At 33.5% G+C, this 64,412-nt stretch overlaps 3 protein-coding genes and 1 long non-coding RNA gene across 6 annotated transcripts; 2 read left to right on the forward strand and 2 right to left on the reverse strand.

The window, feature by feature from the left end:
- Nucleotides 1-9,031: 9,031 nt before the first annotated feature.
- LOC112741416 (E3 ubiquitin-protein ligase BOI) lies at nucleotides 9,032-10,822 on the forward strand. Its single transcript, XM_025790407.3, has 3 exons — nucleotides 9,032-9,352; nucleotides 9,459-9,867; nucleotides 10,055-10,822. The coding sequence occupies exons 1-3, from the start codon at nucleotides 9,294-9,296 to the stop codon at nucleotides 10,646-10,648; spliced, it is 1,062 nt and encodes a 353-aa protein (XP_025646192.1). The 5' UTR covers nucleotides 9,032-9,293; the 3' UTR covers nucleotides 10,649-10,822.
- Nucleotides 10,823-25,656: 14,834 nt separating this feature from the next.
- On the reverse strand, nucleotides 25,657-28,210 carry LOC112741417 (O-fucosyltransferase 23). Of its 3 annotated transcripts, none has more exons than XM_025790408.3 (2): nucleotides 27,835-28,210; nucleotides 25,657-27,360 (listed from the first exon to the last, which is right to left on the reverse strand). In XM_025790408.3, the coding sequence occupies exon 2, from the start codon at nucleotides 27,193-27,195 to the stop codon at nucleotides 25,879-25,881; it is 1,317 nt and encodes a 438-aa protein (XP_025646193.1). In that variant the 5' UTR covers nucleotides 27,196-27,360; nucleotides 27,835-28,210; the 3' UTR covers nucleotides 25,657-25,878. The 3 variants fall into 3 exon arrangements, with proteins under 3 accessions (XP_025646193.1, XP_025646194.1, XP_025646196.1); XM_025790409.3 differs by having other exon boundaries at nucleotides 27,911-28,078; XM_025790411.3 differs by having other exon boundaries at nucleotides 27,494-28,065.
- A 1,763-nt stretch (nucleotides 28,211-29,973) lies between these two features.
- Nucleotides 29,974-30,936, forward strand: LOC112740254 (large ribosomal subunit protein uL6-like). The gene is made up of 4 exons (XM_072215551.1): nucleotides 29,974-30,024; nucleotides 30,077-30,304; nucleotides 30,668-30,745; nucleotides 30,853-30,936. Exons 1-4 carry the CDS (start codon nucleotides 29,974-29,976, stop codon nucleotides 30,934-30,936), a joined length of 441 nt encoding a protein of 146 aa, XP_072071652.1.
- An 18,908-nt stretch (nucleotides 30,937-49,844) lies between these two features.
- Nucleotides 49,845-51,513, reverse strand: LOC140178253 (uncharacterized). The gene is made up of 2 exons (XR_011870591.1): nucleotides 51,375-51,513; nucleotides 49,845-50,166 (listed from the first exon to the last, which is right to left on the reverse strand). It is a non-coding gene; the product is annotated as an uncharacterized lncRNA (long non-coding RNA).
- Nucleotides 51,514-64,412: the final 12,899 nt, after the last annotated feature.

The following is a 64,412-nucleotide window of genomic DNA, read 5'->3' on the forward strand; positions in this document are numbered from 1 at the left end:
CATAGAAGGATGTCTGTCAGCTACAGATTAAGGAGCAACATGAAAGAGACAAGATGATAAGTGGGTTGTCCATGAAAGTTGGTGATGGTAGAAGAACTCAATTTTGGGAGGATGTATGGCTATATTGTGGTCATCTGAAGGATAGGTTTTCAAGGTTGTTCTCGGTTTCAATCCAAACAGAATCTGCCATAGGGGTCTGTGGGTTCTGGGATGGGTTAGAGTGGATTTGGAACTTCCAATGGAGATGTGAGCTATTCCAATGAAAATTGGAACTTGTGAATCATTTACATGACACGTTGAGGCTGGTCAAATTGTAGGAGGAAACACTCCAAGAGGACGTAACAAGTTATAGTTTCACCAAAACTATTTGGAAAAGCTTAGTTCCTCCAAGAGAGGAGTTGTTTGTTTAGTTTGACTTGATAGGCAAGATGACTACAAAAGAAAGATTATGTCAGCTTGGGATAGTTAATCATGAGGATAATGTTTGTGCTCTATGTAATAAGAATGTTAAAATGTTCATCACTTATTTCTTGGATGTGAATTTACTTGGCAAGTGTGGTGTGCATGGCTATCTCATTTTGACAAGAAATGGTCCTTTGCCGATACTGTGAAAGAATATTTTTAAAGCTGGACAGGTGCAACTGTTAGAAAGGAGGAGTGCAAAAAATGGTTCATTTGTTTCTTTGTGATAGTTTGGAACGTTTAGATGGAAAGGATAGGAGGCTATTTTCGAATAAAAAAAAAGGTGTAGAAGATATCATTAACATGTCTTTTCTTAGTTACCAGGAGTAAAGGTGTGAAGATCTCTTTTGTTGTTGATGACAATGCTAAAGATGACAACGAAATATATTTTTTGCTTTGTAAATTGCTAAGTGGTTACCGTTAGTGTTGATTTGCTTTTGTTTCTTTGTTTCTTCGTTCTAATTTTGTGTTGAATTCTTTTGTTTTTTTTTTTAAAAAGAAATAAGACAATTAAAAAAGAAAAAAAATATAATATACTTTTTTTCTTCTATATGTAGGATTGGATCCACATTTGCAATACTAATATTATATATTTATTGTTATGTATAGGTGGATTGATTACGAAAATATTTATAAGTTGGTAAATTTTGTGGCAAACTCAAAAAAATTTAGAAAAATATAATAAAATTTAGTATAAATATATTTTTTTTTGTTTTTCACGATACTTAATAAGTTAAGGACTAATCTGTCGTAAATTTAAGTTCTATTTAAGAATGTATAATTGGCCAATAAATTGTTACACATACAAAACGAAATTTAATCTCCCGACACTTAATTAAACGGACGACTAAGTTAATCAATCGACCAACCCAAATTAGCTTAGATATATTTAAAATTTTAAATGAGAATAATTATCTATATGTATTAACAAAAATTAAAAATATACACACGATTACTTATTATAGTATTTATAATAATAAAAAGATAATTTCACACATATGTTATAATATTTAAAATAATAAAAAAATAATTTATAATAATTTTTTTAACATGAAAAAAAAAATATATATATATATATATATATATTCTTAAATAATTATTTTACTTTATATTATCTCATATTTGATTGTGAAGTCTATTTATTATAATTTTTATGGTATAAATTAGTTTTTTAACCAAAGTAATTACTATAATTAAGACAATGTTAATAATAAATATTAATACATAGATAATATATTTTTTTATCTTAAATAATCCTTTTAAAAATCACTAATAATTTACATTATATTTTATTAAAAAATTAAGGTTCAATTTAATTATTAACTAATTAACTAATATAATGAAGTTAATTATTGTTATTTTTTTAGTTTATTTTTTATTTTTATACTAAATCAAATTTAGCAATATAATTATTATATATGCTAAGTTTAAGAAAATATTTTTTAATATAAAATATAAAAAAATTATTTATATTTTATTTTGAGGGTGAACAGAATATAATAAAACACAAATATATACATCTATATATAAGTATTAATATTTTTTTAAAGTTTGTGGGGGTAGATGCGCCTTTTAATTGTATGTGATCTGTTTCTGGACGAATTAGATATTAATATCCGCAAAAATTTAAATTAAATACGGTTCAAATATTCTATCGTAAGTTGAATAGATCGAATTATTTTTATATATCTTTTATTATAGGTTTAATTACTCTGTTGGTCCCTATAGTTTTACCAAATTTTTAATTAGGTCCTTATACTTTTTTTCCATTCAATTGGTCCATACACTGCTTTTAATTTTGTAATTACGTCCTTTTCATGTTAAAAATGTTAAAATTAACATAATATTTTTACCAGAATGCATGCGGTCAAAAATTTAATTAAGTTTTTAATTATAAATACCTTCAATTTGCGAATAAATATTCAGTTAACTCTAATATTTTTTACACTAGGAAGGACTTAATTACAAAATTATAGTAGTGTAGGGATCCAATTGAAAGGAAAAAAAATATAGGGACCTAATTAAAAATTTGGTAAAACTATAGGGACTAATAGAGTAATTAAACCTTTATTATAAGCCTATAATTTTAAATATTTTTAAAATTGTGAAAGAATGAGCAGCGGAATGTAAGAAATAAAGTTTATGAGATAAAATATTTGGTGCAAAATAACAAATAACAATTTTAGATAAAAAAAAAAAAGGAATAGAAGAGTGTGGTCATGATAAATAATAATTTTAGGTGAAGTAAATGACATAGAACTAATATAAATGTACGATGAACGAGGACTCTGATGAATGAAGTGAGACTAAGAAAATAAAATGATATAAGTGGTTAATATGATAAAATTGTTTGGAAGCAAAATGAAATTTGGCAAACATAATAATTAAGAGTGCTCAATAATATATATAAAAAAAGACTTAATACATGTTTGTGTCATGTAATTTTAATTCTTATTTATATAGGGATCTGTTATTATATTTTGGTTGTTGGTTTTTTAAATAATTTTAATGTGATGTGTACTTTGATTAATTTGTGATTATTTTTTATAGTAATGCTGAAAAGTGATGATTCATAGGTCAAATCTTTTTTCTCCAGTTTTGGATTGAGTATTTACAAACGATTTAAAAAGAAAAACTGTGTTCTGATAAAGATTCATTTTTTTAAATGGCTCAAAATGTCAAACTAATATTGTACACTTGAAATTAATTTAGGTTGGTGGAGTAGTTAGTTTATTTGTCCACTTAAGTAAGTATTGATAAGGTTTTAAATCTTACGTTGTACATGTAGTAACTCTTTAGCCAGTGATAAATCTTTAAATAGAGTTTAGATCCGCGATAGATTAATCTTTAATTAACCTATCGGATTAGAGAATATAGCAGACAACAAAAAAAAATATTGTACACTTAGAGTGTAAGAGTATCCAAATTTTATACAATATTTTCCTACCTTTTTTATCTTCTAAACTTAATTCTAGTGGACAAACCAAGCTCATTTTTGGTGGCATGGTCCATGGTGTTCACCCAAATAAAGATCCACTAGTCCCTCTAACCTTTGAGAGTAAATCAAGTTTTATTTATTTGTCAGCAATTTAGTTGTGTAGCCCTAATTTTATTAATTTAATTCCCCAAGTTTAGGTTTTGATCATCTATGCCAAATATAATACCACTAAATGATAGAAAATTATAAATTTTATTGTTTAGCAGGTAGTAGTAGTAGCTAATATAATTTTAGGCAATTGCTCAATAACTTTTATTATTTAGAGAGCAAATTATTTTTTATGATGTGACATTGCATGAGACATCAAATTATACACACATTTAAGATATAAGATAATAATTAAGTAAAGAACAATTTTAGTGATTCAATTCAAAATAGAAAATAGTTACTTTAAAATAAGTAATAATTACCTTAGTAATTGAAAATTACACACATTATATATATGACACATGAGAGGTAGCTAGCTAGTAGTTAGGGAGGAGAAGCTATTCCCACACTCTTTTATTTAATTTTTATGGTCTTTCCTTAAAAATACCATTTTTTTAAATGTAAACTCTACTAGATATAATTTTTTAATATATTTTCTATTTGCCGCTTTAATTTTTTTTTTTATTATTGTGAAGTCATTGATTTACTATATTACTATACGAATATACATTTAATATTATTAGTAATAAAAATAATTTTGTAATGATTTAATTATTTCAACTTCTCAAATAAAATATTAATTAATATTGTGTATTTATAAAACTAATTAAAGAATTTAATATATGCTACATGCCCAAATTATTTTGATAACTAAATTCAATTAAGTTAGGTCAATAATTTATTCGTAAAAAAATTAATTAGAGAAAAAAACAGATGCATAAAAATAAAAAATATTGATTAAATTTGATTACAAAAATCATTTGTTCAACTAAGAACATATTATATAGAAAAATAAAATAATTTTTTTTGAAAACTAATTATAATTTGCTTTAAATATAGTCTTTTGTATTAATTAGATTAAATATAAATTTAATTAGTATATTTATTGGCAATGCAACTATATATATATATATATATATATATATATATATATATATATATCTTTTAAGTTATTCATTTATGAAAGAAATTGTTTATTGGTAACACCATAAAATTAATGAAATCCTGTGGCAATTGCTAGCCTCTCCATCACATATAATGAATAGTTATTTGTAAGGTTAAAAAATCGAAAAAAAAAATTGAACACCAAACTACACCAAATAGTGTACAAAAGAAATTAAACATATGTTAATTTTCGAACAATAATTTACAACATTATATATATTGTTTACTGTTTTTTTCATAGTACAAACTACAAAATCCACCTTTTGGTCTATGAAAGATTTGTTACCAATTTAGTTGAGTCGACTAAATCTTAATGATCTTATTAAATTTAAGTTTTGAATAATCCAATCTTTCAATCTGCTAATTGAGTAATTGTTATATATATTCTTAAAGTATTAATGTTAAGAGATAATAACCAAATTCTAAAGTTTGGTAGTCAAATATTTTTATGTAAATTTATGCTGTAACAATATAATATAATATGCCAATAAACTGTAATTTAAATGGTATACTCTTTACGAACTCATACGTACTCATTTAGAGGTCACGAATTCGTATCTCATCTTTAACTTAAAAAAAATAATACAAAAAATATATTTGTTATTTAAAAAATTGTTTATGCAATTTCAGGTATAGGATAGACGACTACTTGACTAGATACTTAGATAGAATTTTCCTCAAATAACGATTCTAAAGTTAACTTTGATATTGTAAATAAAAATGATCAAATTCTGCTTATCACATCTAATTTAAGTGTTTTAATTAGTGACCAACACAACAATAATCCAATTATGCAAAGCTCTAATGTTTGAATATATGAATCTTAAATTAAATTATTTGGTCAAAGATATGTAATATTCATTTAGTATGCTCTAGCTACACATTCTTTTTTTTGTCACGAATAAAAATTATTAAAAAAATTATAAATGAATAAAGACTAAAGAATAATTTAAAAATAATTTTAAAATTTTAATATTACATATATACAAAAAATTAGCCACGTATTAATTTAGATATTTTTTAAGAGTTTAGTTAATATGTATTTTTAAAACATATAATATTATTATTAGTAGAAATTTTAATTTTTTATTAAATATAAAATAAATATATTAAAAATTTATATTTTTTATATTTTCAATAAAAAATTTTTTCAATTTGTAATTTTAATATGTATTTTTAGGATACATAATAGATAAATCCTTCTTTTAATACTTAGTCAACAAAAGTATTTTTATACTAAATTTTAAGAGTTTAATTTTGACGCACTAATAGTATAAAATTTTTTATATAGTTGTCCAATTATATTTATTTTTTGGATAATTATTTACACTGTTAATATAAAAAGTAATTATTTTTTGTGATATGATATTACATAATTAAATGTATGCATAAAACTATTTTACATTGTCAGTGCATTAAAGTTAAATTCAAATTCTAAATCTTAAATTTTAATAATATAAAAAAAATATTAATTCAAAATATTGACTAATATTAATAAAAAATATTGATCTTTAATATTTTTTTAAGAAAATAGAATTAACAAATAAAAGTAAGAGTTGTTTATCCCAAAAAAGTTATTAACACTCATTTTAAAATTTAGACATATTAATTGCAAATTAAAGTAACGCAAGAGCACATTTAATTTGTCAAATTTAATTGACCGTATTACGAACGAGTAACTTCTTATTTATGTCTTAATTAAAAAAATCATTTTCATTTATGTTTGACAACAGATCAAATTAATATATCACAAATATTTTTTTATTTTTTATCTGCGGGTTTGAATTGAAAATGTACACATATTTCGTTCCATTTTCATATTTTATTTCACAATAACGTAACATTTGTGGTAAATATATTTAACTATTCAAGAACGTTGATTACAACATTTATAAGAGCAGATAGAATCTATTACTAATTTACATGATAACATGAAAAGAAAGATTTGTTGATGATAAAAATTTATAGAAATTACATCTTATTAATTTCTTAAATTATATCTTGTTGGATAGATACTGGAGATGGCAGTAGATATTCAAATTCACGATATTTATTTTAAAAAAATCATTAAATACAGATTTTTTTTTTTAATATCCGTGTAGATGTGGTGATTGGATAAAAGTCTATCAGTGGATAAATATTAGATTGGGATAGTATTATGGTACCTAAATCGTGAAAACAACCGAAGCAAGAAATATTTAAGTTAATTTATATTTATTATAATAAAAATATTATTTATACTAAAATGCCACTATTTAATATATATATATATATATATAATTTAATTTATTTTCACTATGTATTTATATTTTAATATATATTTTATATTAATAACTAATTTTGGTGGCTAATTTAAGAGTAAAGCATCATTTTTGTCTCCAACGTTTAGAGTAAGTCCTATTTGTATCCCTAACGTTTAAATCGTCCTATTTGTATCCTTAACGATTATAAAAGTGATTCAATGTTATTCTATTATCAATTATACTAACAAATCAGATTATATTTTTCAATTATTCTCACTTGAATGTATTCATTCTCAATTAGGTCTTACTTGGATGTGGTCGATTTTAATATTATACCCACTATTTGTATTTAGATTCAATTATGTCCCTAGAAAAGTGAATTATGTAAATGTTGTAGGAATTAGTTTCAACATTTGATGAGTTATTTTTCGGAGTAGATCATCGATTCTATCCCAGACATTTGTATTCTAACTTCAAGAAGAGATTTTTAAAAATCAAACTAAAGCGCGCATGATGTGTAATTGACGGCAGAATAACATTGAATCACTTTTACAAACGTTAGGGATACAAATAGGACGATTTAAACGTTAGGGACACAAATAGAATTTATTCCAAACGTTAGGAACAAAAACGATACTTTACTTCTAATTTAATTTTAATATACACCTAACATCATTATTATTATAATTGCTTAAAAACAAAATCTCAAAAGTGTAATTATATCCTATAATTTATTCATATTTTCTACTATATGTATAAAACTTCCCCCAAAGACCAAAATTAATTGTGCTCGTAATATTAAGATACTTATTTTTATTTTCAAACCATAAAAAATATAATCCAAATATTTCCTATTTTACTGCCTCACAAAATCACTACTCAAATCCTATTGCATAAATAATAATAATAATAATAATAATAATAATAATAATAATAATAATAATAATTAATTTGATTACATATTTAAATATTTTTGTCAACTAAATCCAACTAAATTAGTCTAAATTTAACAAAAACTACTCACATAACATCTGTGTGAATCACACACTTTATCCTCTGTGTAAATCGTCATATTTGTATCCCTAACGTTTGTAAAAAGTGATTTAATGTTATCATGTCGTCAATTACACATCATGAGCGATTTAATTTGAGTTTTAAAAATCTCTTCTTAAAGTTAGAATACAAATATTTGGGATAGAATCGATGATCTACTCCGAAAAATAGCTCATCAAATGTTGAAACTAATTCCTACAATATTTACATAATTCACTTTTCTAGGGACATAATTGAATCTAAACATAAATAGTGGGTATAATATTAAAATCGAACACATTATCCAAGTGAGAGCTAATTGAAAATGAATACATCCAAATGAGAATAATTAAAAAATATAATCTGATTTGTTAGTATAATTAATAGTAGGATAATACTGAATCACTTTTATAAACGTTAAGGATACAAATAGGACGATTTAAACGTTAGGAACACAAATAGGACTTATCCCAAACGTTGGAGATAAAAACGATACTTTACTCTATATAAAATAACATATAAATTTTTAAAAAATAATACCGAAATATTTTTATTCTAATGCTAAAATTTTCAATTAAATGATACAATAGAACTAAGAATTTATTTCATTTATTTTTTATTATATTATTTTTGCCTTGTTAAGTATTTTGTGACGATAAATTAACGTGGAATAAAATTACTCTTTCTTCATGAGGATAAGATTGTGCATCCAGAATTGCTCCTAATGCAAAAAGGCAATAAAAACACGAGATTAGTGTGAGGAAGCTGTCAAAACAAAAAATGGGAAATAAATAAATGGTAATTTTTCTTACCCTTTTTCTTAGTTAGGAATACCCGGAATTATATTATGCAATAGCATTCTTATTTTGGTGTCTATTTTACTTTCATATGATGCACATTCATTGATCTGCTCCATTATAAAAAAGCAAAATATATATATATATATTGAAGACAATAAAAAAAGTATAAAGTAAAAAGAAAAAGAATAAATGGCCGAGAGTCCGAAATGAGCAAAATTGGAAGAAACGTCATTGAGAATCCCATCTCATATGAAAACCAAAATCTGACAAAACCCATGTTTACTTTTCTCAAATTTGGGTAATTGAATGCCTTGACAAAAGAATTTAATTAATATAAATATACATTTGATTAAAATATAAAAAAAAGTCCATATTTTTGATATCCTATAATCCTCCATAAAATTATGCTGAAAACTTTCCTGTCTAGAAGAGTTGCGTTTGACTTTGTGCCTCTCTTTATAACGCCCACACATAAACACAAAAAGCCAAAAAAGAGCCAAAGATAAAACCTTGAAATCATCTCACCCACTCTCTCAATCTCTCATTCATTCATTTCTATTGCATGCTCTTGCTTCATCCCCTTCTTATTCTTCTCCTTCAAACCACCACCACCACAACAACAATAGTCACACAAAAAACTTAGGCAAAACATCAATCACTATAACTATGGCTGTTGATGCCACTTACATGAATAATCTCTTGCCTTCTCAGTTACTTGTTAACAGGTAGATTCATTTTTTTATTATTGATTTTTTTTTTTAACTTATTGTAGACTGTGTTACAAATTGTGCTGATATTTAGTATGGTATTTTTTCTTTTATATTTTTACAGGGAAATAATCAGACCTAGTATTCAACAACAGCAGCAGAACCAGGTCTTGAATAATAATTCAGCTATGTACAATAATGCTCCTCAAATGAATTCAGCTTTGGTTCCAAGCAACAATCAACAACAGCAGCAGCAACAACAATCTGTGATGCAATTCTTCTACCAATCCAACAACAATGTCTGTGATCCAAATAACAAAACAGATAGTGGCCTCACTTTCCATCAAAACAATAACAACATGGTTTCTCTCCAAAGGAAGCGTTCCAGAGACTTATTCATATCCGAATTATTCACAGAACAACAACACAAGAAACAACAACAACAACAACCACCACCCTTCATCAACCAAGATATTCTCTTCCAATTTCAGAACCAAACTCAATCCGAAATCGACCGTGTACTCGCCCATCATGTATGTAATTAAATTCCCCTTCTACCTCCGTTGAAAATTCTCTTTTTTGAAACTTCCCATGAACACCCTTTTGGAAAAGGAAACTGTTGACGTCTCTAACTCTTTAGGGGGTCATAAATTTTCAAACTTTTCTTCGTGATTGTTATCTGGGTCATCATTAATTAATGTTTTTTTTTTTGTTGTGCAGACAGAGAAGGTGAGAATGGAAATGGAAGAACAGAAGATTCGGCAATCTCGGCTTGTCCTAAGCTTGTTACAAGAAACAATGGCGAAGAAGCTGAAGGAAAAAGACGAAGAGATTCAGAGAATGGAGAAACTGAACATGGCGCTTCAAGAGAGAGTTAAGAGCCTCTGCGTAGAGAACCAAGTATGGAAGGAACTCGCTCACACAAACGAGACAACAGCCAATTATCTCCGAACAAATCTCGAACAGATCCTCGCACATGTCGGCACCGGCGCCGGCGCCGACGACCACCGTCACGGCGGTGCCGACGACGACGACGCAGAGTCATGCTGTGGGAGCAATGATGATATTCTTAACAAGAATGAAAAAAAGTGTGGTTCGGCGGAGGAGGAGACGGCGGCGACAGCGGCGGTTGGCGGCGGCGGAGGAGGAGAAGGGGTTAGTAGGATGTGTAAGAGTTGTGGGGTTAGAGAATCAATAGTGCTGTTACTGCCATGTAGGCATTTGTGTCTTTGCACAATGTGTGGGTCCAGTGTTCGGAATTGCCCTGTTTGTGACTCTGGCATGGATGCTAGTGTTCATGTTAATCTCTCTTAGATTTTCTTAATCTTGTTTTTATTACATTCAAATTAGAATTAGATAGTTTAAAACTAGACATCAATAGTTTTTTTTTTTTTTTTTTTTGGGGTTAATAGACAGTTTTAGAGAAGTAAATCAAGGAAAAATGAAAATATATAAAAAAAATAAATCTAAAATTCTTTTGTTTGTATATATATATTTCTCCTCCCTCTTTTTTTTTTTTTTAATATAATGTTGGGTGTTGATGCCATGCCTGTGGAAAAAACATTTGCTAAGGAGAGAAAAGGTAAGTTATAATATTTTTCACAAAATATTATCTATGCTGAAATGAAATTAAATAGTAAATATTTAATATTCAGTTATAATTATGTGTATTCAACTTCAATTTTGCAAACATACTAGATGAATATTATTAGTGGTGAAGCTCTAGGTGATAGGGTAAATTATGTTTTGTTGTGGTAAATTTTTTTTTTTTTTTGTAATTTAAAAGTTTAAGTAAATTCGATAATAATGTGTGTCTGTTAATTCTATATTGTTTACTGTAGTATTTTTTGAATTTAATTATTTTGTGTTTTGTTGACATATTTTAATAGTATAATAATATTTTTTATTTTCATATTCAATATATTTTTAATGTAAAGAATTAATAAAATATTTTTATGATATTCGTGTAGAATATGTCTTTAGAATATATGTTAGTAAGAATTATTATTATTATTTTTTTTTTTTTGTGTTGGAATCACTATGATAATATTTGATAACTCCTAAGTAACATTTTAGGAGAAAAAATAGTGCTATTAATTGTTGTCTTTTGCTAAATTTTATGGAATTTTAATATAAAATTGATGTATTGAATTTAACAAAATTCTGAATTATAATTGTAATATATGTATATAGGAATGTGTGTTAAGATAAAGAAGAAAAACAGGAGGAAAACAACTCTTTAGCTTTATTAAGACTTAACAGTGAATGGTGGTTGGAAAAATAAAAATAAGAAGAAAATTTCTAAGTATTGAAATAAGAAACAGAGTGATTTAGTTGTTAACGATTGGCGGTGTTGGGAATCAAGATGCATGAATGAATGAAAAGAGTAAAGATATTGAACTTATTATTGAATGGCTGCTATGCTGGATTTTTTATGTGAATATGGCCATCCATAATAATAAGTAGGAGTGGTCACCATGGGTTAGATACTTAGATATTAGGGATTTAGGATTTTTTATTGGGTGAGTTTTTAATAAATAAATTTTTAATTATTTTTTAATTATTTATTTATTTATTTATTTATAATTTTTCAAAAAATTTATATTTTTTATTTTTATTATTAAAAATGTATTAAATATGTTAAAAAATAAAAAAGTATTTTTTATTTTCTTATCAATTTAATAACATCTAACAAATTAAATATTTAGTTCGTGATGAGTTTATTAGACAATAAAAAAATTAGATAGAGATCAGATTTTAATGATCAAATATTTAAATTACCGAAAAATATTTTATTATATATACTAATCATGAAATTTAAGGTCTAATAATACATAATAATATCTAAAATTCAAAATCAATTACTTATCACTTTGTGAGTTACAAAAACATAATATTTAAATATTAAAATGGGACTATGAATAAAAACGTATATGAAAACGCCTCTGATGACTACTTTCCTTTGAAATTTTGGAGTAACTCAAAAAAGTCTTAAAAGTTGAGACACACCTAAAATCCTGATTTATAAAGTGATGATATAATAAAGCCAACACAGTGAAAAAGATAAGTTCCTGTTGGTTGTGGAGGCTAGCGAGTATGCCATCATACCATAAGCAACTTCCCATAGGGATAAATTAAATTAAATTAAATTAAATTAAATATGATTTCACTTTTTTATTATTATTTTATTTGGCCATGTCAAATCGGCATCATTGTTTCTTGTACCACAGACCCTGCACCATTCTAGGAATGCGATGCTTCCTGGCCTGCCCTCTTGCTTAACCTTACTTTTTTGTTTGCTTTTATCTCTCATTTTTTTTTTTTGTTTTTATTCTTATTACCGACTACCCCTTTTAATTACCACTTCCTTTTTCCTTTCTATAATTCTCTTGTCTTGTCCCCACCCCAAAAGTTGTGCATTGCTTGCACCACCATGACAATAATAACAATCTTTTATTTTATTCTCCCATTACATGTTTTTCCAATGCAGAATTGGCCCATATTGAGGGTTAAATTAATTGATTTTTTAATTACGCGGTATAATTACATTATTATATATACTCTATATAGCATATTAATTAGCATTCCTTTAATTTTGTATGAGAATTTTTTTTAAACTAATAATTTTTAGTATTTTTAATTATTATTTAATTAATATAAATATTAAATTATTTTTAATAACTAAATTTCATTAATTTATGTGTGTAAATTATAAAAAATATAAATAAATATTATTATTTTTTTATATGTTAAATGAATATATGTTGAACATAATTAATATAATATCTATTGGTTTAATTATTATTGATTATGCTAATTTATTTTAAGATGAATAATAATTAAAATAAAGTAAGGATTATTATTTTATTATATTTGAATTTTTTAAAAAGTCGTCAAACATAACCAATAATAATTTGGCAAAATCTTTATTGCAGATTTATATACTACTTTTGTGTGTTGGGCATTGATGATCGAATCTATTACTAGCTTATATAGAAAGATATATTGGTGGATAGATCCAAAAAACATTTTACTATATCAGGATTGAAATAGAAAAATATTTTTATTCAAAAAATAGTTCTCTTTTTGCGCAACGTGTTTGACATCTTAATTAGTCATACATGCAATATTTTGTAAAAATCTTGAACTGTTAATAAGTTTCTTTATTTGTAACAAAAATTTATTACCTTGTAATTAATACCAAGTTATTGACTAAAATAAATAAGACGAATTTATTGACTAGAAAATGACTTCATGATTAAAAAAATTCATTAATGAATTTTCAAAAAATTATAAAATCCGTTAATGAGCATATATCACTTTTTTTCCCTAGTTTGCTACGGATAGGTTTTAGTGTTTTACTACTGCTTTATACAATCATATTAGTATTTAGGAAATAATTAAAAATACATGTTGAATTTTCTAAAATAATCATCTAGAATACACTATTATTATATTATTTATAAACTATATTGAGTATTAATAATTTTTCTAAGTATAGTTATTAAAAAATTATGATAATAAGCCTAAGAGATTTAATACTATATATATGTAGTACGTAGAGGAAAAGATACACAATTAAATGCGAAAACATATTGAGTCAAACAATAATGAAGATAAGAATGAAAATTCATATATATAAAAATAAACTAATTAATTTTATGGATAGATTTAATTTTTCAAAATATTAAATTAATCTTACTACATATATATTAAACTATATAATTATAGCAAATTAGATGCGTACACACAACACAGACATACCAAATTAAATTTGTTTTGGCTTTTCATAAATTTCTTAACTAATACATATTATTTAACTAAAGTGATTCTTGAAAATATTTTGTAAGTCAAATAGAAGTTTATTATTTGCCATTATTTTTAAATATTATTATTAATTTAGCTTTTATATATCAATGGTATCATTTCAAACTATAAACAGCAATAAAATGCAAGCGCACTCCATTTTTGACAAGATATTTTTCCTTTTGTTTTTAATTTTATTTCCCTGAATAAGAATAAAATAGCCTTTGATACTGATACCATTCCCACTAGCTAGCTTATCTTTTATTTTGTCAAAACTTTTATTATTGCTCTTACTATTATTATTTAAAAATAATTTTATATATATATTTAATTACATAATATTTATATCAATAAAAAATTATTTTTTATATTAATTATGTAAATAATTATCTTAAAAAATATATAAAATTAAATAATTATATATAATATTTTATATTATTAAAACATTAAAATTAATTTTTTTTTTTTGGTTTCTCACGGTATCTCCCAACCCGACAGATCAAGGACTAATCCGTCGCGGTACTAAGCTTCATTTAAGGGTTTATCGGTGGCCAATGGATTGCTGCATGCACACAGAGAGGGATAATCCAAATTAAATAATTATATAAAATATTTTATATTATTAAAACATTAAAATTAAATTATTATATTATTATTATGAGAGTCCTTGTATGTGGGTTGAGTGACCCACATAAATAATTATTTGATAATCCAAAGAGGCACATAGAGAGACATCTTTTTCAGTCTTTTCCTAACTTTATCTTTTATCTTTTCCCAATAACACAAAATCTTGTCTTGTGACTTGTCTGTCACAAAAAAGAAAAAGGAAAGTATAATTTTAGCTGTACTTCTCTTCTTATTTTGGGATGGAATGATTGAAATCTTCACATATCCTCTCCTCATTCTAACCCTTTTCTTCTTTTCTGTTCAATTCAATCACTTTTTATTTTATTTATTTATTTGTTTGTTTATTTTTTTCCTTTTCATCCCAAGTCCACCACCATCTTTATGCTTTTAGAATGAAACCTATTCTTGTGCAATAAATAAAGGACTCTTATTATTCATGAATAATCCTCCAATAATTCATTGAGATAGATTCCTATTCAATCTTCTCAATAAGTGCTAAATCTTAAGGATTCAATATTTTATTTAGCAGCCACAAAACATTGTTTATAGGTGTTAATAATGAGAAGGATATATAGAAGTTAGGTGGGATTCAAATCAGGCTTGATTATTATGGAAACTTCAAATTAAGGTGTAGATTTTGAAGTGCATGTGTCAATAAAAGGAGGGATTATTTTAATTTTATACAGATAAAATCTAATAGAGATATAATTATTTATAAATTTTTATTATTAATTTATATATTTAAAAAAAAATAATTTTATAACAAGGTGAATATATAATTGGAGTCAAAACAAAGATAAAATTAATGATTAAATCATCATCTTAAATGCCTAATAAATAAGAAAATGAATATTGTTGTTCTAGAATTGTCAATAAACTTTTAATTTAAAATATATTTAATTGTAATATTGCATTTATTTATTATCACAATTAAATTAAAATAGTTAGGATTGAAATAATTAATATCATATTGATATTAAAATTAATAATTATTTTAAAATATTAACAACACCATGACATATAAAGTGCGGTTTAATTAGAATTCAAATACTAAAGACAACACAGAGTCATTTTATATTACATATCCTTATGATATAATATAACATAAATTAAAATGCAAGAATTTTATGAAAAAAATTTCTCTCAACAAGTACAAAATAAGGTGAAAACTCTGGTGAAGTCGACTTCACGTGAAATTGATATCTGAGAGCTGTTGGATGAAAATTTAGTCAAATCAGTCAAATTATCTAACGGCTGTCAGGTATCAATTTCATGTGAAGTCGACTGTACCTGAATTTCTACCAATAAATAAATAAATAAATAAAATGAAAAAATTTCTCCTAAACTGCAAAAAAATTAACAATTTACAAGAAGTTCTAAACCCATATTTTTCACATTTGATTTACGGTACATTACACAAAAATTAAAACCATATAAAAATTAATCCATTGATTCAGATTATTCCAATATATGAATAATTTTGAGATTCCACACTAGCTACACTAGTTGTAAAGATACCCTAATAGTTATATAGGGTTAAAATTGAGAATACAATAATAATTGGCGTTATAGTGAAAACTGAAAAGACGTTTTTTCCTAATAAAGAGATGGTATATTTGTCAACTTTGTATGCATTGCTAGATAGGATGCTTCCAATTAGGTGTTAGGGAAAATTATTGGTCATGCCACTATTGTTTAGTAGTGTGTGTCCAATCCAATAATATTTAAATTAAATTAAATGTAGTATAGTAGGGTAAAGAGGCACATTTATCTATCTATCTATAGATAGTGTTGTTGGGCATTAACGTCAGCATGTGCCATGTAGTTGAACACCACTGACACATCAGAATCACATTTCACACACTCACACTAACACTGACAACAATTTCATCACTCCCACCACTATTATTTTCTGTCAACATATATAAATTTGATACCCTACTATTTTTTATTTATTTTTTTATTATTACGTAGTCCTCTTATTTTAAAACACCACACACACTCCAATTCTGCGACAAACTACGCTACAAAACACCATCACATACATCATAATTGATCAGAGAGAAGAATTGTGTTAATCCAATACTTAAATTATATTTTTATATACTAGAAAATTAATAAAACAACGGAATCTGAATGCATGCCCAGATTCATAGAACAAGCTACATACAATGAATCTGAGAAGTCTTATAATTATTCAATCTTGAGAAAATGTTAAAGACAAAATTCACTACTTTACATAAAATTATTATTACGATTATTGCCCATGAAAGGTGCTTTTCTACAATTTTGCATGCATGATTTGCATTATTCTAGCGGTATCCATAAATTATTATATGGTACTAATAATAATGTTTAGCATTATTTTGATTTGATATGTGCTTAGCATAATTTTGGGAGTTAGAGCGATTAGTTGAGCATATACTACATGTGGCAACTGACAAGGCCTCGTAATAATAATAATAATAATAATAAGGTAGAGTCTATAACGATTATTATTATTACTATAATTACGGTAGTTATATAATTTTAAAAAAATATTAAATAAATAAATTATTTTTATAATTAAATTTAATAAATTTTTCTTCTTCTTATACAATTTGTTTTTTTTTCCTCTATCTTTCTTCAACTAAAATTTTTTATGATCGTTCCTTAAACTATTAAACTAACTAAATTTAATTTGATTATCAAAATAATTTGATCGGATATTATTATTCTTTCAGTAACATTTAAAAATATTATTTAAATTAAAATAATATTTTTATATATTTAAAATATTTTTAAATTAAAAATAAAAATAAAAAGTATTATAAAAATATAAAATATAAATTTATTAATTTAAATAATATTTTTTAAGTGTTGTCAAAGTTATACAGAACCATATTAATATCTTTCATGTCATATATATCTTAATAATAATAATAATGCAGTTCTTTTGAGGATAGATAAGGATTGGGTACAATTTACCATCTTAGGTATTAAAATCTTAGATGATTATTATATAAGTAATTAATAAGAGAGATATGCACGGCGCACATGTTGAACATTCACCTAAATATCATTTTCAAGTCAGAAAAAGCTCTTATTGTTATTAATTGAAATTTTGTTACTTTACACAATTGCAGAGTCTATAAATAAACCTACATTAATTGCTAAGTATGCTCCCAACAAGAAAAGTGGATGCAAAATAAGTAATAGTATTAAATAACTATACTGGTATACACAAAAAATTAACTAATAAATCAATTATTTATACAAATTAAAATACATATAAAAATTTAAAATAAAAATAAAAAATAAATTAAATAATACATATATTATAGTGATTAATTTAGACTTATTTTTAGTGTGTAAGTAACATCTTGTATTAAATAATTGAAGGCTAAAGCACACATTAATCAAGTACATAAAAATAAAAAGTGAGCACTAAAATCTTTGAGGTGGACCAATATATGCCATCCTATAATAAATAGCTTTGTCCTTAATTGGTGACACTGTGCTAAACATGGTATAGTGTCATCTAACCACCGCTGACCAAATGAAGAGGTGGGACCCATTTTGGAGAAAAGCAAAAAAAAAAAAAAAAAGATCTGAGAGGGTTTAATGAAGTAGTTGGGCTTTGTGATACGAGGTCGGGCCCAAAATCTATCTGATGTATCCATTGTTTCAAAAGTGTCGTTATCGACCATGACCCAAAAACAATATATGCCACATTGCCATTTATGACTACAATCTGGTTAGATAATCAACAGAGGTCTAATTAATAATAAATTAATAAATATTTTTGAATTATATTTTATATTAATTATTATTAATTAGTAATTATTTAATTTTTAAAAAAAAAATATAAAATTATTAATTATTAATTATAATTGTTTAAAGTTGATTCATTATAAATTATTTACATATATTTTTTTTTATTACTAACAATAATAATAATATAAAAGGTAATTATACTATGCTGACCAGAAGAAACTGTTATTCATAGCAGTGTAGTACACTGTTGACCGAAAGTAAAGAGAAAATTTCACTCTCCTCTTCTACAAGATACAAAAATGATACTTTTTTCTCTTCTATTTTATAAATGTATATTTATTTTTTTAAATTTTTTTTAATTTATTTTAAATTTTTTGTGTTAACTAATATTAACTTTATTTATTTTTTAAGATAAATAAATTATTTAGCATCTCATAAAAAAAAGGAGTGAAATTTTCTCAAAAGTAAAATTATTTCGGAAAAAAATTATATATTATACTGCTGATTAATGAATTCACTTGGTCGTCCTTTTTTGTTTCAAAAACAAATGTCAAATATTGTCATTATTTAAGTTCCTTAAGAAGTATTATTTGATGAATATTGAGGCATTATATAACTATTCATGTGTTTTTTTTATAAACATTTTATTTATTTATTGTAATTAATGACTCTAAACATAAATTGGATACTCATTCAACTACAACTACTATCAACCTTTTTTCTCTATTTATCGATATGATTTCAATTTTAATTTTATGTATTAAAAAAAAGAGCAATTTTTTATAATTTTTTTGCTCTATCATTAACATGAGACGAATTTTAATTTGGATCATCATAAATATTTATTTAAGGGAAATTTCGCACTGTGAATTGAATTGAATATGTAGCAACAAGTTAATTAATGATTAAAAAAAAGAAATGCAGAAATTATATTCTGGGATGATTGAAAAATAACGTGATTGAATAATTGAGCATAGTGGGTGAAATGGAGCCAGTAGTCCTATTTTTTTGGTTCACTATTCACACGTGCCCTATTCAATGTTTATGTGTGTGTACTAGTAACTGCAAACTTTTCAAGTAACTTACAATTTCTCGAAAACATTATTGGAAACAAAGAATTAAATATACACCAGTGCATTATTATTAATAATAATTAAATAAAACGAAAATAATAGCATGGTGGGGTGTTATTGAATTGAATGCACCAACTCATGATGCTTATTATGAAAAAAAAGAGGGTGGGAATTGAATAGTGAGAAAGTAACGTGAAATGGCAACATCTGAGGACCACGCATGGCATTGGAAGTTGGAACAGTGCATGCATGGACCAGAAACAACCAACAAAAAATAATAATAATAATAATAAAAGGAAAGTGAAGATTATTGATTATATATAGCCCTAGCACAAAGGGTACCTTGGTATAGTAGATTGTGTCAGTGTGTTATCAAAGTAGTTAAGTTCCGGTAATTTAAAAAAAAAAAAAAAAAGAAGAAAAAATTCACATTACTAAAGTCTATGCCATGTGCAAGTGTCACACCCCTCACATATTTGCACAAATAAAAAATTGAGTAAAATATATTTTTTTATTTTAAAAATATTTTTAAAATTTAATTTTTTATTTTAAATATATTTTAATTATATCTCTTAATTAAAATTAATATTATCAACAAATTAATAATAGAATGATCACATTTTATGTTACTAACTCGAGAGTATAATTAAATTTAGAAGTGTATGATTATTCTTCAAATAATATTTTATGAAAATGTTATAAAATAATACATATTGATCTGTACGTTATAACTCTTCCAGCTCAACAAAAAATCGTACTGAAGATTTGTAAGAGATGAGATATATTTTGGAGTTATTGCCGTACAAGAACACATATTAATGATATTATAACTAAATGTGTATACAGATAAAAAGAAAAACTATAATAATATTAAATGAAAACTAAACTGTGAATAATATGTTACTAATTAATTATAACATAAAGTTTGGAATGTGGACAAAAAAAATTGTAGGACCAAGGTTACCCAGAGGGAGAAGGTTATTAAATATTGATTGTGTTTTGGAATTTATAAAGAGAAAGGGAGGTAGGGGCAAGACAGGAGCATATGATGATGAGTTATGAGTAGTATATATATTGTTTTGAAATGTGTAGCATAGTATATAGTAGTGGGGTTGGTTTCTGTGAGCCTTCTCATAAAAACACTGTCCCTCCCTAATTCCACATAACAACACTTTTTTCCTTTGTCCCCACTCTCCACCACCCTCTCAATTTCCACAATGCCCCACCAACTCATGAAATTGCTTCTTCTCTTCTTTCCCTTTCCTTCATGATTATTCATTAATGCCACTCCCATGAGTTTACAATTATTTTTTTTCTAAAAATATATTACTACTACAAGTTTATATATATTTCTATGTGGTGATGATGAGAGGTAGAAAGTCTAAGCAAACTTTATTTAATGTTTTTGGTATTTATTAGTATTATTCTTTCTAATCTCTATGCATTTCCACCCTCTCTTTTGTTTATTAAAAAGTTAATTTTTTGAGAATTTTAAACCAAATTTCTTATAAACTTGTTTCCATGTAATATATAGAAGTGTGTTCTTTATTATATGTGTAGAATTAGAGTAATTCAATTTTAATTCTATATGATATCAAAGTGATTTACAAGTTTCAGTGTTTCATGTCTCTATATCCCAAGTCACGTTTGTTACTGTGACACAATCTAATAAATAAATAGTTTGAATTTGTTGAAAGATTATTAGGGTGGTGGATTTCACGTGTAAGTTAAGGGAGAAAATGTTACAATAAAAAAGGAGTGATTGAATAGTTGACCTTGTCAAACACTCATGATGAAAATTTTCAAAGTGTGGAGTATGTAGCAATCTATCTTGATTGCAAAAGCTACAAATTAAAGTTGGGTCATATTCTATATCTCCATTGTTTAGATCCACTTCCTTTTACCATTGTTATTATTATTATTAATTAAGACGCGGCTTCAACGTTACAAACACTTTAGTTTGTTCCAAGATTAACCATGCACATGCATGTCACCATGTGCCATTAATTTGCCCCTTTCTTTTTATGCTACTACTTCTATCTATAGTGTGAATCCACTTACTTTAAACAACTACACAATTTGAATTCTTTTGGATCACACGAACAATTTTTTTTCTATTTTTTTTTTTTAAAAAGGATGTAGCAGCCCTCATATTAGAGTTTATATTGGAGGTCAGTGGATTAGTTATAGTTGACACTTGACCCATCATCTATAATACTCCTAATTATAATTAACATTCCTAAAAGGTCATTAATTTATCAAAAGAAATATATGATGAATAAAAATTAAGTGGAATCAGACGTATAAGATTACAATATTTTCTTCTTTTTTTTCCCTTTTAATTCCAAATATTTTTCAAGATTTTTTTAGTTAGTCTATTTCCTTTTCTTTTCCTCTTGTTTGTTTTTGTCTTAGTTTTCAATTTTTTTTGGTAAAGGGCCAGTCTTTCTTTTTATTGGGCTATTAAGTACAGATTTATATCCGCAACAGTGCAATAGTGTAGAATGGTTTTTAATGTTTTGGTCAACAGCGCAGCTAGGCTTAGATACTAGTGTAAGGCCCAAATTGTTATAAGCCCAGTCATAAGGCCCATAATCTTCTGGGTAATTAGGCGTATCGTTTTGGGACTTGTTAAGGAGAAAAAAATCCCAGCCCATGACCCAAAAAAAATCCTAGGCGTGAAATTTAGTCAAAGGCTGCGGAGGCGGCGAGTAATGTGGTGATGAAGCGTGGTTGTGTGGGCGTGAGTAGTGATAGTTATAAAATTGGTTTGAATTTGAAAGAGATAAGTGGAGTGGATGAATAGAGGTTCCATAACACACGCATCCTTGTCTTGTGTTTAAAAAAAGCATAAATTTTGGGCATAAGAGTATTATTAGCGAAAAAGTCATAGCGTGTTTTAAGGGCAATGGAATCAATCATACTGCCTCGCGCATGCAATTGTATAATCAACTTCCAAAAATATCACTTTCATTCAAGAGAATTTTTTATTTTTAATATTGGAGTGGTAGTGGTGTTTTTTTAAAATGTGGATTGCTGGGGTGTTATACTCAAATGTGGAGTCGTTTAACCAGAAAAGTAGAAATCGAACCGTCCAATTTATTAGAAGTACAGAAATCGGACCGTCCGATTTCTAGAGGTAGACAAATCGGACCGTCCGATTTGTGAGAAATACACAAATCGGACCGTCCGATTTGTGTTTAAAAAAAATTAAAAAATTTTAGGTACAGAAATCGGACCTCCGATTTGTGTACTTCCACAGTTTTGAAAAACACAAAAAATTACAATGTTAAGGTATATCACCACTTCTACTTCCATAACAAAATAAATTAGCATCATTCAAGACACTCAGTTTCTTGCCTTAGTTATCGTTCCTTTACCAAAAAATAAAAATAATGGGTAAAATATACTTTGTTCGTGAAATATGGTCAAAGTTTTAAAAATACTCCTAAATTTTATTTTGTTTTAATTTTGTCTCAAAAATTTTCAATTTGCATCAAATATACCTTCGACGGCTAAATTTTAAAAAAATTTAAGACTAATCTAACAATAATGCATAAAAATTATGCTTTATTTGCTTGTGTTAAAGGTTTTTTTATGGAATTATTATGGAATTGATCTTAAATTTTGTAAAAAATTAGCCATCAGGAGTATATTTGATGCAAATCAAAAATTTTTGAGACAAAATTGAAACAAAATAAAACTTAGGATTATTTTTAAAATTTTTGTCAAATTTCAAGAACAAAAAATATATATACCTTAAAAATAACTGAATACTTTGGACCAGAAAGCCTAACTCCTTGCCCTCTCTTTTTTTTGGGACATTTAGTTTCATTAAACAAATATACATAAGGATGCAATATACCAAACAACCCTAGAGATCTCAGCAATCATCCAAATGCTTTAATGAGACACATTCATAATTGGACATCTAGAAATTCGGAGTTATTTTTTGTACATATTTATAGAGAAGGTAACAAATATGCAGAAAAGTTTAAAACCAGAATCTGGTCTCTATTTTTGGGCATCTTAGCTGACCATGAACAAGGAGTTACCTTGCCCTAGACTAGTTCGAATTTAAGTTTTTTCTTTTCGGGTTTTAGCCCCGTTTTAATACCAAAATAAAAAAGAGTATGCATACGGAAACCCTACTGTCTAAACTCTAAAAGGATAACCTTTATACAGTTAATATCCGTACATAAGAACTTTACAGCTAATTTTTTTTGTTATGGAAGTAAAAGTGGTAATATATTTTAACATTGTAATTTTTAGTATTTTTAAAAACGGTAGAAGTACACAAATCCCTGGGTCCAATTTCTGTACTTAAAATTTATTTTTTTTAAACACAAATCGGACGGTCCAATTTGTGTACCTCTCAAAAATCGGACGGTCCGATTTCTGTACCTCTACAAATCGAACAGTCCGATTTCTGCTTCTCTAGTTAATCGATTTCACATTTGACCAACAATCCATATTTTAAAAAAACACCACTACCACTCCAATATTAAAAATAAAAAGTTCGAACTTCACAGCAATGATCACACAACAGAGAAGAGTCTTCGAACTTATCATAACTACTTTTGGTTACATGAGCAAGGAGAAATGAATGCCAAAATGTTAGGTAAACAATTACAAATCTAAGTCAAATCTCTTTTTTGATATAATTATCACATTCACATGTCATTGTCTAGTATTTTCCAATCTAACATGTTAAAGATTAATATGCTTGCAGATCTGAACTTAACTGCCAAATTATCTCTAGTTAATTCTATGATATCTTTTATTTGGTGTCCAACTTAATTTTTATAATAAATTTATTAACTTTTGTATTTTTAAATTAAATATTAATTATTTAACATTTTTTAACAATTAGACACGTAACTTTTAGATAATATAACAAAAACGTATCTCTCATACATGATTGAACTTAGTTGAAACTTTTTAATGGTGTGGTAGGTTCAGGTAAAAAGAAATGAAAATTTTCATCCCTATCCTAAGTGTAGATATGCTTTCATAGTCTCACTTTAGTAGCACAATAACTCAAGAATATAATATTATTTATAGTGACACGAATGTTCCAACACCAACCCTAGTTAAGTCTAAGATGATAAGCATGAGTTGTAGTGTATATATATTACAAGTGTAGGCCAATTTTTTTTATATGAAAAAAAATATTTGTATTTTTGTTGAAAATGAGATTATTTGGGATAATTACTAATTACAGGTGAGTGGATTTTGCAAGTGGAGAGTTAACACGCAAGGTGCGTGTTGGACACATGTCAAGCTACAACAACACATCCCCTGCGTGTTGTATCGGTGTTTTCTGCGCATCCACAATACTGTAATAACCTCAAATATCAATATTTAACCAAAACACCATCTTCATCTCCATATTAAAAATAATTTCTGACAAGTGTATGGTATGAGGAAATTTTTAGGAAATAAAAATATGATGAGTGATGCGTTAATTCATGATTGCATGTATCCAGAAAATAGTTTCCAAAGAAGGAATTGGCAGAGGAGTGTCCCTCACAGCATTATGGAAGTGAACTTCTATTGTAATGCAAGGAGAACAAAAGAGGGCCCCACTTCTTTTGTGCCCTCAAATGTACAACAAATAGACAAGACCAAGACCTGCAGACAGGTGCAGGTGTCTTCTCTCCGCCTTTTCATATTCTCACATGTGAACCCAACCAAACAACAAATATATATTACAAGAAAAATGTCACAAGTACATATAGCATGCACATATTACATACATTGAATATAAAGAATGCATCTTAATACAAAAACAAGTTACTAAATCAACTATTATCTAACAGTAAATAGAGTATAAATTGGCACAATATGTATGTTTTATATAAACAAATATGACTATTCTAAAAATGATAAAAATAAACAAAATAGCCCTCTTCAAGAGACTTTGATTGTTATCAATGGGTTGATATATGCAAAAATAAATTGTGTTACTTACCTAACTTAATTTAAATATTGAGGCCAAATCAAAATCTAATATGATGATCAGATGATATGGGTGTGTATAAAAGTCACAAAACTAGATGTTCAAAAAACATTCCTCAATGGACATTAAAAGTATGATGATTTACATAAAGAGAAACCATACCTCAATGTAAACAACTATATCCCATTGTTGTAAGTTGTAACCTCTTAACCATTCTTTCTTTCTTCTTGATGTGAGCTAATCAAACTCCACAAGAAGAAGGGCCTCTAATCTACTCTAAGAATTCTGAACATTTGCAACAGAAATTATACACAGCACTATCAACAAGAAATGTGGTTGGTGCCATAGCTGATTGCTTGAAGACTTGAATCAGACATATTTGTATTCCATTTCATAGGTCCATTTGATTCTTCTCCGGATGGTATATTGTAAGCATAAGAAGGCCATCTTGCATCATTTCCACACATGCTTGTGGCTCCAATTTTCATCATCTTCTGTGTTCTTTCAAGGACTATAAGGCTTGAAAATGTGGAGAAACTGTTTCCAACAAAGATATCAGCCCTCAAACACACTTCATAGTCGATTGCAGATTGAATTAGATATGGATACTTCTTATAAATTCCATCAACACCAAGTTTCTTCTTCTCAAAGGGAAGAATGCCTTCTCCCCAATGTTCTAATATGGAAGAATCATTAAGGAGCTTATCGGCTACCGCGAGATAAACAACGACCGGAGCCTTCAAACCGGCAATGTTCCTAACTCTTTCCATTATCTCTTCCCTGCTACTGCATATTTGGTTTGTGTTCAATCTCTGCTCTAATTTCTTGCAATGAATCATCCAATCAATTTCTATCCTCATGTGGACGGCAACATATGGCATAGGCCGAAATGAAGAACTCTCAGAAGCATTAATGCTTTCCCTTGCCTCTCTTCCAACTTCTCTAATCCTAGACACAACTCTATCTGCTTCTTCAGAAATCTTATCTACCAAATGCAAGCACTCGAAAACCTTTGCATAATCCTTCACAGGCCAATGATCATGCCACAAAAAGGGATTCTTCCCAACAATCCGAATTACCTCGTGGTCATCGATCGAGCCCTGGCTATGCTCCCTCAATTGTGATAAATCTCTTTCCAATGTCCACTTCCTTCCACTTCCTTTCTGCATTTCAAGGACTTTTGTTACATTTAACACATCCGAGTACTGGCCTAATTGAACAAAACCGCTGCAAATTGTGTTAAACGCGTTGAATTGGAACACTTTGTCAAAGGAAATTGGCTTTAAGAGGTCAATTTCTTTGTAAAACAAAGAGGCACTAAGGCTAGGCATCAAAAGAGTTCTATTCAGCATTCTAGCAGTAAGACAAGCCCTTGCAAATGCAATCTTCTGGTTGTTCAATCCCCACACAATCTGAGGAACTTCCAAGAACTTGTTTTTCCTAATTCCAAACTCAGAACCCAACAATGGAGGATGGTTGTTGCGGATATACACAATGTTGGTCCATTCAATCCCATCAAAACTAGGGAAGGAAGGAAAGAGAAGTAATCTAAGAATCAAAACAGTAACAAACAATACCATGCATTTGCAAGTAACTGAATTTGCAGTACCACCAAAGAACTTCAACAACACTTCCATGTAAGACTCAACTTTCTCCCATGCAAAAGCACCAACAACTTTGTCTTGAAAATTCAGAACTCAGTACAATAGCATCACTAACAAAAGGAACAAACGTCAATGCAGAAAATCCATGCATGCACATAATAAGCAGAGCAAGATCCAATTTTGAAAGTCTCCCACAACCTGAAAGAGTGATGCAGAAGGAGTAATGAGAAAAAAAAGTGACAAAACAAATTATACAAAAATTCATCAGAATCAGCTCAAAAACTATGTAATTGTAATGTGAAAGATTAGATTTTTATATTCATGGCGATACCTTCAATGTTCAAAACCTTGTGTCACTGTAATTACTTTCAAAAAAAGAAAAAAGGGAAAAAGAAAACTAGAACAATTCAGAATACACCGAAGTAATGTGACACATGTGAATCTATATATCTATGACAAAAACACCATCATGTCATATCCCTATCAGAACCCAGAATTCTAAGCAGTTAGTGGAAGAAACAAACAAGATATACTAACAATAAGAACGTGTCCAATGGCAAACGCTATGAACACGACGATAAAAACAACAAAGAAGATTTATTGAGGATTCTGTTTTGTAGCAGAGCCATAATAGCGTTTGCATGTTGACTTTTTCTTTTCTTTCCATTTTACCTTATTAAAAGGATTATGAGAGAAACCCAGAAAAGGAAGAGGGAGAATGAGTTATGATCGATGAAAAAGGAAGCACCTTGTTACAAAGAAGAGGAAGAGTGAAGATGGGGTTAGAGAAAAAGAATGGATAATAGGGAACAGAGGAGAGGGACCAAAAAAAAGGTATCACAGAAGAAGGAATTGAAAGAGATGAATAAAGCTTTCGGCGTTTCATGGAATATACAAAAATATTATATTATTAAAATGAGTATAAACTCTTTTTGGGGTTTTGAAAGAATAAAAAACAAAACTTTTAACAAAAAAAAGTAAATAAATAAATAAAAGAATGAGAATAAGAGCAAGGAAAATGACAACAGAGATTTGACGCAGCAAGTTCAGAGAGAAATGGCTTTGCTGCACGCACTCTAAATAATATTGGAAAAAAAAGATTCTCAAAAAATGAAATATCAGTCAAATAAAAAAAAAAGCTAGTTTTAATTATTATTATTATTATTATTATTATTATTATTATTATTATTATTATTATTATTATTAATTTGCCATATTTATAATATAAATCTTATTATTTTAGTTTAAAATAGATAAAATATCACCTTTTTTTTATTTTATTTGAATAATCTTGTCTCTCTACATTGTGTCCACTTCATATGGCTAATCACCAATTCATCCTAAATATAATAAACAAAGGAATCAATTTTATTCTTATCTATTCTAAAAATTGCAAATTTTCCCTTTAAAAAATGTGATTTTTATTAACCCTATTAAAACTTTTTTTCTCATATTTATTATTATAAAACTTGAGTTTAGTTTTAATACACTTATAATATAACAATAATTTACATAGTCAAGAATTTTAAAATGATATATAGATATAAGAATACGATAATGATAAACAAACCATAATAATATTATCATGTGAATAAATTTATAAATAATTTAAATAAATAAAATTAAATAGAAAAATAAAAAATTATGATATTGTAAAAATTTGTTACATATATTATAAAAAAAAAATTAAAACAACCCAACATTTAAACTGTTTTATTTTAACTAATAATAGTCAATTTTATATTTCAATTTTAAAATTAAAATTTTTTGTCTAAATTATATATAAGCCTTATTAATGTACAAGTCAAGAAGCAACAATAACAAAAACCAGTTTCCGTTGTTAACAGAAATTCTATTACAAAACTATTATATCACTTACTTAGTTTTTTAGTTATTATGTGGCATATATAAAATAGAGTTCTTAGTATATGAAAAACAAATTCTGATTTCAAAATACATTTCAATGAATATTTCTGATATCCTTCTCTAAAATTCCATCGTATCTCTTGTTTTCGTTCATGGTATCAGAGCTTTAGCGCTTTGATGGCTGCATTCATACCATTTCAAGCTTCATCTTCTTATTTTTCGAATACGTTCTCTACTCCTGTATTAGACAAATTGATAGAAATATCTTCGAATACGTTCTCTGCTCCTTTTGCCTTTAGTGCTGACTAAGACTCTTATTCCCTTTGGCATAAACACCTTGGGCATTGTAATTCAAAGATTGTTATGACTGTTATGAAAGAATGTAACATACCAATTTAAAAAAAATTGTTATAAAAATGATTTTTTTTAAATATAACTTTTTTTCTAAATAATCACATAAAATAATATTTAAAAACAAATATAAACAAACAATTATTAAGAGCACAATTGTTATTCTTAATTAACAAAATCAAATATGTTAAAATAAGAATAAGTTTATACCTCTAGTAATTCTGAAATATGTATAACAAAATTATTTAGGAGAGAAAATATATATACACATTACACATAAAATTAAAATGATAGTAAAACTCGGCACTTAGTTGTTATATTGGTTCTAAAATAGAGAGAAAAAAAAATTACACTAGACAGTAAGTTACATATTATTTCGAATGTTAGATAGAATTTGTCAATTTTGTATAATATTTGGAAAACTTGTTTTTAAACTCTGACGGCCTAAGACCAATACAATTCAACTTAAGAAATTCGTTGGAAGGGTTAGCAGCAGAGATACATAGAAGCTCTTGGGTTTTGCGTTTTGCATTGTGGGAGAAGAAAGAAATCACATACAGAGTTGCAAGGAAGAGAGAAAACCCTACTAAAAAAATGAAGACCATGAACGTTCCCAAAGGCGTGTGCATCAAGGTTCACGCTAAGGTCCCATGGAAAGCTTGTTCGTGATTTCAAGCACCTCAACCTCGATTTCCAGCTCATCAAGGACGACAATGCCCAGAAGAAGCTTAAGATCGACGCTTGGTTTGGCTCTCGCAAGACCTCTGCCGCCATCCGCACTGCCCTCAGCCAGAACTTCATCACTGGCGTTACTAAGGGATACCGTTATAAGAGGAGGTTCGTCTATGCTCACTTTCCGATTAACGCCAGCATCTCCAACAACAACTCCTCCATCGAGATCCGCAACTTCCTTGACGAAGAGAAGGTTAATGTTTCCCTCCCTCCTTCTATTTGATCTTTTTTTCTAATTTCAGATCACAATAGGAAAATGAAGTAGGTTTTCTAATCTTGCAGTATGAGGTAAACTCTGATGTTATTATTTTAGTTCCTTAGTTATTGAACTATTCATGAGGTTCGCCAGCATGTTGTGTGCTGAATAATGCATTAATAGATTTTTTTAATTTTACTTTGATGACATATTAAATTGTTCATTAAGTTTACCAACTTGTTGTGTGCTGTGTTAATGTGTTCATAGTTTTTTTTTTTTTTTCAACTTTGTTTTAGTGATTAAGTATATTGCAGTTATTTTAATTTCTGAGATATTGAACTGTTTATAATGTATTGGTAGGTGAGGAAGGTGAACATGTTTGAGGGAATGTCTTTGCTTAAAGATAAGCTCGTTTTGGATGGAAATGACATTGAGCTTGTATCAAGGTTTCTCCTTTATTATTCACTCATAAACTGTCAAACAGTTTATTTTTCGTTGTTGTCTAGATTCTAATTGTAAGTTTTCTTTTTCTATTGATTTATCAGAGATACCATGTGAAAAACAAGGATATTAGGAAGTTCTTTGACGGTATCTATGTCAACGAGAAGGGAACAATAGCTGAAGAGTAGATGATAAAAGATGAGCTCGGCACTTAGTTGTTATATTGTTTTTAAAATAGAAAAAAAAAATGATAATTTACACCAGAAGATTTTCACCATGTTTTATAAGGTGGCATCATTAAATATACATGTGTGAGTAGTTGAAATACATATTATTCTTGCTTTTTTTTTTTTTCTTGTTGGACATAGGCCAAGATCTACAAATGGATCCCATGTTATTCTTGCTTTGAATTAATACTAGTGAATGAGTTAAAAATTACATAATACGTGCATAATGGTTTATTAACATCTTGCATTATATAAATAGAAGGAAAAAAACTACATGAAAATAAGAATGGTACCATGCCTAGTAAAAAACATGAATAAATGGATTAAAGATTAGTCAACATGATGAAATAGTTCTGATCAATAGATATATTGACCATATATATTACAAACAAAAAATCTGAACTTTTAAACTTTATCCAAAATATTAGAGGAAAATTATAATTAATTTTAGAAAAAAATTCATAAATAAAAAAATAATAAGGTGAATTACAATTAATTTTAGAGAAAAAATTATAAATAAAAAATAGTGAAAAGAAATAAATAAACATAAAGATAAAATTGTTATGATAAAATTATTTGGACATAAAAATTAGATGAGGATTAAAGTCCTGATAGTAGTAAGTGGTTAAATAATATTATCCATGAAAAAGAACCTAATGAAAAAGATGATTGACCAATAGAACTAAAATTAAAGAATTAAATTTATGACAAAAAATGATCATATTAAATGAAAAAAATATATTAATGATCAAAATTTAAAACTTAAATTATAAAATGTCAAAATAAATAGTTAATTAAAATTTTAATATGAAAACTAAACATGATGTAATATATAATAGCAATGAGAAAATTAAAAAGTATATATATATATATATATATATATATATATATATATATATATATATATATTTAATTTGGAAATTAGAATGAACAAATTGATATATCCTGTGAATGAGTCAATTATAAATAATTAAATACAATAAAAATGAAATCATGTGATTTAGTTAAAAATTTACATCAACATTTTAATATTGTCTTTGTAATGTATACGTTTCAGAAGAAAAATCAAAATATGGAATAACCCAAGTAAAAAAAAAAACAATTAAGGTATAAAAAATAAAAATGTGATATGTAATAACATATTTTGATTATTGTAAAGTGTTCGTACCTTAACTCAAAATATAAGTCAGGCCCAATTAAGACAAGAGGCCCAATTTCAAAGGTTGGTCTTCACTGTGTATCCGACCTCCACTAAGAAGTCGGGGTCGACACCAGCAAGCAGTCAGCACTTATCCAAGTGAATAACTGCCTCCTTAAATTTCTCACCTATTGCTAGAAGAGAGATCCCAACAACCCTAAGATAAAGAGACAGTTATCCACCATCAGAAGTGGAACTACTTCAGCGGTGGTTATTGGTTCATTCCCTATAAATATACTGATACACTCAGATAAAACTAAGTTCTAATACACTTAAACCTGCTAAGGCCCTTGCTGACTTAGGCATTGGAGTGTCTTTGCAGGTACTACCCCCCATTTCTTCAAACGCACACACAACTCGGACGGCGGTCCCTAGACGTGCATCCAGTCGGAGACCACCTCCCTCTAGCATTTGGGCTTCTCATTCGAGCCCAACTCTCCGATTCTAGGTAAGCCTCGGAACATTAACGCTGTTGCCGGGGACCTGGATGATCAACCAACAATGGCAGACGACCAACAAGAAGATAGGCACACCGTATCGGAGTCTGAGCAAGAACACCAAGACACGGTCAACAACGATAGGGCAATAATATCCCTATGAGGAATGGGGGGACAGCATCGCGAAGGTCCCTCCAACACCCAGGGATAAAAAAGGATTCCCTCTGAGGTTCATCAGCCTGGAAAAGATGGGCAACCTCACTCAGCTAACTTAATAGGGTTACTACATGGCCACCAAGGTCGACTCAAGCAACTAAAGTAAGAGCTGGAATGACAGCGTGAGGCGGAGCGAAGCCTGAGGAGAGAGATCGAACGAAGAAGAGAGCTTGAAGAAAAGCTCTCAAGGCTGGAATCCAACCTCCGAAATAAGGATTCCCATAGAGATCGAGAAGACACCCCGCTAGGAGAAGAGGACCCATTCATTGAAGATATCATGAGGGCTAAAGTTCCCAGAAACTTTAAAAGCTTTGATATGGACCTGTATGACGGGACGACTGATCCGAAGCACAACCTCAGTAATTTCAAAAGTCAGATGTACTTAGCCGACACATCGGACGCCACTCGCTATAAGGCTTTTCCGACGACCCTAACAAGGGTGGCCATGAAGTGGTTTGACGGTCTTCCCCCAAGGTCGGTAACCTACTTCGATGATCTCTCGTGCAAGTTCCTCGTGTGATTTTCAATTCAAAAAGACAAGGTCAAGCACGCTCCTAGCTTGCTCGGAGTAAAATAGGAGGTCGGAGAACCCTTGAGAGACTATATGGAGATGTTTAACAAAGTGTGCTTGGAAATCTAAGATTTACCTACTGAAGCAGTAATAACGGGTCTCGTTAATGGACTCCGAGAAGGACCCTTCTCCCAGTCCATCTAAAAAAGACACCCGACTTCCTTGAGTGATGTACAGGAACGAGCTGAAAATTACATCAATATGAAAGAAAACGGCAGGTTACGAGAACCTAACTGGAGACTAGGGCATCCCAACCAATCAAAAGAAAAAGAGAGGGAACCCAAGAAAAAGGAAAAAATCGGGTTTGAAAGGCCCAGAAGATATCATTCCTACACTCTCCTACGAGTTTCCCTGGTTGATGTTTACAGGAAAATTTGCCATACTAAAAAGCTACCTCCTCCGCGACCAATCAAGAACAAAAAAGGGGGGAGGGGGAGCCGCAATGAATACTGTGAGTACCATAAGTTGTATGGACATTCCACTAATGATTGCTACGACCTGAAAAATGTGATAGAAAAACTGGCCAGAGAAGGTCGGTTAAACAGATATCTCATGAAAAGGTCGGACAATCATCGGAAGATAAAAAGAGACGATGAAGGTCACGGGCGAAGAAGTCCGCCCCCCACAAACCCCCGAACGACATATCATATGATATCGGGAGGCTTCGCAGGAGGAGGGGTGACCAAATCATCTCGAAAAAGACATCTGAAAGAAGTTTACCAAGTTGGGAATGAAGGACCCGACCTCCCAACTATTTCCTTCACCAAAGAACTCTGGTGGACTAAGAAAGCTCCGCGGACATCCTGTTCAAATCAGCATTTGATAAGTTGGGATTGGACGAGAAAGAGTTAAGAGCCTACCCTGACACCCTCTTTAGGTTAGGAGACACTCCCATTAAGCCACTGGGCTTCATCTCCCTGCACACTACTTTTGGAAAGGGGACGAAATCCAAGACCTTGAACATCGACTTCATTGTCGTCGATGTAGCTTTTGCATACAACGCCTTGATAGGCAGAACAACCCTAAATCAGCTTGGAGCGGTGGTTTCTACCCGCCACCTTTGCATGAAGTTCCCAACACAAGAAGGGATTGCCACCATCAGAGGAGATCAGAAGTTGGCAAGAAAGTGCTATAATGAAAGCCTTAACCTGAGAGGTAAAGGCAAAGAAGTCAACACCATAGAACTCAGAGGAGTCCGAGTTAAAGAAGAGCTACGACCACAGCCTGGAGGAAAGATTGAAGAAGTGCAGATCGGGCAAGAGATTGGAAAGAATACCAACATAAGAGCTAGTCTAGCGGAAGGGTTGAAGCAGAAGCAGACACAGCTCCTACAATAAAATTCCGATCTCTTCGCCTAGAAAGCTTCCGATATGCCTGGAATAGATCCCGAACTCATGTCACACATATTGGTTGTTCATCCGGGATCCTGACCTATTCGACAAAAAAGGCGGAAGCTAGGACCTGAGCGAGTTCAAGTTGTCGAAGAGCAAATACAAGCCCTACTGGAAGCAGGTTTTATCAGAGAAGTCAAATACCCGACCTGGTTGGCAAATGTGGTGCTGGTTAAGAAATAGAATGGCAAATGGAGGATGTGTGTCGACTACACGGACTTTAACAAGGCATGTCCAAAAGATCTCTATCCTCTACCAAATATTGATACCCTAGTGGACTCCAGCTTGGGGTACCAATACTTGTCATTCATGGATGCTTACTCAGGGTATCACCAAATTCTGATGTATAAACCAGACCAAGAGAAGACGTCATTCATCACGCCAAGAGCAAATTATTGCTACATGGTCATGCCGTTTGGATTAAAAAAATGCAGGGGCTACCTATCAAAGGCTGATGAACAAGATGTTTGCACCTCATTTAGGAGAGTTAATGGAGGTGTATGTAGACGACATGCTGGTGAAAACCAAGGATGACAACAGCCTCCTGGACGACCTCTCGAAAGTCTTCGACACCATAAGAGCACACGGGATGAGATTAAATCCCGACAAGTGCACCTTTGCAGTGGAGGCTGGAAAATTTCTAGGATTCATGCTAACACAAAGGGGGATTGAAGCTAACCCCAACAAGTGTAGAGCGGTCCTGGAAATGAAGATCCCGACCTGCTTAAAGGAAGTCCAGCAATTGAATGGCCGACTTGCAGCTTTATCCAGGTTCTTGGCAAGATTAGCATTAAGATCCTTGCCACTTTTTTTCCTACTAAGTAAAGGATGCCAGTTCGAATGGACTCCTGAATGCGAGAAGGCATTCCAAGAGTTCAAAAGGTACCTGAGTCAACCTCCAATTCTTACCTGCCCAAAAGCGGGTGAAGAACTCGTGTTATACTTAGCTATTGCAGAGTAGATCGTGGCGTCAACTTTGATACGAGAAGATGAGATTGGACAGAATCCTATCTACTTCACAAGCAAGGTGTTGCAAGGCCCCGAACTAAATATTAAAAACTTGAAAAGTTCGCATACGCCTTGATAATAGCATCCAAAAGGCTTCAGCCTTATTTTCAATCTCATACCATAAAAGTTCGGACGAACCAGCCCATGAAGCAAATCCTTCAGAAAATAAATGTTGCGGGCAGAATGCTTCAATGGGCTATAGAGCTATCCAAGTTCGACTTGAAGTACGAAACTTGAACAACCATCAAAGCCCAATACCTCACCGACTTTGTGGCCGAATACGCAGGAGACCAAGAGGAGACCTCCAATACCTGGGAGTTGTACGTGGATGGTTTCTCCAACAAAGTCGGAAGTGGTGCAGGCATAATACTGGCTATCCTAGAAGGAACTCAAATAGAAGTCTCCTTGAAATTTGAGTTTCCAGCCTCCAACAATCAAGCAGAATATGAAGTTCTGATTGCTGGACTAAAGTTAGCTAAAGAAGTCGGAGCAACCAAAGTAGTCGTCTTCAGCAACTCTCAAGTCGTGACTTCTCAAATTAACGGAGAGTACCAGGCTAAAGACCCAAACATAAAAAGGTACTTAGAAAAAACTATGGAGTGTCTTGGGCAATTCCCTGAAACCAAGGTCAGGCATATAACTCGGAATCTCAATAGCAGAGCAGACGCCCTCTCCAAGTTGGCAAGTACCAAGCCTGGTGGAAATAATAAGAGCCTGATCTAAGAAACTCTACAAGAACTTTTAGTCACCAAGGTAGACACCAAGCTAGATGTCTTAGAAGTTTCCGGATTAAACCTTGGTTGGATGACTCCCCTAATCGAATACTTAAAATTTGACATCTTACAGGGGGAACAAAAAGAAGCGAAGAAGATTCGGAGGGAAGCACAGAACTACACACTGGTGAAAAATGTCCTCTACAGAAGAGGAATATCGACACCATTATTAAAGTGTGTTTCAACTTCTAAGACAGAAGAAGTGCTGGACGAAGTGCACAATGGTATCTGCGAAAATAATCTCGGGGCAAGATCCTTAGCTGGAAAGTTTATTCAAGCTGGATTCTTCTGGCCGACCTTACAAAAAGATGCCACCGACTTTGTGAGAAAGTGTCAACCATGCCAGATGCATGCCAACTTTCATGTCGCTCCCTCAGAAGAGCTAATTAGTATATATTCTCCATGGCCTTTTGCAAAATGGGAATTTGACCTACTCGTACCTTTTTCTCAAGCACCTGGACAAGTTAAATATCTCATAGTGGGAGTAGATTATTTTACGAAGTGGATTGAAGCAGAGCCTTTAGCAACCATCACAGCACAGAGAAGTCGGAAGTTTCTTTATAGGAATATCATTACTAGGTTTGGAGTCCCACACTCCATCACCACAGATAATGGTACCCAATTTACCGACTCCACCTTCAGAAACCTGGTGGCCAGCTTGAAAATTAAATACCAATTCACTTTGGTAGAACATCCCCAAGCAAATGGACAAACCGAAGCTACTAACAAATTTATTTTAACAAGACTTAAGAAAAGACTTCAAGAAGCAAAAGGAGCTTGGGCTGAAGAACTCCCTCAAGTATTGTGGGCCTACCGAACTACACCTCATTCTACTACTGGAGAGACACCCTTTCGACTCGCCTATAGCATAGAAGTGATCCCTATAGAGATAAATGAGGTAAGTCCAAGGGTGAGATTCAACGACGAGGTCGACAACATTCAAGCTCACAAGGAAGAACTCGAATTGCTCCCCGAAGCCCGAGAACAAGCTCAGATAAGAGAAGTAGTGTTGAAGCAAAGGATGACGAATAGATACAACAAAAAGGTCATTCGAAGAAGCTTCGCCACAGATGACTTGGTTCTGATAAAAAATGACATCGGCACAAATAAGTCGGGCGAAGGGAAGTTCGCTGCAAATTGGAAAGGGCCCTACAAGATTATTGAGGTCTTAGGAAAAGGGTATTATAAGGTGTCCGATCTAGAGGGGTTAGAGCTTCCCAGATCATGTCACGTCTGCAATATGAAGAGATATTACAGCTAGAAGTGAACCTCGCTCCTTGATGTACTATTTTTTCCGACTTCATGGTTTTTTTCCAAAGAAGGGTTTTCCTGGAGGGGGTTTTAACGAGGCATCATAGCGAGGGCTAGGGGGTAGAATTTCCAAACCCTTAGTAGCAAAAGCGTCCTTGAAATTCCATACTACATTCAACAATAATATCTCTCTTTACATTATCCTCTTACCATTCTCTTTAAAATTTTTATTTATCATTACTACGATACGTACTGACTTAAGCTCGAAAAAATGCAAAAATCTGTTGACCGGCCTATATGGTCAGCAAGATAAAGTGATGAGGTACAAGTCAGTGTAAAGAGGTTATAAAAGTCGATCATAATAAGCTCGGACATATCATAGCTAACGACTTGCAAGTGGGAAAGCCCGAGCCGAATAAAATGCATTGCAAGAATAACCTAAGTTATGTAGACGATTCAATAGGCATAGTAAAATTGAACGTACGAGGTCAAAATAATGGAAAACAAAGAGAGGCGAGAATTCCTCAGGGAATCAATGATAAGAGTTCTTCACATAGTCGAAACTTTCAGCCCAAAGATCAAAACCAAAGTTCTTTACGAAACCTTGCAAAAAACCTTTGCCAAAATTATTCAAAATAAGTTTTCTTGAAGAAACTTTACAGAGCGGTAAAAAGCGTTTTCCCTTAGAAAACGTTCGACCTCTCTCAAAAAGATTTTAAGAAAAGCTGAGTTTGATCAAGCAGCAAAAAGCAACAAACATGCATGATAAAAATAAACCACTTTGTTAAAAGGCCTTATCCAAAAAAGGCAAAAAATGACAAATTGTTGTTAAGACGCTATGAAAAAGGAACAAATGTCACAAACCTTCAACACAAAGAAATAAATATACAGAGTTTATAAAAAGGACCCACAAGTCGGGCCTTAATAGCTTCAAACTACTTAGGATCAAGAGGAGGAATGGAATCATCCCCAGGAGGGGAGGTCGGAACTCCAGCCGTGGAAGTCAGAGGGGTTGGAGGGATCTCTTCGGCGTTAGGAGCTGGAATCACCTCAGGAGTAGCCAAAGAAGACGGCATATCAACTTCACGAGAAGGGGACTCTATTACGCGCTGCCCCACCATCTTCAGCTCGGAATCTGTAGCAGGACAAGCAGGAAAAACCAAGGTTGCGAGAACCGGACCGGTCATTAAACCGGTCGAGTAACTGGTTTAATGGTTTAATGGTCCAACCGGAGTCGAACCGTGGTTGAACTGGTTTAGTTAAATATACAGTAAAATTATAAAAAAAATTCAATATATAATAACAATAAACTGTTTTCTTAATAGCAGAAGATTTGATAACCAAACATTTGTTCCTTGGTCTTATTCATAAGACCATCTTAATTTTTAGATTCATTGAACAATACATTGGCACCGCAATTGATTGTTACAGCTTCCATATGCAGCAAGCATAAGGAGGAACTATTAAATGGAGGATGTCTCTGTCTCCAATAAAACCATGTCAAATATTATCACAGTTATCGTTTCTTTTAAACAAGAGAGGCAGCAAGAATTAAAAAGTAAATAAATAAAGTATTAGAAACTCGAATTTAGAAACTAATTTATGCTAGATGACGAAATTATCATGAGCCAACAACAATATTAGTCCCTTCCCAACCTAACCAGAGACTCCAAAATTTGATTAAGAAAAGAAATAAAAATAATAATAAAATTTATTTATTCCCAATTGTAGCTATATGACAAACATTACTTTCACATCTCAAAATTCAGAAATTACAGCAAAATTCATAATAATAAACCTCTGCCATTATAGCAAAATTTAGAATTACAGTCATTCAGAATCTAAAATTATATTAAAATTTTATTCAGCATTCAAAATCCCAAAATTGAAAAACCAGTACAACAGCCATTACATACAATTAACCAAATAATCCAAAATTGAATTACATACAGCAGCCATTAGAAACAGAACTCTGCATCAATCCATATAACTAACCAAATAAAGAACTCTGTATCAATTGATATAGTTCATTAACAAAATTAAAAAAATTAGTTGAAAAAACCAGTACAACTCAAACGACCAGACGAGAGAAGCTTCGGAGATGAGATGCCCAAACGTTGACAGAGAAGCTTACCAGATGAGCAGACGACGCGGACCACGGAAGCTTCGGAGATCAGATGCCCAAACGACCAGATGAAGCCGATGACGCCGCCCGTTGGAGGTCCTTCTGCCCAGTGACAGCAGCTCTGATGTGGTGTCGATTGTGGTAGACTGGGAGGGATGGTCGCATTCGTTGGAGTTGGATGAACTGAAGGAGATTGGAACTTTGAAGTGAAATTAGGGTTGAGGTTTGGTGGCTGCTGAGTGACTCTCGTAGTTTGTATAAGGGGTTAGGTAATTGGGTTACGGGTCAGCTATGCGGGTAAGTGGGTTGGGCTCATTTTTTTTTCTTTTGTGCGTCAAAACGGCACCGTTTTCGGTCTTTAGTTAAAAACCGGTGCTGTTAAAAACCCGGCCGGTTCGGCCGGTTCACCGGTTAACCACCGGTTCGACCGGTTTTTTACCAGTTTTTTGCAGGGCGATTTTGAAGGTCAACCGGACTGGCCTGGTAACCGGTTTCCGGTTAACCCGGTTGAACCGTCCGGTCCGGTTCGGTTTTCAGAACATTGGGAAAAACAATGGCGCCGTCAACGACAACTTTGTCAGGATGCAAAGGAGATAGATCCAAGTCGGGAGCCAGAACCCAAACTTACTCCTTCAGCACCTCAAATAACACCTCAGTACCTTCCGCCACAGACTTCTCCAGGTCCTGGTATCCCTCCCTAAGCCTGTCTAGCTCCTCATTCAATTCAATTTTATCTGCAAAAAGGCGAACATAATTCTGTTCGGCCTTCTCCTTCAAACCCTCCGCCATGACATACTGGCCCTTCAGCTTCCTCTCCTGCTCCCGGGCCTGAACAAGCTCTTCCTTCATCTTATTGTTTTCCTCCCGCAGCCTCCTCTCATCCTCTTGATACATGGCAATCCTCCGTTAGAGATCCTCCAAAGATTTTTGGGTAGTGCTCAAAGGAGTTTTGTCAAAAATATCAAGAAGGGAGGTGCAGACCCCAGCAATTCGAATTCTCCCTCGGATTAAAATGTTAAGGTGATTTTGGATAGCAGCATCGTTCATAGCAATCTGGCTGTGTGGAAGGATGTGCTTCCTAGCAAAATTCGGACCATCAAAACCGGCATCCCTAACAATAGACGAGCCGGTTTCCATGGTCTTGCATTTTTCTTCTCGGGTTCCGAGGAGGGCTGAACAGGGGGAGCAGGACGAGGAGGAGTAAGAACAGAATTTACTAAGATTGGCCAGGAGGAAGAGGTCCCCTGACCAGACCCATAAAGAGGAGGAGTAGTAGAAGCACCGACTTCCTGTGCAGCAGCCCGGGCGCAAGCATTCCTTTTTGCCTCCTGAACCTTATGGTAAGCTGCTCTCGACCCGCTTTTCACCATTTCTAAAAAGAAAAACAAAATTAATCAGCACAAGTCGGGAGCAAATTAATACAAGTCAGAAGAGTCAAGTGTGACTATAAGAGCATGAAATGAAGAACTACCTAGCTCGGCCCTAATAGAACTCGGGGATCCAAGAAGAAATTTCTTGGTGTCCAGGTTTGGAGCCCATCCCCAAGCCTCTCGAAAGAACTCAACAACAGCGTTCTCTACCCCATCCAAGTCTGCTAAGCTATATTTCTCTACGGGAGAGGCTTCTACCCAGTACAAAGAAAATTGGGGCTCAGTATCCTCATCCAAGAAGAAAGGGTGATGGCCTTCAACGACTTGAACTTTGAAAAAGAAATTTTTAAAGTCATGGAAGGATTCATCAAAGATGGAAAAGACTTTCCGACCTTGAATGGCTCAGAAAGACATCCATTGTTGTTTGTTTTGTTTACTAAAAGGCTTGGTCAAGTGGAAAAGATAGAAAAAGATTTTTAAAGAGATCGGGAGGTCAAGCTCTCGGCTGGCAAGCTGGTAAATTTTCAGAAAACCCCAAGAATTGGGGTGAAATTGGGAAGGAGCTACCCTATAGTGGGACAGAACTTCCACTTCAAAATCAGAAAAAGGCAAGGTAACCCCTAAACGGGTAAAAAGACAGTCATACATGAAAACAAAATGAGGATCAGCATCGTCATTCCTCCCACAACAAACTCGGTCCTCAGGATTAGGGGATACCGACTCATATTTGGGTTCGTCACCCTCAAGGCTACAGACCCTATAGTGTTTCCTGAGTTCAGTTATGAAGATGGTGTCCACTAAAGGGTTTTCAGAGAGGACGGAAGTATCTACCCATCTCAAAAGAGTCTCAGAAATTTGGGAAGACATGGTGCAAAAAGGAAAAAATGTATGTGAAAATGATAATACCTACATTACCAGAAAAAAGAAGTCATAAAAAAACCAGTCCATAACGAAGAAGTTCTTTTCAAACAGAAGGCAAAAGCAAATAACAGCCATAGCAAAAGAGATCCTCGCAAAAAGGAAAATGCAAATTTCCAAAATGTTCCTACTACGAACAGTAAAACACCACACCAAAGAATCTCGCTCTCAAAACATGCAGCATATTAAGCAGAAAAGCAAAAAGGAGACATAAAGAACTAACCTTTTGAGAAGAAGAAGATAGAAAGACAAACACTACGGCAGAAGAAAGAAAGCCCGAGGATCTCGTGAGCGAGGAAAGGAGCGAAGGAGCAAAGCAGCTCTCAGAAAGCAAACGAAAGAAGGAAAAGAAAGAAGAGGGAAATGTATTTATAAAGCACTAGGGGCATAATCGTAATAACGGTTTAGTCATTAAAAGAACGCGCCGTTACCAATGTACTGCCCGCCCACGTGTAAATGCAGAATCCAAACAGATGCGATGTTTGATTAGACGCGACGTTTGAAAATTCAGAATCACGTCGGTTTCAAAACTAAAACCACGTCGGTTTTCCGAGTTGAAAGGAAATATCGACTAAAGCGTCCCCGAGCTCAACTGATACTCGAATTCAACTCGTAACTAAGAGATTGGACTCGAGTAGGGGCACTGTTCATACCCTGACCCAAAATATAAGCCAGGCCCGATCAATTCAAGAGACCCAATCCAAAAGGTTGGCCTTCACTGTGTACTGACCTCCACTAAGAAGTCGGGGTCGACACCAGCAAGCAGTCAACACTTATCCAAGTGAATAACTGCCTCCTTAAATCTCCCACCCACTTTTAGAAGAGAGATCCCAACAACCCTAAGATAAAGGGACGGTTATCCACCATCAGAGGTGGAACTAGTTCAGCAGTGGTTATTGGTTCCTTCCCTATAAATATACTGACACACTTAGGTAAAACTAAGTTCCAATACACTTAAACCTGCTAAGGCCCTTGGTGACTTAGACATTGGAGTGTCTTTGCAGGCACCACCCCCCATTCTTCAAACGCACACACAACTCAAATGGCAGTCCCCAGACGTGCATCCAGTCAGAGACCACCTCCCTTTAGCATTTGGGCCTCTCATTCGAGCCCAACCCTCCGGTTCTAGGTAAGCCCCAAAACAGAAAGCTAAACTAAAATATAGTGATATAGGACGTGATTATCATATAAATTAGATGGTACAGAAAATATGCTTTCATCGTTTAATATAACAAAAAATAATCTATTGATAGAGAGTGTAATCTACAAAAAGGTTAGAAGAATGATGGCCGTCCCTAATTATATCTACATGGTTTTTTTATTTTAATATATCACATAAGTACTTAGATGATATACTTAGTAGGGGTATTCAAAACTAATCCAGATCAAACAAAACCGACCAAACGAACCAAAAAAATTTAAAACCGAACAAACCGATAACCGAAAAAATCATGTTTTGCTGTTTTTTTGTGGTCGGTTCAGTTTTTGGTTTCGACACTGAAAACTCGAACCAAACTGAACCGACCACCTAAAAACCAAGGTTTTGAAAACTGAGCCGGACCGGCCAGTTCAACCGGATTAACCAAAAATCGGTCAAGTAGCCGGTCCAGTCCACCTGCAAAACCGTCTTACAAAAAATTGATAAAAAAAACGATCCAACGGTGGTTAACCGGTGAACCAGTCAAACCGGCCAGGTTTTAGCAAGTACCGGTTTTTCTTCCCAAGCCACGAAAAGGGCGCCGTTTTGGCGCTGTTTAAAAAAAAGGGAAAAAAAAAAAAGGCTGAAGCATCAGTTCTCTTCGAAGACTTCTAGTCACCTCCCAAGTCCCAACCCTAACTTTCTCTCAGTTTCTCTTCAACCTTCTTCCTCTAAAGTACAAACACCACCGTCACCTCCAACAAACGCCGGAGCGAAGCTTCACCGTCGTGGTCGGGTCGAAGGTCACCATCGCAAAACGAGGTCGAAGGTCACCGTCACGGGTCGAAGCATCACCGTGTTGGTGTCGTCTGGTCATTGGCTTGGCATCGTCGTGGTTGTCAGCTTGTCGTCGGCACCGAACCGTCACCGTCACCGAAGCGTGGGTCGACGTCTGGCTCTGACAGTCTGCTCTCGGCCTCTCCCGCGGTGAGTACTCAGTAGTCAGTACTTCAATCTTTTCCTTCTATAAGGGGTAAGTACGATTTTGGTCCCTTAAGTCTAGTGCCAGAATCGAATTCGTCCCTCTTGTTATTTTGCCATTAAAGTCGTCCTTAATGTTTTTTTTCGTATTAAAATCGTCCTTTTTATTTTTTTGGACAAAAATACCCTCACCACTACCAACACAATTACCTCCTCCACCACCACCACCACCAACAATAACACCACCGCCACAACCTCCACCACCAGCACCACGACCACCACCAACAGCACCACCACAACCTCCCCCTCCCCACCCCCGCCTCCCACCCCCACCTTGCACAATCACCGCTATCCCCACAACCCACGGCATCCCCACTCCACCACTCCCACCACCACCCCCACCCTGCACCCTCACCGCCACCCCCACAACTCACTGCACCGCCACACCCACCACTCCCACCTCCATGCCCACCCCCACACCGCACCCTCACCGCCACCCCACACAACCCCGACATCCCCACCCTCACTCCCATCCCCACCCTCACTCCCATCTCCACCCTCCCACCCCCGCCCCTACCGTGCACCCTTACCACCCCCACCCCGCACCCTCACCCTCACCGCCACCTCTACAACCCACGGCACCACCACAACCCATCCCACTCCTCCACCCCCACCCTCACCGCCACCCCCCATCGCCAGTCCCGCCTCCCCTTCCCCCCACCCCCACCCCCACCCCGCGCGTCTTTCCCCTACCGCGCGTCCCCTCTCCCTCCCCGTCTCCCCTTCCCCCCACCCCCAAACAGAAATAGAGAAACACAAAGCCAGAGAAACAGAAACAGACAAACACAGAGAAACATAAATTCAAAGCACAAAGAACAGATCTGGTTCGAAGAAAGGCAGCGGCTGCAGCGGCGGGACGGCGAGACTGCGGCGGCGGGACGGCGGCTTCTCTTCTCCCTTCATCGTCATCATCATCAGAGTTCTGGAAGAGGCGGCGGCGACGATGAGGTCACGGCGGCGACGACGGAGGCTCCCTGGCGTCGTCCCCCTCTCCCCCTTCCCCCTTCCCCTTCCCCCTCCCCCTCTTCCCTTCCCCTCCCCTCCCCTCCCCTCCCCCCTTCGTATACCCTTTTCTTCCCCCACCCCCAACGCGTTTTTACGCGTTTTTTTTTTTAATTTTATAATTTTTATTATTAAAATAGGATAGGGGTAGTTTAGGAATAAAATAAAAAATTTTATTGAAAAAGACGATTTTAATACGAAAAAAAACATTAAGGACGATTTTAATGGCAAAATAATAAGAGGGACGAATTCGATTCTGGCACTAAACTTAAGGGACCAAAATCGTACTTACCCCTTCAATTAATTTCGTTTATTTGGTGACAAAACTGTATGAATTGAACATATTTGAGTTCATGGTTCTTGTTCTGTTTTTCAAATCTTTTCCATTTTCTGAGTTCTTGTTCATGGGTTCTTGTTCTGTTTTTCAATTAATTTTTTTATTTTGTTAATTATTCTTGTTCTGTTTTTCAATTTTGTTTATTTTGAATTTTGGTATTTTGAATTTTGGTATATAAATTCAATTATGCTCTGTTGGATTTGGCTATATTGAGTTTTGTTGAATTCTGCTATGTTGAATACTGCTCTGTTGAATTTTGGGGTTTAAAATTTAAATTCAATTCTGCTATGTTAATTATGTTGAATGAATGTCGTATGAGTTGTATGGATTATTATATTTGTTTGGATTCTGAATTGTTGTCATTTTGAATTTAGATGGAAGTATGGAACAGCTGATCAGCAATTACAACATAATTTTGAATTTAGATGGAACAATTGATCAGCAACTACAACATAATTCTGTACAAAAATCTCAGACAGGTTCCTTTCCACGAAATTCTGACCCGGCTTGGGAATATTTTTGATGAGTAGTGTTTTTGTTTAGTTGAAGTATTGTTTGTTCAATGTTATTTCTTTTTGGTTGCAAAATATTTTGTGTTTGTCATTTATGTGCATTTTGATTTTCTTTAGTTATAAACTTTGATATTTGAAGTTGTTTATGACCTTTTAATGATAAATTATGGATAATTTTTGTGAAATGGTTAAATTTTAAATTTTATTAATTTAGAAATTATTGAATTTAAATTTTTAAAATTATGTATTGAATTTTTTTTATAATTTTACTCTATATTTAATTAAACCGGTTCAACTACGGTTCAACCCTGATTGAACAATTAAACCATTGAACCAATCATTCGACTGGTTTGATGACCGGTTCGGTTCTCGCAACCTTGCTAAAAACCCTAACAAAACCAACCCCCTCCCCCAAAACAGACCTAAACCTAGAGCCGCTCCTCACTCTCTACCAGCGAAGAAACCTCAAGGCTCAAGCCCCACTACCCCAGCTGAACCCCTTCCTCCCAGCACCTCCCAGCACCATCGTCCTCCACCGTCCACAGCACCGTCGCCGACTCGCGGGCAGTACCCACGGTGGACAGCACCCTCACGGACGGCACCCACAGCAGCCTTTTGCATTGTTGCAGACAACACCCAGCCACCCACAGCACCCACAGCACCGTCTCCTCCACGCCGAGTTTATGGAGCCTCTGAGCCAGGTATTTAGTTTTATTGTTCTATATATTTGTTGCTTGATTGTTGATTGTTGTTCATTATTTTGTTGTTGATTTTTTGAAATTGCTTGCTGATTGTTGTTCATGGATGATTGTTATTCTTTATTCATTGTTGATTGTTGATTGATGATTGTTGTTTATTGTTCATTACTGATTTTTTTATTATTTGTTCATTACTGATTGTTTGAAATTATTAGTAATTAGGTTGATGAAAGTAGCTATTTTGTAAAGTAGGTCAATGTTGTTCTTTTTCCCTTATAATATTTGAAAAAAAAACTACTTTCTGTTTCAGGTTGGGGAGACTATTAGCAGATTTGAGAAGAAGGGATTTTACTTGAAAGGTAGTCTCTAGAATGGGTCATAAGAGAGTAGAGACGATGGCGAAGATTCACCTGTGACATGATCAAGTGCTTTTTCCAATTATTATTGTTCTTATTATGTAATTGTCTTTTGATTTCAGGTTGATTTGCTTAAAGAAGTTTCATTGTTTTGTGAGTAAACACTCAATCCGGTCCTTGTCCATTTTCAAAGCGATCTTTGTAAAAAAAAAAAAGGGATATTTCGACCCTCAACCTTTTTATTTTGGGACAATACGGTCCCTCTGTTAAAAAATTTATTAAATAATAATAAAAAATTAGTTTTGTGAGAGTTTTATTTGTATTTTGTGGGGGGGGGTTTAAACCTCCACAAACTATTAATAACTTTGTTTTTAAAAAATTTCTTCATCAATAGTGGTTAAGTGAAGAAAAACCATTGATAAAAATGATGCCACAAAAAAAAATTATAGTACAATACCTTTTAAAGAAAAAAATAACATCGAATAAGAAATGAAAGAAAAGAACTTTAATGTTGATTATTGGTATTGGTGATGATGATGGTAGAAGAGATAATGATGATGATAAAGTATGGTTACTCAATAAAAATAATAGAGGTAGGTAGGGGTGGCAACGGGGCGGGTAGGGGCGGGTTTTTCCTCTACCCGACCCCGCCCCGTCTGACAAAAAACCCGCATAAAACCCATCCCGCCATACCCGCGGGTAGTAAAATGTTAAACCCTAACTCGCCCCGCCCCTACCCGCCCCTATAATTATTAAATTCAACAAATAAAATAAAATTTTAAAAATTATATAATCACCATTTACATACATAACATAAATTAAAGTAAAAATTTATATATGATATAATATTATTAATTATTTTACTAATTATTTTATATATGTTACATATATTATATATTAAAAATATATATATTATATACCGGGGCGGGTTTAACCTAAACCCGATCCCGCCCCGCGCCGCCCAAGAACCCGCCCCGTTAAAATCCGTCCCGAGCGGGTAGGGGCGGGGTGGGTACCCGTGGGTTCGGGTAGTGTTGCCACCCCTAGAGGTAGGAGTGATAATAATGAGGATGAAAAAGATAATGGTAATAGTGGTAGTAATTAGTTATATTGTTAAAAATATTTTTGTGGGGGTTTAAAACCCCCACAAAATACAAATAAAACCCCCACAAAACTAATTTTTATTATTATTTGATGATTTTTTTTAACAGAGGAACTGTATTGTCCCAAAATAAAAAGGTTAAGGGTCGAAGTGTCCCTTTTTTTTGGACAGGGATCACTTTGTCTTTCGTGAAAATGGACAAGGATCGGATTGGATCTTTACTCTTGTTTTGTTGGAGAGGACATCAAAACGTGACTATTTGTTGTTGGAAATTTGTTTTTATTTTTCGTTGTGTTGACTATTGAACTTTTAAACTTATTTAATTGTCATATTTTAATTTATATTGTCGTTGAATTTCATTGGATCAAGACTTTTGTTAGTTGTGGTGTACTTGTATTCCATAATTTTAATGTTATCACTTTGTAAAATAGTATGACAGGTTTTATTTGAATTGATTGAAAAACTGAACAAACAGAACCAAACTAAATCGATTTTAATTGATTTAGTTTGGTTTGGATGATTTCGATAAAAAAACAAAATCAAATTAAACCGCAGTTTAATTAATTGATTGGATCAGATGATTTTTCTCTAAAAAATCGAATTAAATCGCACTGCGAACACCCTAATAATTAGCATCATTATTAGAGGATATTAGATTTGAAATATACACGGATTAAGCTACTATTATTATTTGTAATTTATTGATAAGGATGTCTAAGATAATAGGAAAAAAGAAGTGTTACGAGATAGGATAAAATATAATTAAAAATATAGAGCAGTAAAATTACATATGTCAACACAGCACATGCATAGCTGTAAAATACAATGTTTGAAAAGAAAGCATAATTCCAATAAACAAATATGAGAAGAAAAAAATGTTCTGATCATCTAGCAAACCCTAAAATCATAAAAGGCCACTTTTTTAAAATTTCAACATACATTAACATCCTGAAATGAACAAAAATAAATTAATAATTAAATAATTATATCCAAAATCAACTATACAAAGACAACCAAACACATTTAACTGAGTTTTTAAGATGTCTAATTCATCAGCAAAACAACCAACAATCTTCTCAGCTTCTTTATTGAAGACTGAGACATAAGTCTCCCCACTATCATCAGCAACTACAGCTATAATGTATTCCAAAAAGGACAAACTAAATTGTAACTACATTTTATAATATTAAAAAATTCAGAATAAAGATTTCAAAAGGTGAATTTCCTTAAACTGCATTACTCATCATTTTTTTGGCAACCTTCACACACCAATACCCAATGTAGATGCTCTCTCTCAACAACCTTTTTTTGTTGCAAGTTTTACAAGCACGATACCACATTACTTGTCTGGATTTATGAAGCTTATGCAAGTTTGGCTGAAAAATGAAGGTTGTTCTAGATTTACAAATTAAAAAATCCGTTCAATTTGCAAAACTTCAATACTTTGAACTTGAATGTTTAGATAAAAACATACATATACTGAAACTATTTAAAATGTCATAACACTATAGGAAGTTAGAATTCAATGAATGTGGTATCTTTAAAATTCTATGGCACACTTAATTTACCCCTCTGTACATAATGTTCAATCACAAATGTCAGAACTTACGCCTAAGCACCATGTATGCAAAGGGAATGTACAATTGATTGCAGACTGGTTCCCATTAGCCAAAGTAGACGAAGGATTTAAGAATATGTGGTCAAGCTTTGCCACCAGAATATATCTTATTCTTAAACTGACATAGTCCTACAACAAAATCAAATTTACACAATGTTATAGAGAAAGATCAAAGGCAATTATCCTATTCTTAAATTACTTTCTTATACCTGTACCGTAACTAGGGGTGTCCGCGAATCAGATCGGATCGGATATGGCCGAAAATTTGATCCGATCCGCACAATTTTCATCGGATCGGATCGGATATGATATCCGCACTTTTTAATGTCGGATCGGATCCGATCCGATCTGCATATTTGCGGATCGGATCGGATCGGATATCGGATATATCCGCATAATTAAACCTTCTCTTTTTAATTATATTTCTATGTAAAAAAATTCGATAAAAATATTTCTTTCATACTTTTAAACTTATTTATTCCTAAAATATTTTTAATCAAACTCTCTCTAAATAACAAAAATAAAATAATACAATATATGAATAATAATTACTAACTAAAACATACAAACAAGTAAATATAATACCAAACATATATATATTTATTTATTTTTTAATTATTATAGTGCGGATCTGCGGATCCGTGGATCGGATACGCGGATGTAGAGCATATATCCGTGATCCGATCCGCACCCTCCGATCCGATCAATTTGCGGATCGGATCATATCCGCAATTTTCGGATCGGATGCGGATATTTACTGCGGATATGCGGATACGATCCGATCCATGGATACCCCTAACCGTAACCTCATATATCACCATTTGTTTTGTTAGAAAATTTTATACTACTTTTTAAGGTTGAATAGGAACATTCTAAATATTAAGAAAAATGTATGTATAGGCCATCCTTGACCTTCCTTCTATTGTATAAATCAATAGACATGGCTAAAATCCAAAAGAATCCGAAGAACCTAGCTTCAACTCCAAAGGTTATATTTTTACTGAAGGGAATGGACTTTAATTTATAATGGCAGCCAGGTGGTGCATTTAGATCTTCTATCAAAGTGAAGTCATTCTTCCTAAAAATGAGCAACAGATGAGAGATTACCAAAACAATTTTTCTAAAGCTGAAACCATTGGTAACTTATGACAATCAAAGTTACATAAGTAGGTGGTAAGAGAAAACAGAGAAACAAGACTGACTATATTAAACTGAAAGCATAATTTGTTTAATAGAGGATTGATATCAGGTTTCAATTATGAATTATGGTTTCTGACAAAAACCTGAAGGAAGTAAAAATCAGCATATCATCATTGAATCAACATGACTATTTATACCTAATTATGTCCAAAGGCATTGAAGCAACTATTTCTTCTTCAGAGGATAGCTCTAATTTTATTGGCCTGAATAATGACAAAGTGGTTGAGACCTTGTAAGAACTTAGATTATCAAATTTCAAGTATAGCAAAAGAATCATCAACACGGGATTTATCATTCAAGAGGATGTAAAGAACAGCAGTTCAACAATTTGAAGGTAAAAAAAAAGGTTAGAATAACAAAAATGACATTATAATTTGTAAATTCATAATATATTTTAAAACCATTGAATTTGTATAGTCAAGGATAACATTAGAAGACCCAAATCATTTAGCAAAGAATAAGATCTTATCTTTATTATTGATTTTTAAATATTCGTGTTCTCAATTGAGAAGAGAGTTAAATAATAAAAATATTAAAGCACTTGGTGCAAAATCTTATGAATTGTTTAATCATAAACCTTATCACAATTAGATCTTGTTACAAAATTTATGCATTAATTTCCAAGTTCTGATTGCGACTTGGGCTTTCTCATTAGATCAAAAAATGAAAATGACCGATGCTAAATTGATTATGAATGGCAGAATGGATAAGTACATCATTATGATGATGATAGACTGAAACCACAATAACAAATTCAAAATAAGAAACTACTATGCTTCAGAAACATCCAAGGCTTGAGCACAACTACAGGGAATGAAAACCACATTCTAAGCTATAAACAATACGAAGATTGATGAATGAAATTATTTCCATTCACTCCAACTCTCCAAGGCTTCTTCACACCAGCTACTTCACTCATCCTTCTTCAGAGTAACAACAAATCAAACTCATTAACAAATAATAACAACTAATGTTAGAATCTATTTCACAATTGAAAATAAATTACAAAGCTCCATCACCTCCACCCTCATTTTAATACATCAAAAGAGTTCAACCATAGGATTATTATGAATCACAATATGAGAGAAAATAACAATATTAAGTTAAAGCAATCACAATATTCAGTTTTATTGTATCATATTCCAAGGACTATGGAGATGGAAAAAAAAAAAAGATATGGAGATAGTTGAAATCAATTTATATAATGAATATTTGAGAACTTACTGCATAGTCAATGCAAATACCACTCAATCATTGAAGATATTTTCAATCATCATACCTTAGCATCACTTGCTAAAAATAATTTTTTCTCGAACTCAGCTACATTCATATCTCAAATCTCTCTGTTAGTTTACCATTCTAACCAATCTCGACTGTTTTTGCCAATGAATCAAATAATAATAAGAAAATCTGAAGAAAGAAAATAAAATAAGGGTGATGGCTCAAAAGAATCTGCAGCAACTTACCAAAAGGAGGAAACGAAAAAATTTAAAACCAACAATGATATAAAGTAGCATTCAAATTGCAATAAATCTAGAAAAGGCAAAAGAAAACAAAATAGAACATATCAAATTCAGAAAATAAATAGATGAATGCCTGATTCATATGTATTCAACTAATGTTTGTAGCAACCAAAGATATGTAACAAACACATAAGCCAGATTGAGAATAGATAAAAAAAATCATATGCTATAGCAAAGCAAATTCAGAACAGATAAAAAAAAGAAAGCAGATTCAAGAATAACAAAAAACTCTACTATTAACAACAAAGAATTAATCTTTTGGGAAGAGAAGGATACTTTCATAAAGTAAAATCATTGGTTTGAATATGAAATTAGCTATATAGCAAAGTTTAATAAAAACAAAGACAAACATAAAAAATCTACTGCAGTCATCCATAACATGGGAAGTATTAATATAGAATAAAAGATACCAGATACAATAGAGTCATATAAATCAGCCATCAAAATCAAGTAGAAACAAGCTCAACTTGTGGCAGAATCATTTGCAGCTTTTAAAATTTTGGGGAAAACTGAATTAAAAGAAAAAAATAGCTAAAAACCTAAGAATAATACTAGAACTGTATTTGGACGAAACACTTTTAATCTTCAAGATCCACTAAAATGAGAAACCTATTAAAAAATATGTTTTAATTTTAGAAACTTTTTTTTTTTATTTTTACCAAAGTTGCATTGACATCATTATAGCATACACCAGTTAATTTACTCTATCATGTATATAAAATGTAACCAACTATCCTAATCTTCTAACCATAATTATATTAAAAAATCTTATGATCCAAAATAGATAAAATAAGATGTAAACTGACATAATATAATTATAAAATTAAATAATAATGTTAATGTGACACACTTTAATGTATTTGCAGACTGGGAATGCACTATGGACGATGAAATAATGACAGATTATGCTTGGGACGTGAATCTAGAAAATGAATTGCTACAACTGAGAGGTAAATAAATTCCGATGCTAGTAACCTTTAGATTAAAGGAACATAATCGAGGACTAAAGAAGGCTTAGTAGTTAAAGATAAGTAAACAAAATTTTGAAAAAATTCTAGCAGAGAAAGAGTACGTACTCCGTACTCTGAGAGAATGAGAGAAGGAGAGAGCGGGGGCGAGTGGTTGAGGGTGGAATACGGTGAGAAAGATGGTCATGCCATCGGAAGAGATAAGGGGGAGAGCGTGGGAGGGTGATGCATGAAAACTTGTCTCTCAACAATTTCCTTCGGCAAGTATACCGAATTGTCGTCAAGTAAAAACTCACAATAGAGTGAGGTCGAATCCCACAGGAATTGATTGGTCAATTAACTTTAATTAGAGGAATGTTCTAGTTGAGCAAAGCAGAATTTGATGTGAGAGTTGCAGGAAATTAAATGGCGAGAAAGTAAATAGCAGAAAATGTAAATATTGGAAATAAAGAGCTGAATGTAAATGGCGGAAAGTAAATTGCAGAATCTTAAATGGGGATTTGGGAAGATGAGCATAAAAGTAAATGGCAGAAATTAAAGAGAATGGGTGAGATCAAAAATGGGGAATTCATTGGGCTTAGGAGATGTTGCATTCTCCGGATCAAGTTCATTTTCATCTCTTCCTCGATCAATGCATTCATTGATCTCCTTGGCAATCTTAAGTGATTGAATTTCAATTCCTTGGTAATTCAATCTCTCAAATCTTGATCAATAGCCAATTCCTTGGTCCAATTGCTCATGAGAAGAGATGAAGTATGGTCACTGATTATACCACATGTATTTCCAAATCAAAGTGTTGGTAGGATTATATGTCACTATATCCATCCAAACCCCAATTTGGTCCAACATGAGAAAGCATTTCTAGCATGATCTCTTCATTCCTCTTCCAAGGTTCCGAAGAGATCCAAGTATGAATAACTTCTTTTCCAAGACAACTACCCAATTGGATGAAGATTGAAAGCTTTCTAGTAAAATCAAGAGAAAAGAAAGAAGAAGAATAACGAAAACTATTATTGATCCATCAAATTACAACAGAGCTCCCTAACCCAATGAAAGGGGTTTAGTTGTTCATAGCTTTGGGAATGGAAAACAAAGATGGAGAATGCATTCTGAAAGTAAAACTAGAAGTTGCAGAGAAAGTAAAATTATACAGAGAGTAGTTCTCTCAATCCAAGGGTTTCTTTCTAGTTCAAAACTACTCCTATATATACTACTCTTCTGCTCTTCTAGTTGGCTCTTCAAGTCTTGGATATGGGCCTTTGAATCTTGAGTTGAAGCAGTTTGGAATCTTCAGTGAGCTCAGCTTTACTTGCAGAGAAAGTGTGAAGTAGGCATGGACTTTAGCTAGGACGTTAGTGGTGTTAACGTTTAAGTGAAAATGTGGGTTCGAGAACGTTAGTGACAATCACCTTTTTCACTAACGTTTCTAGCCTAAGATGGTTCACGTTAACTTCAACGTTAGTGGCACTAACGTGACCACTAACGTTGCCTCTTGATCCTTCGCGAACGTTATTGGGGTTTACCTTTTTCAATAACATTGCTTTTAGCCCCCTTTTCTCACGTTAGAGTCCACGTTAGTATAACTAACGTGGCTCTTAACGTGGGCATGCCTTAGCCTCGAGAGCGTTAGTGACACTTACCTTTGTCACTAACACTCCAAACACCCCTTCTTCCCACGTTAGAGTTCACGTTACTTAGGTTAACGTGACTTCTAACGTGGTAGTGATAGCCATCTCCAACGTTAGTGACAAAGGTGAGTGTCACTAACGTTGGCTCATCATTCATTTCCTCCACGTTAGCTTCCACGTTAATGCAATTAACGTGGCAACTAACGTGGCTAATAGTGGCTTAGTCCAACGTTAGTGACAAAGGTGAGTGTCACTAACGTTGGCACTTCTTTGTTCCTTCCACGTTAGAGCTCACGTTAATGTACTTAACGTGACTCTTAACGTGGCTAGGTGTGCCCCTTTTTTCAACGTTAGTGGCATTCACTTTTACCACTAACGTTGGAGCTTTACTTCTCTTCCACGTTAGCGTTATTGGCGATCACTTTTCTCATTAACGTTGCAATCTAGCTCCCATTCCACGTTAGTAGTCACGTTAGTTAGACTAACGTGACTGCTAACGTGGCTCTTCCTTGCTTCCTTTGTCCTGAAATCAAGCAAATAAAATGCATCAAAGCTCTAATCCAAGTTATGAGTCATGCATCATCTAATTTGTCATTTAATTTATGCATAATTCTCATAAAATCATGTAAAGTTCACAATGTTTGCTTAAATCAAGATGTAAGTGAAATTCTACCTAAAACTTGCTTATTTCCTAAGAAAATGTATGAAACTACCCTAAAACAGTAAAGAAAATGTCAGTAAAACTGGCCGAAATGCCCTGGCATCACAACACCAAACTTAAAGCTTGCTTGTCCCTAAGCAAGTACTAGAACATAAGAGTGATGAGTGAAATGACAAGAGAAATGAGTCACTATTGTGGAAGTCATGTCCTTGGTTTTATGGGGTTTCATGCATAGCAACTTAGGTTTATTCCTTCACTGGCTTTCAGACCTTTATCATGCCCTGGAATACTCACTTGATTGCACCCTATGAGACTTTTATTCATTGATCCCTTTGTAATTTCAGGGTTTGATTATGTTCTTAGACTAGGTGCTTTGTGAGGGGGCGACTCTTTAAGATAAGCTTTCAGCCAGCACTCCTGAACCAGTTGGTTCAAGGTGCTAGGTGTTAAGACACCCTAAGGACTTACTCCCTCAAGTCTCTTTCCCCCACACATACACACCACAGGCACATGGTTTGTTATTTTCTTACTTGAGACCTTGGTGTCCAGTACCTCTTTGGGTTACTAAGTGTTTTGTAGCAAAGGTTACTCTTGATAGTGGACTTTCAGTTGATAATCCCGGGTTAGTTAACCTAAGTTACCAAGTGATAAGGCACCCCTGAGAGCTTATTCATCCAAGTATATCCTTTGCACAGGAGCACCACAGACACATGCCCTTAAGATTCAACCCTTGGTGCCTAGCCTTATTTCTTATTCTTTTTCTTTATTTCTCAACTTTCATTTTTCTTTCTCTTTTTCTAATTAGGATCTTATTATGTAGCTAGTCTCATATGGTGTGTTTCAAGCATATGATTCAGGACAGATAGTTGCCTTCCCACCTTGTTGGTGAACCAACTTAGCTAATCTATTACCACACCACAAACTTAGGAACTTACTCCACAATATGAACCTCACTCTGGTCTTTCATAGCATACATTCTCTTTTTATTTGATTCAAAAGGACAAGCATACAAGTAAGCAAGGTGAAAATGCAGCAGATCATTTGGCACAGCTAGCATAGACCTAAGCAGTAAAAACTTAAAGGCAGAATTTAAAATCCTAAATTACCATGGAAACATGTTCTATTTCATACATGATTTTTCTTATTTAAAAACTTTGAAAAAGATGGAACAAAGAGGGAACTCCACCACCTTTTACTCATGGGGGTGCTCATGCTCTCCCTCTTGTTTGTCCTCTTTGTGTCCACTTGTGTTTTCTCGTATCCGTGCTAGTCTGGCTTTCTTCCACTCCTCAAGTGCCTTCCTTACTGATTCATGACTCTTTTCTACCCTCTCTCTTTCTTCTCACACTAATTCATCCTTTACTTCTTCATATCTTGTGATTCCCGGGTGCAGTACAGGCAGTTGTCCAACTAAGTACCCGAGCCTGGCTTGAGTGTTTACATGATGTCCAGTCTCGTTCATGTAAACTCCTTCTGCGAATGATCTGTATTTGTCAAAGAGTTCTGCCTGTTCCAATTGTTTCCGATGTATTTCATGTATGTGTGCACCTTGATGTGCTTGGATGTTGATTAGCTTTTGGATGGCTTCTTGTTGTTGATCTTGCCTTTGCTCTATCCTGTGGAAGGATTCACCCCAATGTTTCCCTTGTTCTAGTTGCTGCTCCATCAATTGCTTTTGCCATTCCCCATGTTGATTCATCCATCCAGAGAGTAATTCTTCTTGACGGCTTACCAACTGTAGTTGCAACTCTTTCTGTGCCCCTTGATTTTCCAAGTATTGTCTATATAAGCCATCAATTGCTTCCTGTAGTTGGTGCATGTCTAAAGGGGCTTGCTCCTCTAAGTTTTGTCCTTCTACTACTTGATGGGCTGGCCTCTTTCTTGGCTTTCGTTGAGGTAGGGGAGATGCAACCGCATGCATCTGTCGAACAGTAATTGGGATGCCCACTTTTATCCACTCGGGGTCCTCATCCTCGAACACCACCCTAGCCCTGTCACACAGACGAAAAATAGTGCTGGGGTAGCCTAACCTTCCTCCAGAATCGCTCTTTTCAGCCATCTTCCTAATACCTTGGGCTATAAGTTCATGGACCTTGATCTCTCCCCCTTTAAGTATACATTGCACCATTGTTGCTCTCTTAAGATTCACCTCTGAGTTATTCCCAGCAGGAAGGATGGATCTCCTTACAATTTCAAACCACCCCTTTACTTCAGGGGTGAGGTCCCCTCTCTTGATGAACTTGGGTTTTTCCTGAGGATCTCGTACCCAATCAACTCTTTGCACATAAATATCTTGTATAATCTGGTCATGATTAGGGCTGCTATCTATTCTGGAGTGATAGTTTTCTTCTGCAAATGGTATGGCTCGTAGCTTTAACGCCCTCATGATGCTCATGGGGCTGAAGTCCACGGTTACCCCTCTCACGAAGCTTATATAGGAGTCATCTGCCTTATCATACCTGACTGCATTTGCATAAAACTCTCTTACAAGAGTTGCATTTACTTTTATGACTGGATCAGTAAGGAGCTCCCATCTTCTCTTTTCCACCTTCTCTGTGATTTCGGGGCACTCAGTTTTTCTGACTTGAAAGCCTAGCTCATATATGATCTCCTTATCAACCATCCACCCATATTGCAATGCATGGTAAAAGGTTTTGAATTTCTTCTCATCGAAAGGGCGTTGCTCCATAGGCTCCTTCTCTTTTCTTCTCTTAGAGCTTGATGATGCCATAAGTGATTTTTTATATGTGAAGGTGTAAAGGGTGAGGATAATGGGCTTCGGCCGGTTAAGATGGGGTGTAGTGAAGGGAATGAGTGAGAGTGTTTTTTGATGGGGTAAGGGGTGTTGGGTTCCGAAAGTGAGAAGTATAAAGAATGAGAATTTGGGATGTGGAAGCGGTATGGAATAAGAACCACTTATATAGGGAGATGGTGAGTGAATAAAAGGTGTGGATTGATGGAGTGGTTGTGTGATGAACGGATGGGGTTCAGCATGGGATGAGCACAAGGATCATCAACTTTATGAAGGGGGGTTGGTTCGATTTCCAAGCGTGTCATTCTTCCAATGTTGCATGGCAACATTTTCCAATGCATTCCCCTTGAAAACACGTGTATAGTCCTCTCCTTTTGTGGTGGTCGAATCCTCCTTCTTCAATTGTCCAATCAATTCTTTCCAATCCTCCTCTCATTTCTCCTACAGGATAAAAGAACAAAATTAATAAGATTGAAAGTTGGCGGCAAATATTAGAAAAGTGAAAATTTTGTTTGTTTGTTTGTTTTTACTAACTAAGTGCTATTCAGGAATGCAAACCAACTGACTAATTAATTGTCCATGTATGCAACATTGGTGACACCAAACTTAGTTTGTGTCCTTGTGGTGTACAAAGTTTTGTTTAAGGCTCTAAGAGTAACATGATATGAATTGCATTCATGCTCTCTTAGTATGCCTTGAACACCAAACTTGTTCTTCACTATGTGCTGCATAAAGGATTCAGGCAAGTATCTGTCAAAGTTAATTTGGAATTCATGAACCTTACATTATTAACTACTTTAAAGCATATAAAACATGGGTTGCCTCCCATGAAGTGCTTCTTTAGCGTCACTAGCTTGACGTTTTTCCTTTGTTAGGGTGGTTGGTAATGCTTCAAGTCTTCCCCCCTCGCGGTAAATCTATCCCCATTGGCTTCATCAAGGATTTCCACATGTTCTAGGGAGAGAATTCTGTTAATGGTGAAAACCTTAGGTGGCTGAGATGGGATGGTGAGGAGATGAGGTGGAATAACTGGGAAATAAGCTGAGATCACTTTATCTCCTAGAGAGAAGTCCTCTGTAGGGATCTTCTTGTTCTTTCACCTCCTTGGTGCCTTCTTCTTTGTCCTTTTTGATGTTGCCCTGCTCTTTGTGACCTCTTCTTTCAAGAAAATTTTGTTGCTGGTCTCATATGACTCTGGTGGTTTAGGTTCCTCCTGATTTTCCTTGAGCTATGACAGCTGCTGATTATCTTGTTCATCAACCAAAGGAATTCCCAGGTGTACAGCTTGTGCTTCAGTGCTTATTTCTTCCACCAGTGCTTTGTCGTGCTCTCCCCTTGGTTCCTTGCTTTTCTGATCTGTTTCTTGTGAGGGTTTGAAGACATTGAATGCGAGTTGTTCGTCATGTATCCTCAATATTAGCTCTCCTCGCTCCACATCTATGAGCGCTCTGGCTGTAGCTAGGAATGGTCTTCCCAATATGATTGGGTGGAGGTGACTCTCTTCCATTTCCAATATGACAAAGTCTGTGGGAAGGAAGTAGTTCCCAACCTTCACCAACACGTTTTCAACCACTCCTACTGCTTGTTTTTGAGTTTTGTCGGCCAGCCTGATGACTACATCTGTGGGCATTAGCTCATTAATCTGCAGCTTCTTCATAAGGGATAAAGGCATTAAGTTGATGCTTGCTCCCAGATCACAGAGTCCTTTATCAAACATTGTTTCTCCTATGGCACAGGGGATGTGAAAACTCCCTGGGTCCTTTCTTTTTGTAGGTAGCTCTGGTTGAATGAGAGCACTGCACTCCTTATTCATCACTATTGTTTGTCCTCCCTTGAGTGAGCTTTTCCTGGTCAGCAGCTCCTTCATATACTTAATGTATAAGGGCATTTGTTGGAGGGCCTTGATGAATGGTATGTTTATATGGAGAGATGCAAACATGTCAAGAAACCTTGAGTATATTCTCTTTTTTACACCACCCTTGATTCTTTGGGGAAAAGGTGCATAGAGTCTCAGCAGCTCCTTCTGTGTAATTTTGATTTCTTGGTGATCCTCTTCCTGTTTCTCTGCTGATGTATCTCTAGGTTGTTCTAATGGTTTGTTCGGTTCTTCCTCAGTCCCCTTATCACTTATAGTGACCATCTTGCAATCTTCCCATCTTACTTTCTTTGCTTCACCTCTCGGGTTCTTCTCTGTGTCACTTGGGAAGCCATCTGTAGGTTTGGGAATCTGCTCAGAGAGGTATCCCACTTGAAATTCCAGCCTCTTGATGGTGTCTCCCTGATTCTTGATATTGGCTCGCACCTCCTCTTTGAACACCTTGTTATCTTGAATCTCTTTGCATATGTCTTCAAGTAGAGTCTCAATCCTTGAGAGTCTGTCTTCGGATGATGGTGGGTTGGGGTTGGATGGATAAGAATGACCATTTTGGTTTTGATATGGATGTTGAGGTGTGTTGTTAGGTGGGTGCTGATATGATCTCTGTGTGGAATGTTGGTGAGCCGCATTGTTGTTGGGGTTGTGATGTCTCTGATCTTGGCTTTGATCTTGTTGATTTCCCCACCAAAAGTTTGGGTGGTTCCTCCAACTAGGATTGTAAGTCTTGGAGTATGGATCATGTGCCTGCCTGGGTGAGTTTCCAATGTAGTTGGCTTGTTCCTGATCACCCTCTGCCTCTGCATTTACTCCTTCTTGAGTTGCTGATGAGGTGGTGATTACTGCTACTTGGTTCCTCTCCATCTTCTTGGTAAGGTCAGCCAGCTGCTTGGTAATAAGCTTGTTCTAGGCCAGCAGTGCATCAAAATTGTTTAGCTCCATTACTCCTCTAGTGTTGCCCCTTTTAGAAGCATAGAAGTAGTCATTCTCGGCTACAGTCTCAATGACATCTATGGCTTCTTCAATGGTTTTCTTCTTGTTCAGAGATCCCCCGGATGAGTGGTCTACTGCCTTCTTTGATTCATAAGAAAGGCCTTCATAAAAAATGTGTAGCTGCACCCATTCATTGAACATATCTGGTGGGGACCTTCTTGTCAGATCCTTAAACCTTTCCCATGCTTTGTAGAGAGTCTCACCATCTTGTTGCCTAAAAGTTTGAACCTCAGCTCTCAACCTGTTGAATCTTTGAGGAGGATAGAATCTCGCCAAGAATTTGTTCACCACATCTTCCCAGGTTGTTAAGCTCTCCTTCGGGAAGGATTCCAGCCATTTAGATGCCTTGTCCTTGAGTGAGAAGGGGAATATGAGTAGTCTATAGGTGTCAGGATGAACACCATTAGACTTCACAGTATCACAGATCCTCAGGAAGGTGGTTAGATGTTGATTGGGGTCTTCTTGGACACCTCCTCCTCCGAACAGTTGTTCTGAACAAGGGTGATGAGCTGTGACTTTAGTTCAAAGTTATTGGCATGTATGGTTGGCTTTTGGATTCTACTTCCACAGTTTCCTGGGTTTGGATTGATGTAAGATCCCAGAACTCTTCTCTCTTACCCAGCATGATGCACTGGGCCTTCTCTGCCATGGTTGTGAGCCTCTTCTTCATGATGGTTCTCCATATTCTCATCCATGTCTGGTTCAAAATACTCCTCTTCTTCCTTCGTACCAACTACTCTCTTTCCTCTTGCTTCCCTCCTTAATCTAAGGAAGGTCCTCTCAGGTTCAGAATCAAAGGAAGTTGAAGTCCCGCTTCTTCTACCTGTCATACAACCAACAAGGCAAAAGCAAGAAGGGGGTAGATGCAGAGAGTATTCTTGTTAGAAATGTTGTTAGTGTGAGTGATGCAATATATCAAATAGTTAGTGGGTTAGTGAACTGAATTGTAAACAACTAAGAAAAGGGTAGGGGAAAGGGAAGAAAACAGCTAAACTGAAAGTGAATTACTCAAATGAAATTAAATCAAACAAAATAAAAAAAATGCCCAATATAGTTATCCACCAATTTAATCATTGTTGATACAAAATTAATCCCCGGCAACGGTGCCATAAACTTGATGCACGGAAACTTGTCTCTCAACAATTTCCCTCGGCAAGTATACCAAATTGTCGTCAAGTAAAAACTCACAATAGAGTGAGGTCGAATCCCACAGGGATTGATTGGTCAATCAACTTTAATTAGAGAAATGTTCTAGTTGAGCTAAGCAGAATTTGATGTGAGAGTTGCAGGAAATTAAATGGCGGAAAAGTAAATAGCAGAAAATATAAATACTAGAAATAAAGAGCTAAATGTAAATGGCGGAAAGTAAATTACAGAATCTTAAATGGGGATTTGGGAAGATGAGCATAAAAGTAAATGGCAGAAATTAAAGAGAATGGGTGAGATCAGAAATGGGGAATTCATTGGGCTTAGGAGATGTTGCATTCTTCGGATCAAGTTCATTTTCATCTCTTCTTCAATCAATGCATTCATTGATCTCCTTGGCAATCTTAAGTGATTGAATTCCAATTCCTTGGTAATTCAATCTCTCAAATCTTGATCAATAGCCAATTTCTTGGTCCAATTGCTCATGAGAAGAGATGAAGTATGATCACTGATTATACCACATGTATTTTCAAATCAAAGTGTTGGTAGGATTATATGTCACTATATCCATCCAAACCCCAATTTGGTCCAACATGAGAAAGCATTTCTAGCATGATCTCTTCATTCCTCTTCCAAGGTTCCGAAGAGATCCAAGTATGAATAGCTTCTTTTCCAAGACAACTACCCAATTGGATGAAGATTGAAAGCTTTCTAGTAAAATCAAGAGAAAAGAAAGAAGAAGAATAATGAAAACTATTATTGATCCATCAAATTACAACAGAGCTCCCTAACCCAATGAAAGGGGTTTAGTTGTTCATAGCTCTGGGAATGGAAAACAAAGATGGAGAATGCATTCTGAAAGTAAAACTAGAAGTTGCAGAGAAAGTAAAATTATACAGAGAGTAGTTCTCTCAATCCAAGGGTTTCTTTCTAGTTCAAAACTACTCCTATATATACTACTCTTCTGCTCTTCTAGTTGGCTCTTCAAGTCTTGGATATGGGCCTTTGGATCTTGAGTTGAAGTAGTTTAGAATCTTCAGTGGGCTCAGCTTTACTTGCAGAGAAAGTGTGAAGTAGACATGGACTTTAGCTAGGACGTTAGTGGTGTTAACGTTTAAGTGAAAATGTGGGTTCGAGAACGTTAGTGACAATCACCTTTTTCACTAACGTTTCTAGCCCAAGATGGTTCACGTTAACTTCAACGTTAGTGGCACTAACGTGACCACTAACGTTGCCTCTTGATCCTTCACGAACGTTATTGAGGTTTACCTTTTTCAATAACGTTACTCTTAGCCCCATTTTCTCACGTTAGAGTCCACGTTAGTATAACTAACGTGGCTCTTAACGTGGGCATGCCTTAGCCTCGAGAGCATTAGTGACACTTACCTTTGTCACTAACGCTCCAAACACCCCTTCTTCCCATGTTAGAGTTCACGTTACATAGGTTAACGTGACTTCCAACATGGTAGTGATAGCCATCTCCAACGTTAGTGACAAAGGTGAGTGTCACTAACGTTGGCTCATCATTCCTTTCCTCCACGTTAATGCAATTAACGTGGCTAATAGTGGCTTAGTCCAACATTAGTGACAAAGGTGAGTGTCACTAACGTTGGCACTTCTTTGTTCCTTCT

The sequence above is a fragment of the Arachis hypogaea genome, chromosome 14 (genome assembly GCF_003086295.3).
Source record: "Arachis hypogaea cultivar Tifrunner chromosome 14, arahy.Tifrunner.gnm2.J5K5, whole genome shotgun sequence".
Lineage (NCBI taxonomy): Eukaryota > Viridiplantae > Streptophyta > Magnoliopsida > Fabales > Fabaceae > Arachis > Arachis hypogaea.

Excerpts from the sequence above, each read along its gene's own strand:
- LOC112741416 (XM_025790407.3), top strand. The coding sequence starts at position 9,294 with ATGGCTGTTGATGCCACTTACATGAATAATCTCTTGCCTTCTCAGTTA. Across the intron at positions 9,353-9,458 it reads TCTCAGTTACTTGTTAACAG|GGAAATAATCAGACCTAGTA; the intron begins GTAGATTCATTT and ends ATATTTTTACAG. Across the intron at positions 9,868-10,054 it reads ACCGTGTACTCGCCCATCAT|ACAGAGAAGGTGAGAATGGA; the intron begins GTATGTAATTAA and ends TTTGTTGTGCAG.
- LOC112741417 (XM_025790408.3), bottom strand. The coding sequence starts at position 27,195 with ATGGAAGTGTTGTTGAAGTTCTTTGGTGGTACTGCAAATTCAGTTACT.
- LOC112740254 (XM_072215551.1), top strand. The coding sequence starts at position 29,974 with ATGAAGACCATGAACGTTCCCAAAGGCGTGTGCATCAAGGTTCACGCT. Across the intron at positions 30,025-30,076 it reads GCATCAAGGTTCACGCTAAG|CTCATCAAGGACGACAATGC; the intron begins GTCCCATGGAAA and ends CTCGATTTCCAG. Across the intron at positions 30,746-30,852 it reads ATGGAAATGACATTGAGCTT|AGATACCATGTGAAAAACAA; the intron begins GTATCAAGGTTT and ends TTGATTTATCAG.